This window comes from Capsicum annuum, chromosome 5 (assembly GCF_002878395.1).
Source record: "Capsicum annuum cultivar UCD-10X-F1 chromosome 5, UCD10Xv1.1, whole genome shotgun sequence".
Lineage (NCBI taxonomy): Eukaryota > Viridiplantae > Streptophyta > Magnoliopsida > Solanales > Solanaceae > Capsicum > Capsicum annuum.
In genome coordinates, this window is record NC_061115.1 from 172140422 (window position 1) to 172212510 (window position 72089).

The window sequence follows — 72089 nt, forward strand, 5'->3', positions numbered from 1 at the left end:
TCCATAATTCATAATACCATAAATAGAGGATTTCATACTACACATGGTTCTTAACATCTTATACATGAAAGCCAATACATATAACATATAAATACTTGTATGATTCCAATTTCATTAGCATTCCATATCACAACAACAATACACAACAATTAGCATGGAATTCATGTTGAGTCATAAGGAATAGAGCATGGGCTTGTCATTTAAGTTCTATTTAGCTATAATACATAATTTCTAGTCTCTTAGGTATTTTATCAAACACCTTGCATGCACACCTTGTGGCATAGGCATATTCATCATATTAATGATTCAAACAACCCAAAATTCATATATTTCAATTTGCATGTCATCCTAATTTCTTAAAATCACATAAAAATTCAAACTTGGTAGTTCCATAACAATCAATCACACAAATATAATCAACCCACAACATAACTTTATGATTCATAGTTTAAAAAAACGTTATTGAACTCCATGGATGAAAGAAATCTGTGGATGAACACTATGAATACCTTAGTGATTGAATCTTGAAAGAGATCTAATGTTTCTTGAATGTTCTTGAAGAAATCGTTAGGCTTGCTCTTGATTTTTTCTTGACTAGGGTTTAACCTCTTTGGGAGAGAATGTTCTTGTTCTTGAGGAGATGATCTTAAGAGAAAACCCTAATCTTGTGGTTGAGAGTATATGAGAGAATTTTTTAGATGTTTAACTAAATAAAAAAAGAAGAAAGTTACGTCCCTTGAGGGTTTTAAGTCGTGGGAAGTGGAGGAAAAGATCAAAATACCCTTACTGAACTGTTTCCTAGTTGTTGTAAATCTAAGGCAGATGACATTTGTGATAGACCATCAGACTTGTGATAATTCATCACAAATGTCGTCACTGGGGGGCTGAAATTGATGGATTTATGCCTAAGCCTAACGACATTTGTGATAAGTCGTCACACTTGTGATAACTTATCATAAAATGTCGTCACTAGGTTTTCCAGGATGACATGCTGGAGTAAAATGGGCATAACTCTTTGCTTTAATATCAGATTTGGGGGAAATAAGTATAGTTGGAAATCTAATTCAAAGAGATTCCATTTGACATATAGTAGGTCCCCTAATTCGATATATACAAGGAGTTATGGTCGATTGAAGTCGACAAAAGTTTTTTCGCTCACTAAAACTTGAATGATAGGAAAGCTTTCAACTTGTCCTTGAGTTAGGGGACCTCTATAATCTAAATTTGTGCTCAAATATATTACCACACTACATAATTGATTAACACACTAAAGTTACATAGGATTCGAGGCGCTTGGAACATCTACTCATATGAATGATGGATTTTCATTCTAGTCCGAAATATGGGGTGTTACATTTATAATTGAACTTACTAAAATAGTTATATCCTTGTACCATTATTATTTTTAATATCTTATTTGGTATTGGATAATTATATGTCATTGCTTTTGCATTAAGGTTTCTATAATCAATAATCATTCTACTTTTTCCTCTTTTTTGTTCACTGTGTTTATTTACTATAAATGCTGGGCTATTATGTTTACTATTGCTTTTTTTTTGTATGTATTTTTTTTTGTAATAATTCATCTATATTCATTTCGAATTCTTTTCAATCATCAAAGTTATATGTTAATGGTTTTGGGGTTATTATACTATTTTTATCTACTAGCTCAATTCTTACAGTAGTCTTATGTTTTTTCCATCCTTTTAATGGATCTTCATTATATAGTTGTCTTAATTTTTTCTTTATTATTTCCACTTTTTCTATTGAAAATATAGTTATTTCTTCTTTATTTATTGAAAATATAACTAGTTCTATTGTGTCTTCAGTATTTTTTATATTTTCTAATTTTTACGTTGATTTTTTTACTTCCTTTTATCTAATCAGTTTTCTTTCTTATTTTATTAATAACTCTTTTTGCTCTTACCTTTTGTTTACATGGTGTTGTAAACCACTAGTGTGTTTTAGTTATTATATGTGGGTATAGTTTATCTAAAAATGCCATTCCTAAAAGCATATCTTTTGATGTTAGTTCATAATTATAGATCTCTTCTATTGTTAATATCTTATCTCATACTTGTATTTTTATATTTCTAGCTTTATAGGTAATTAATCTTCCTTCATTATTAAATTCTTTGACTACTATTGGTGGTTTTAGCTTATCCCATTTGTCTTCTGGTAAACAATTATATCTACATAAGTTGGCTTCTGCTCCTGTGTTTCTCATAGGTGTATCATATCTATTATAATATCCTTCTACTATTATCTTCATAAGTATATATATTTTCATGTTAAAGATCTTTTTATTAATAATCTTTCCTTATTGTAGGTTATGGTTAATTGTGTTTGTCCTATATTGTAGGGTTTTACTTGTTCTAACCATTTTATTCCTAATATTATGTCTGCTTTATGCATATCTTCCTTTATTTTAAATTCTATTTTTATTTTTCTAACTCCTATTAGTATTTCCTTTTCTGTTGAATCTTTAATAGTTATTAAACTTCTTGGTAGATCTGGGCATATATTACTATTAGATTTTATTTCTTCATTTTTCACTAGACATTTTGCTATATGATTTTTTTCTTGTCTGTATTTAAGAGTATTAAATATTCTTTTTCATTTATTGTTCCTGTTATATAATATTGAGTTAAATTAACTGTTGAAGTTATTTCATAATTTGTTCTTTTCGATGATCCTGATGATTCTGGTTTTTCAAAAGTTATCCTTTTTGTTGTACTTATTCTATCATTTATTATTTCTAAATCTTCTTCTATATCCATGTCTTTGTAACTATAATCATTTTTATCAATTGTTTTTACAAATTATTCAAAAGGACTTTCTATTTGTATTTTATTAATTTTATTTTTTCCCGTTATTTTATGTTTTGTTGTTAATACCTATAAATTTTTACATCTTGCTGTAAATATTTTACGTCTTGGGGTTAGCTCTATTCCTGATATTTTCCAATATTGTACTAATGATTTATCTATATTTTATCTGTTATTGCTACTGAATAATTCATACTTATTGTAAATTTAAATTTTTGGTATATTAAATTTCCTGTTATAGCAGTTATTATACTTTTTTCTATTGATTTTATAATTCTATCATCTGCTAAATATAATTCTATTATTGTATCAATCCTTCTCTAAAACATGCTTTTATTAATATTTTCGCTCCTCCAAGGTGTACGTATTTTATTGGGTTTTTACTTTTTATACCATTTATTTCTTTATTAATTATTCTTTTTGCTACTAGTGGTATACTAGCTTTATCTTTTGCATATCTACAGTCTATTACATGTTCTTTTTGGCTTACTACGTAGTATTCTTTTTTCGTTTACTAAATATGTTTTTTATTGTTGGAATTTAAAATATTTTTTCTACACTTAAATCTAATTCTTTTCCATTTATCTTGTCAAATATATTATTATCAAATCTCTCTGTTACAATCGGGATCATGTTGTCTTATTTGCTAGGACTTTTTGTTAATTGGAGAGTGCTTGCTGTTCTTGGTAAATGATCATTTCTCTAAAATCTCTGTTTAAATCTGCATTTTATAGATCTGAAGTTGTGTATTCATTTCAATTCCCGATGAATGGTATATGCTGTGTATCATTTAACCTTTGCATCTACGATGGAAGCTCAAATTTCCTTCAAGCAGAGATGTGTTGTATATTCGGTGTCAAAACAAGCTTTAAATTGAAAATTTGTCACGAACCTCCCTCAATTATTTTCTCTTGCAATTTGGAAGTAGTAAAAGGCCATCAGAAATGAAGGATGAGGTAGTCATATTAGATACAAAAGTAGTGACTGACGAGATTATATGACTCCAATATTAGCTGTGACCTATGTTGCACAGTCTCGGATGTGGGTGTCTGATACGGGTGGTGATCTAGAGGTTGGGTCCTTCATGATCTGAATTTTAAGATTTGAGGGTACGGATATGAATCTTAGGTCCCATAATATGAATTTTAAGATTCATAATCTAGATAGGAAAGTGTGGAGGATGTGGGTTAAGATAGATGGTAGTAGGTAGGAGTGCATCTTTGCTAGTACGTAGGTGTGCTTTGTCTTGTTATCCATGCTAGCTGTCATTGTGCTTTGCTTATAGTGTCTTGGTGTTGGAGTTTTGGTGATGTTTGTTGTTTTGAATAGGTCGAGTGTAGTACTTCTTTGTGGTAGGCTTATTTTTATTATTATCTATTGTTTGTTTCGAGTGATTGTTTCCTGTTCTTATATTATGTCCTTCTCTAGAATGTTTGTCTTGAGCCGAGGGTCTTTCGAATGTTTCTCTAGAATGTTTGTCATCTCTGAGGTAGTGGTACGGACTGTATACCCTTTACCCTCCCCAGACCCCACTTTGGGGAATATATTGTGTATGTTGTTGTTGTTGGGGGTATGGATGCAGGTGTTGGGATTCTGCTAAAAATAATTCGAATACCTAAAAATAGATTTATATGTCTAAATTATGGGACATTATGTAGAAAATTTACAAGGTATAATGTGGAAACAATATTGATCAAGAGGAGAATTCCAGGAGGTGATATAAGGAAAGAGACTGACATAGAAATTTTTATATACAACTTACAAGACACTCTATTTTCTCCAATTTCACCTTAGCTTTTCTTTTGATTATAAAAATCATTGTATCTATCTCGTTTTTTTTTTTTTTTTTGGAAAAGGTAACATTTGTATCATATCACAAAATCAAGCCTGCGCAGGTATCCATAATTACAAAAGGGATAACAGGGAAGATTTTCTAATCCTATATCAAAAACTTACAAGGATCCTAGCCATTGGATTCTAGATCTCTGCTTCGATGCTAACTTTTCCTTTTTTGCCACTTCTTCAAACTCCATACCCAAGTCTGTCTTCTGTATGAGTTCATCATGGCGTCTGGTCCTGAATTTCTTCCCAACTTGAGATTTGGTTGAGTAATGAGAATATCTTCCTTTCTTTGTTTCCAATTGCCCTTGTTGTTCTTGCTCCATTCTTTTTAGTTTCACTTTCAACATTTTCATTTTTTCAGAGAAAATGTAACCAGGTCTACCATTTACATTAAAAAACTCCCACCATTTTTTGACTCTCTTTCAAATTTAAAGTAAGACTTTTTCCACTCTTCATCTCCACAAGACAGAACAATAGGATATGATCAGAAGCAATCTTTGGAAATCCGATTATAATTCCCCCCGCCCATCCCCCCCTTCCATACAGTGAAGAAATCTGTCATTCTAGAAGCACAACTATTTTCCTCCCGTCTTCTCCATGTGAAATATCCTCCAAGTAAAGGAGGGTCCACCATCTCTAAATTTTCAATGCAGGAAAAGAACTCTACCCTGACACTAGTTAATCTGTGACTAGTAGTTGCTCTTTCTGAGGGGTACCAGGAGACGTCTCCACAAACTACCCATGGTCCAGCAATGTTATTCTTCAGTTTTATTAGCTCCCCCCATAGCACTCTTCTGGCTACTCTATTGCAGTTTGCATAAACTGCTGTGATGTACCGGTTAAAACCACCACTGACTCCAGAAAATCTCCCAGTTATGCATTGTCTTCCGTCTTGAACTAATTCCGCATTCCAGATTCTCCTATCCCATAAGATTATGATTCCCACACGACTCCCCTAAGCCTCCTTCTTTAGAACCCCCACCCACCTATTACTCCAGATACTTTGCAGAATTTTATCTATCGGTGCTTCTAGTTTAGTTTTGACCAAAACTATTACATCAGCCCCCAACTGCTCCAATAGATTTCTCCCTCTACTCTCCCCATTTAAACCCCTAACATTCCAAGAAAGAATTTTAACTCTCATTGTTGTTTAAGAGGCCTTGAGCCGGGGGTCTTTCGGAAACAGCCTTTCTACTTCATCAGAGGTAGAGGTATGGACTGCGTACATCTTACCCCCCCCAGACCCCACTAAGTGGGAATACACTGGGTTTGTTGTTGTTGTTGTTGTTGTTGTATTATTTTCTGATATGTTCCTTCTTCATTTAAATATTCTTCCTTTTTTATTATTTTTATATCTTCTTCAGTCATTTGGTTCATCTGATTTACTATCTATTTCATTATCTGTTTCATTTTTCAGAATTTCCTATATACTATCGTCACTTTCTAATCCGTACTCCTTATAATCTATTTGCATATATTCTGCATTTTCTGTCTTTATTTCTGATATTTGTTTCTTTTTTGGGTCTTTAGGCATTTTACAATCTCTAGCTAAATGTGCTAGTTTTCCACAATTATAACAGGTACATTCTTATATAGATTTCTTTTTTCTATATGGTCTTTTATATTTATAATTTCTTACATAATATCTTTTGCTTGGTTTCTTATATTTACATTTCAACTTTCTCTACTTTTTATATTTCTTATGTTTTTTTCCTTTTCTTATAATATTTTTCTTCACATCCAAATTGGGGTGCTATTTTATCCTTGCAACATGCTAAATTTCTTATTAATGTTTTTTCCATTTTATGTCTTCTCTGTATTTTTCACATAGATTTCTATACCATTGTTGTAGAAATTTAATTCTTGCTCCTAGGGTATCTACTATTTTTGTTTCATCCCAACTCTTTATTATTTTTGAACTAAATGGTTCAGGTAATTTACTAAAATATAATCTTCTTACTTCTTTACTTTCTTCGGTATTGTATGCTCCCTTATAGTAGTATTCTTTAAATGCACACGTATATTCATCTATATAGTACATATTACATATTGCTAGTTTTAACATTAAATTTCTGTTTGTATCTTTTTCTTTGTTTTGATCTTCTTCTTCTGTTGCTATACTGCTAAATTCGTCTTTTATAGCTATTTGATATTTTTTCAATATGTCTATAGGTGTTAGTTTAGTTACTGTTGTTCCTTCCGTTTTTTATCAGCCCTTAATGCCTTTTTACTATCTTCAATTAAATTTAAAAATCATAATTTTGTTGTTCCTATTAGTGTTCTTTCTATATATTCTGGTGTATCTGTTGCATTTATACCATTGTCTAATAATTGTTTTGTTATATATATCCTATCTATAATTGTATCATTTATCTACTTCTATTACACAGTCTAAGTCTAAGAAGTTATAATTTTTATTAATTATTTGCTTTGGTGCCCATTTGTTATATCCACCCTTTAGGTTATATCTTTTAAACTTATCTTTATAATAATATGTAGGTTTTGTTATTTCTGATGAACTAGGTTTTATATTTTTCATCGTCTTTTTTATCAAGAGTGTTTATTTCCGTGTTTGTATTTTCTAAGTTTTCTTTATTAATTACTTATTGTTTTTCATTAATTTCTAGCTTTCCTATATTTGTTAACATTTCTGTATATGTTTCACTATCTTCCGAATCATAATTATCTGTTTCTTCAGTATCTATTGTATTTATTTCTATTTCATTAGTCTCTAATTCTTTGTTTTCTAATTTTTCTTTAAATTGATTTATCTCAATTAATAATATTTGTTCTTTATTCTTTTCTTCTTTTTCTTTCTGTCTTTTTTCATACAACTCTTTTAGCATTTGTAGTTCTTTCTCTAATTCAACAATCCTATTATTTTTAATTTGTTCTATTTTTCGTAGTTCTTTGTAGTCTGTTGTTTTATTTTATCTATTTCTTTTTTCCTGTCTATTTCTTTGTTTTCTCTTGTTATTCTTACCATTACTGTTAATTTATCTTCTAATTTTAATTCTTCTTTTTCTAACATTAAGTATAAATGTTCTCCTATTTTCTTATATCTTCTTCCTAAATTAGAAAGTACTATTTTTATTTTTAATTCTTCGTGATTTTCATTTGTTTTTTCATCTATTATAAATTCTTCTTTGTTCATTTTATCTACTTGATAGTGTATAGATCATATTGACATATGTATTCTAGATTATCGATTTGTGATTCTAAATATAATATTTCTTCCTTTTGGGCTTTTATTGATTTTTGACATACTCCAACAATTATGTTATATTGTAGTCTTTTTTTTTAATTCTCTTCGTTTTTCAGATATTATTTGTCTTAGTTCTTTATATTTTTGTGATTTTATTATGTTATTAATATGTACAATATTTATAATATTTTGGTGGATATTGAAATCTGATTTTATCATAATCAGGTGGCATATATCTCATTGTTCTAGATTTTAAATGAATTATTAATTTTACTTCATTGCTAGATATTAAGGTAATTAAGTAAGCTAATCTGTGAGAATTTTCTTTTGTTTTATTTAACTTCTTATATTCTATGTAATAACTATTTAAAATTCTTTCAATTTCTCTAAAAACTTGTTTATTTTTAAATGGTCTTCTCATATTTAACAAATAAATAACAACATAGTTAACAAGATAACGTAATTAAGTTAACATTTCTAACATTTCTCATAATTAACACATATCTACTTGTATATTTTTTAATTAAAAGTGACAATGGCTCTGATGCCAGTAAGCTAATAAAAAAGACATATTAAAAATGGCTAGATATGACTCAGAGATACCAATTAAAGGGGGGTCCGGATAGTGCAGGTAACTTAACATAGCTTTGATAAATAACATATCTACTATATGTTCCATATTTCTAGTTTTTATGTAGTCAAGTAGATTTTTTCTCATAAGTATTTTTGTTAATTATATTTGCTCCATATTTTTTCTCCAATATTCTAAGTATTTATAGTTTATCATTTTATCCTATAGTAGTTGTAATTTTACAAATTTTTGTTTAATAACTTATTCTAATCATATTATATCTAATATATGATTCTATGTTATCTATGTGATTCATTAACATTTGTTGTTCATGTATAATATTATATAAATTATCATTTGTATCTCTTTTTTCTAAGGTTAATTTTATTCTAAATAATCTTTCTTCTAATTGTGTTTTTCCTTTTTTAAGGTGATTCCTGTAATTAATTTCTTCATATAGCCAACTTTGTTTTTCTCTAGCTCTTCTAATACATTCTATCATTTTTTTATCTGTATAATATCAGTCTAAATAATAACTATCTAAATATGAGTAATAGCTATCATTATATATGTGTAAGTTTTCTATAGAACTTAATAACTCTTCATTAAAATGAAATACCTTTTCGTATATAATTTTTCTTATATCTACTATTTCTATATCTTTAAATATATACAAAACAAGTATTTTAAATTTATCTATCATTTCATCAGATAAGTAAATATTCATTCTTCATATGATGTTATTTTCAAAATATTCCCTCCAATCATATACATAACAAAATATGGTCATCTTAGATTACAATATACTAGATTATTCTTAAATAACATGTTCTTTGGTCACTATTAGCATGGTAATCTGGATACTTTTTCCCTAAACAGCGCCTCTACTCTAGTTAGTCCCCTAACACAACTTCTTTGTCTCACTAGTTTCACCTTTAGGATGGCATAATTCTTGGGAATTTTTCTCCTTTTCCACTTTGCTAATAAACTTCTTAAAATGCTATTCTTGGAATAATTCTACTATAAAGTAACTAACATGAGCTTATTTTATTATATCATGATTGTCAGGAATTTATGAATTTAGCTATTCATAATTGTAAATGAAAATACCTGTTCTGGTAGATTTGATACATTTGTGCTTTGCTCATCCATAGATCAGTGTAAAACTGAATATCTTTATTGATTATAAGAGAGAATTTTTTTGTGTACAAGAAGTCTTGCTTTCAACACATGAAAGTCTTGTCTTAACTTGGCAAATGCTTCTGCCATTTATAACTAAAAAGGAGAAAACGCGTATACTATTAGACTATTCCTACTTTACACTTTTTATCTTTACAAAAGACTTTACAAAAAATTTTAAGACTATTCTACAAAAAGATAAAATTTATAAAGACTAAAGCTATACAATAATGGCACTTCGCCAAAGAAAAGTCAAAGAACTTATCAAAAACTAATAAATGCTATAATTTACGTGTCTAAAGTCAAGAAAACTATTCACATGTCACTTTCTTTCATAACTCTTCTTTCATAACTTTTACTATATTGTCTCTTTTCTTTTGTCTTTATTTCTCCATTGCTTCATTACCTTCTATCTTCTGTCTTTCTTTCAGCTGGCGTCCTTATCTCTTTTATTCTAGTTGAACTTCTGGAATTACTGTAACGCCCCAGAAAATGGGTCTCAGAGTGTCACACGGTGCTTCAGGCTACGAGTAGCCCCAAGCCAACCCTTTGAGCCATTTTCATTCAATTCAACACAAATCAATAGGATTTTCATAAATAACCCTCGAATTTCAACAGAGTAATCATCATCCAAGAATAAAATAATTTTAGAAAGATAACAAAATACGACTTATTAGTCAACTCTCAACATCTATACTAGTCTGACAAGCCTCTAAGAAAATCAATAAAACTAGCGAGCCATTGAGACATGCCCCAACTGACTCATACTCAGTTATCAAATGTAAACAATTCCGTGAAACTAACATCAGACATCACGTCCTCAGAACATGAGGGCTCACCACAACAGAGAATCTAGAACAACGTGCCCGAAGAATCACTATCAAACCTGGAACTGAGCACCTAAACCTACATTCCGAGAAAATGCAGCCCACATCCGAAGATGTGGGTCAGTACCATGGAAAGGAACCGAGTATATGGGGGTGTATGTAGTTGTATAAATATCATCATCATAAAGATATATAGGAAATATGCAGGATGTATGAAAGACTCACATAGCCCGAAGAAAATCATCATAATCATGAGAGGATGAAATTAGTACAATAACACATGTGAGTCATCATATAATTTGTCAATCACTTTCAGTTCATCAAAAATATCAATTCTCATAATGTAAATATCATTTAAATCTTTCGAAAGAATAACTTTCACAATTCCACTTACAAATCACTTCACCATTCACCATAGACACAAGGAAACACACACACACTGGGAGATCCTATAACCGACATAAACCATTTGAGTTACATAGAGTCCAACGTACAACCCACGTTGGGGAGAGCTGTCATATCCTTTCCATCGGAGTAGGACTATTGATATCAAATCCACACAAACTAGTGATCACTATATAAATCAGCCTCAGGCTCACTCCTACGAGGGCACGTAGTTCTAGGAAAGCAAGGTCGCTTTATACCTCCTACTCGGTGCTAAAGATTTCTCCCGGACTTAGCTCAGATCGTTTCAAAGACAATCCACAACAAAACAATTTCAGTAATATATAAATATACATCGGGAGCCATCATGCTTCCCATCTATCAAAATCAACCACGCTGTGGATTTCTTTCACACTCAAGATCAAAACAACTCCATTAAGACCAAAAGGTCAAATCATTCAAAATATCTCAAATATTCAACATCAACGTGCTTATAACACACACTTTCTCAAAAAAACATAATTTTCAATGGGGATTCACGACCCAAATATCAAAATCATGATAAATATCATTCAAGATTCATGCTTTATATCTCCACACATGTAAATTCATCTTTCAAAATCATAAACATCAAGATTTCATAATAATCAACATAAGATATGGGTTCATGCTTCAAATTCATAAAAAATCAAATAAAAATCATGCCTTTGTAAAGAAAATTACTTTTGGGCACAAGAACGAAAGAGAGTTCTTTTAGAAAAACCCCACATACCTTGAATGATGAACTTTACATCGATACTCATTTTTGAGATGTTAATCGTGCCTTTGAATGATGATTCTTGGATTTCTTGAATTAGGAACTTGGAATCTTGAATAAATTTGCAGAATTAATGGTGAACTTTAGAGGCTCTTGAAGTTGGATGTAGGAGCTTAGGGTTTTCTTTTTGAGGAAGTTTGATGAAATATAACATATAATGCTTCTAATAGGCTTTAATATAGGGTTTGGACGGATTTCGGGTGAGGGGGAATGACCAAAACGCCCCTAAAAAATCAAATAATTCTCGAATCTATCCTTTGGTGGACTGTTTTGATAGTCTGAAGTAGATCAACCATAACATTTTACTTCGATATCCAAATTGGATGAAACCAATTTCATTAGAAAGAGGACTCTCATATATTTCCGTTGATATATAGTATATCACCTAGATCATTATATACGAGGAGTTATGATCGTTTGAAGTTGACCCAAATATTCACTTTTGATAGGCTGAAGTAGATCGACCATAATTTGTTTTTCGATAGACAAATTGGATGAAACCAATTTCATCGGAAAGAGGACTCGCAGAGCTTTTCGTTGATATATAGTAGATCACCCAGATCATTATGTACAAGGAGTTATGATTATTTAAAGTTGGTGCAAAAATACGTCAGGCCTCAGTAGTTTTTCCTACACATTTTACTGTTCACTACTATTCACAGTTCGATCGAAATGCTCATAACTCGTCGCTCGGGTGTCCGTTTTGGATGATCCACATATCTTTGAAAAGCTTATTTGATACTCTACGCAATGGTGGGTCATAATCTAAGACATTCCACACGAAAAATTTATAATTCATTTTAGAAGATAGAACCTAACATGTTTACGCACAAAATTTCAACGAAAAATTTCCCAAGGTATTACAATTACATTATTTTCTCCTTTATATTTTGAACATAAATGGTCTAGATATTTATGCCCTATCATTTTACAGTATCTGGTCAATAATTCATCTGAAATAATTTTTTCTCTAATTGCTCTGGTAATTGTTTTTTCTGTGGATTGAGCAACGTCATAATCCATTACTTAACTTTTTCTATATCTGCTTGTCTTAACTCTCCTGAATTTGAATAAATCATTAGATGATCTCTTGAATAATAACTCCATATCAAATTCTCATTTAGGTAGTTATTTGCTAATTCTTGGATAATTGTGGATATTCCAATAATTCTTTTATTAGCATAAAAATCTGGTATATCTATTTTGGGTATTTCAGTTTTCTGTTCAATATCTTTGGGTATGATTATATCTCGGGTCATTTCTATCTTCACAACTTGTATAATAGATTTAATTTCATCATGCAATATCTCTGCTGGTGCCGTATAGAACTTTACAAAAAATAGGTTGCCTTTGGTTATCTTTTTATAAGTGGTAATTGCTTTATATATTTCTGGTACAGCAGATAATTCACTTCCGTCCTGGGTATATACAGTATTAAGTAGCCCATAACTGAATTAGGTTTTAACTAGATTTGGGTTAGTTTTTGGTAATGCAATTAACTTATTATATCCTTGTAGCTTTTGGGTTATATAATTTGTATTTGATTCTTGGATATTTATTGCTCTGGGTCTAAGGTTTAAATGTGTTTGTATTTTGTGGATGTTTTCAATATATGATTTGGTTATGTGATTATAGGCTTTCTTTTCATGGTTTAGGCTTTCTAGATATATGGTAGTTTGTGGGGGTATGAACAAAGGGTCATTTGGTGCTTTTGGTATATATGGCGTATCAAATATTTTTTTTAGGTTCATATTTGGGTTCCTTCTAACTCCTTTGCTTGTACCTGCAGAAGTAGATTGATAAACATTATGGGTTTTTTAGAGTGTCCCAATGTCTCCTTTTATATCTGGAATTTTATTGTCTTTCAATCGACATAGCTCTGCACACTGCTGAGTTATCTGAGTCATAGCTTCAGACTTCAGTTTAACTTCATTAGTTTTTAGATTTTCTATCTCATTTCCCATACTATCCACTTTCTGTGAAAGCGTGGTTAGGGTTTTGAGTATCTTTTCTAGAGTATCGTCTTCTGTAATATCAATTTGAGTAGCTTTGTCTTGATATGTAATCTGCAATAAACTTCTTGTTAGTCTTGATTACTTCAATTGTAAATGTAAAATTTAATATATTCAATACTAATCTCCGAATTTCCTTCGTTGTAACTGAATTTTGTATTTTTCTTGTTAACCACCATCGTACCTATGTGTTATCTGTTCGTACAATGAACTTGTTATATATAATATATGGCTCAAATGCTAATAACCATTTATATAATGAGCATGGTTCTTTTCTATTTATTTCCCATTTTATTTCCGTTTCATTAAACGTTCTTGAGTAGTATGTACAATGATGTTCTAATTTTTATTCTTCATATCTATATTTAAGTACTCCTCCATAACTATTTTCACTTGCATCTGCTTCTACTCTATATGTAAATTTTTTATTTTCGTCAGGAAATTGTAATTTGGGTAATTCTTTACAAAGTATTTTTATTTTCTGAACTTGTTTTTTTATCTTCTTCGTTGTAATTATACTCTACATCCTTTTTAATTTTTCTGTAATTGCTTTAGGTTTTCTGCTAATCTTGGTATATATTCTCTTACTTGGTTTACTAATCCTAAAATTGATTGTAATTTCTTTTTTGTATCTAATTCTTCTTTTGAATTTATTATTTTTTGTACTATATGTTGTTGCATTTTTACTCCACTTTTATCTATTTGTATTCCTAAAAATTCTATCTGATTTTTCATTATTTCTGCTCTCTTTTCACTTAGACTTATTCCTGAATTTTTTGTTATACCTGCAAATTGTTCTAGTAATTTTAAATGTTCCTCTTTAGTTTTTGTATATAATAATATATCGTCTGTGTATACTATACAATTAGGTAACTGTTTGAAATAGTTATCCATAAAATGTTGATATCTACCTGGTGCATTTTTATATCCAAATGGTAATACATTCCATTTGTAAAATCCTTGTGGTACTGTAAATGCAGTTAATTTTTTAGATTCTTCTTCTAGCTTTAAATGGTAAAATCCTGATTTACAATCGAACTTACTAAAATAGTTATATCCTTATATTTGTCTTATTTTTATTATCCTATTTGGTATTGGATAATTATATGTCACAGTTTTTGCATTTAGGTTTCTATATTCAATAACCATTCTACTTTTTCCTCTTTTTTGTTCACTGTGTTTATTTACTATAAATGCTGGGCTATTATGTTTACTATTACTTTTTTGTATGTATTGTTTTTCTAATAATTCATCTATATGCATTTCGAATTCTTTTAAATCATCAAATATGTTAATGGTTTTTGGGTAATTATACTATTTTTATCTATTAGCTCAATTCTTACATTAGTCATATGTTTTTCCCTTCATTTTAATAGATCTTCACTATATAGTTGTCTTAGTTTTTTCTTTATTATTTCTACCTTATCTATTGAAAATATAGTTATTTCTTCTTTATTTATTGAAAATATAACTAGTTCTATTGTGTCTTTAGTATTTTTTATATTTTTTAATTTTTGTATAATTTTTTCACTTCCTTTTATCCAATCAGTTTTCTTTCTTATTTTATTAATAACTTTTTTTGCTCTTACCTTTTGTTTACATGGTGTTGTAAACCACCAATGTGTTTTAGTTATTATATGTGGGTATAGTTTATCTAAAAACGGCATTCCTAAAAGCATATCTTTCGATGTTAGTTCATAATTATAGATCTCTTCTATTGTTAATAGCTTATCCCATACTTGTATTTTTATATTTCTAGCTTTATAGGTAATTAAGCTTTATATGTTAGTTCAAAAGCTATCCTTTTTGTTGTACTTATTCTATCATTTATTATTTCTAAATCTTCTTCTATATTCATGTCTATGTAATTATAATCGTTGCTGTCAATTGTTTTTACAAATTGTTCAAAAGGACTTTCTATTTGTATTTTATTAATTTTATTTTTCCCGTTATTTTATGTTTTGTTGTTAATACATATAAGATTTTTACATCTTGCTGTAAATATTTTACTTCCTGAGGTTAGTTCTATTCCTGACATTTTCCAATATAATACTAATGATTTATCTATACTTTTATCTGTTATTGCTACTAAATAATTGACACTTATTATAAATTTAAATTTTTGGTATATTAAATTTCCTCTTATAGCAGTTGTTATATTTTTTCTATTGGTTTTATAATTCTATAATCTGCTAAATATAATTCTATTCGTGTATCTGTTCCTTCTCTAAAACATGCTTTTATTAATATTTCCGTTCCTCTAAGGAGTACGTATTTTATTGGGTCTTTACTTTTTATATCGTTTATTTCTTTATTAATTATTCTTTTTGTTACTAGTGGTGTACTAGCTCTACCTTTTGCATATCTACAGTCTATTACATGTTCTTTTTGACTTACTACGTAGTATTCTTCTTTTCGTCTACTAAATATGTTTTTTATTGTTGGTATTTTAAATATTTTTTATACACTTAAATCTAACTCTTTTCCTTTTATCTCGTCAAATATATTATTATCAAATATTATTTTCTGATCTGTTCCTTCTTCATTTAAATATTCTTCCTTTGTTATTATTTTTGTATCTTTTTCAGTCATTTCATTCATCTAATTTACTATCTATTTCATTATCTGTTTCATTTTCTGAATTTTTATATATACTATAGTTACTTTTAATTCTTAATCTATATAATCTATTTGCATATATTCTGCATTTTCTATCTTTATTTCTGATATTTGTTTCTTTTTAGCATCTTTAGGCATTTTACAATCTCTAGCTAAATGTCCTAGTTTTCCACAATTATAACAGGTATATTCTTTTATAGATTTGTTTTTTCTATATGGTTTTTTATATTTATAATTTTTTACATAATATCTTTTTCTTGGTTTCTTATATTTATATTTCGACTTTCTGTACTTTTTATATTTCTTATGTCTTTTTCTTTTCTTATAATATTTTTCTTGTAACACCCCGTACTTTTCCTAGCTTGAAAAGTTTCCCCAAGAATGTTAGAAGCTATCTTTAAAAGATGAATATGCTTTTGTACACGTGGTATTTTCAAGATTTTTACTTTTTGTCATGTGGAAAATTCAATAAGCTTTCCATTGATACCAAATTCGCACAAATCCGACACCCGGTGAAGAGTTAGAGCATTTTTAGTGAGACAGTGTATCACCTGAGCCTTCAGTGCGTCACGGAGATAGCTCAAATGGCAATTGTCAATTTCCAGTATTTCTCCACGATAGTGGCGCGTCGCGCCAAACTTCTAGGCCACAAACAAGGTGGCAACGCGATTGCTCCGCGTCGTGCCACCATGCAGATTCCCAATTGTCTAGTTTCAGTGACTTGGTGCGAAAGTGGCGCATCGCGCCAAGGATGAAAATCGAGAAATTTTTTCAGAAATTAAATACGTGTCCTAGGGTTAAAAGGGTCAATTTCCCACCCTATATAAGCCTTATAACATGAGATTTGGCCATAATTCAGCACCTTATACACAATTACTCTCAAAAACTCCCAAGAAACAAGCCCTAGGGTTTTCATAGAAGGTTCAATTCCAAGGGAATTCACCGTTAAATTTCAAGAATCTCTTCGTCAATCTTCGTAGAATCACGAACTAAGGTATGCGTAGTGTTCATTCATGGACCCCTTTCGTCCATGAAGCCTAAGAATCTCTTTTCTAAGTTTAAGTATATGGATTTCTATATGAATTTCATGTTGGCTTTGTTTTGTTTATGTTGAGAATGATCAATTGAATTCAAATCGATGTTAGGTGATCAATTTTATGTGGAATTGATTTGTATAGATGTATATTCATGTGAACCTATGAATAAAACCAAGATGATGAAATCAAAGATGAATCATGATGATTAATTGTTGTATAATGTTGTTTACATATGCTATGCCTACCATGTGTTTGATTAAATGTCTAGATGAAGGAACAATGCCCAACTAGTATGATATCATGAAATCCACATGTATGTACAAGCTTATGCATATCCCATATTTGATGAAGTGCTTCAATATATGAATTATGAATTGTGTTGTTGGTCATGTGTTTAAGTAAGCCATGCTATGTCAGTTTCTTCTCATCGAGTCCTGGGGGTACTTGTACCCGAACATTTAGCTGTGTGCCTAGAGCCATGTCATATTTTCGTGATACTCTCAGTCAAGCTATGATCCATAGAACTTATCTAGTCATGTGACTCTGAAAATCTCAGAAATCTCAGTAATCCCAGTAATTCAGTAATCTCAGTACTCAGTAATCTCAGTATTCCCAGTAAGTCTCAGTAAACTTAGTACTCTCAGTCAATCCTCAGATTTCAGTAGCATTTCATCTGTCAACGGAACTCAGTAAATGCAGTTTAGCTCTGCTAAACTATACCATTAGTATCAGTTCAGTTAATCAGTTTAGCACAATTAATCAGTTCAGTGTCTATTCAGATGGGAGTAGGAATTAGCACCAAGTGAACCTAAGGATGGGAACTTACCTGTTATTTGAGGGTGCGATTCTTAGAAGCAATCCTTGCATTCCAGAACTATATAGCCAGCATAGGTTGAGACATCGTAGCCTGCTATATGAGGTTATATGAGGTGGCTTAAACTATTATATGAAGGTTCCGACCGTTCTCATTAGAGTTACCTGTTATATGAGGGTTACTCATATGTTGTCCTTACCAGTGGCGCGGTATTGACACCCTTCTAATCAGGGCACAGATTGGACCCCAGCTCAGCTATATAGCATATTCGGGGCATGTCGGTTAGATGAATACTTTCCACAGTCTCAGTTACAGTCTCAATTACAGTCTCAGTCTCAATAAAAGAACTCAGATAGTTCTTCAAATTTTAGGACTGTCAGATACAGTCAATTCAGATGCAGTACGAAACTCAGATAGTTCTATTAGATTCAGGACTGTCAGCTACAGTCACTTATTTTATCAGTTATATTAGTTCTCTGAACTCATGTTATCAGTATTCAGCTTCAGAATTATTAGATATAGTCAACCAGACTAGTTCTTCATAATCAGAACTATCAGACATAGTTATTCATGTATCAGTAACATAGTATCAGTCCCTCAGTATTCAATAATACAGTATCAGTCTTTCTCACTCATCAATGACTCAGATGTCTATATCAATAAACTCAGTAGTCAGAACTCAGTATTCAGTCCTATCACGATCTCAGTTACAGTTACATAGTCATGTATGTATTCTCAGGTTCATGTTAGTCAGTCAGTTAGTATTGTTCATACATATGAACCATTTGTATTTAGCCTACCTTACTTGCATACCAGTACATTCAAAGTACTGACGCATTTGCGCTATAGTGTCTTATACCATAGTTTAGAAGCACAAGCTCCAGAGAACCAGTAGCATCCCAGTTCAGAGATCAGAGTTAGTAGTACGTCCTCGTCCTTTGAGGACATGATGATCACATTACTATTTCAGTTTTCAGTTTATTTCAGTAGTCAGAGTTAGTTGGGGACATGTCCCATTATCTCCTTTTTCAGACAGTTTAGAGGCTTTTAGACTATAGCATGTCAGACAGTTATTTCAGATTTGTTTTGGTATTGTTATACCACTTTCAGACATTGTTTTATCAGATGTTTATCCAGTTTGAACCATATGGTCTTTCAGTATATGTTTCCATATGTATACATAATATTATGCAGTGTTTAGGTATAGATATCAGTCATGGGTTAGCTTGTGGTCCTTTGGGGTCATGGGCACCGTGTAGTATTTCGGTTTAGAAAATTGGGGCGTTACAAACTTGGTATCAGAGCCTAAGGTTCAATAGTGTCCTAGGATGTCTGAAAAGCCACATCTAGTAGAGTCTTGTACATGTATATGTTGTGCACCGCACTTAAGTGCAGGAGGCTATGAGATGTTTTAGAAATAGTTTTCCTTCTTTTATGTCTCAGAGAATGCAATAGAAAGGTTCTTTAAGAAACTCTTGTACATTCTCATCATGCTTCATGCATGTCAACTTTACCTTACTTTCAAGGTAACAGAAGCAGTGAAGCTCGAGTCCTAGAGATAAGGCTTTTTTAGACAAACCTTACAGTCAGTTATGGGATTGCCTACAAGCTCAAAAGTATCCCATCAGTTCAGTTATGTTCCAGAGTTGTACAGCTCTTATTCATGATCATGAGAACTCATATGTCATCACATCCTTTCTCCGAATTCTATGATAGCATATGACCTAAAGTTAGAAGCATGAACTTAGGATTTTAGCAGTAGTATAGTTGGGATAACATGATCCAGGTTGAACAGATTATGTATTTATGGGGATAGTTGTACCAAAGTTAATCAGTAGGCTTGAACAATGCGAGTAAGAATTTAAGTTTATTGACATGACATTAGGCTTGAAGGTGTGGATGTGATGTTAGTAATATATGAAGAAATTGAACCAGATGATGTGTTCAGTAAGGCAAGCATGTGTCGAACAGAGTGTAAGTATGTGACGATGATTATGGTTCTGTTTAGTGTTTAGTAAAGTGTTTACAGACTTATGATGATGGCTTAAATCCAAGGGGGAGATGATAGATCGAGTGACCCATTTCAGGCTCCCAGATTCCAGTAGTAGTGCCAGTATGTATAGAAAGTAGTAAGGGAAGATGATTCCTGGCCCATTCTTATCTCAGTACAGAGTTTTGCACTTCAGTTATCACGAAATCCACTCAGGCCTTGCGTGTCAACTCTCTGGTCACGAATCATACTCATGTATATTTTCGTAAATCATGTACGATTTCTGTTCCTAGTATAAGGGGTCCCAGTTTACCCCGTAGTACGAATCAGTTCCATGAACACAACCTATTTTTACGCACTTTCTACGTATTATGTGCGCTTTCAATTCTCAGCATAAGGAGTTCCGTTCCAGCTCCCTCAGTTTTACGAATCATGTCTCACAAATTTAGAAATTTCAGACTCAGGTCATGTAGCTCATGACCCACATACTCATGTCATGCTTTACAGTATGCTCATTCCACATGACTCCTGCTCCAATTCTAGTGAACAGCCAAACTTAGATATATCATATATATCCTCAGTTCAAACCATTTTGGTGAATCCATCTTATTGATATTCTATTTATCAGGTTTCAGTTCAAGTGTCAATTTCAGTCAGTATCCATTCATATTTTAGGTCCTCCTGATTTAACCCTTCAATGAGCTCTCTCTGTGAAAATAGTGTAGTAATTAGCAGTTGCTTCGAAGATAGAGAGAAAATGATTCATGTTAAGAGGAGATTTTTGCATGCTTACTTTACACGAAGGGGCAGTTATGTTGATAGGCTTGAATGTTGTAGTAGCGTGCAAGTGGCTAGAAAGAGATTGTATTTATAAGTTGGGGAAAAGTATAGAGTACGAGTATACGTTCAGATCCTTGATCTATATCAGTCCTCATCATGCATCTATCCAAATTCAGTTACCATCTCAATTATAGTTTCAGTGTTCAGTTTCAGTAATCAGCATTCAATCCCAGAATCAAATACTTCAGCACCAGTCTAAATATTAGTTATCAGAAATTCAATCCAGTTTCAGGATAGCTTGACAATGTTATAGTCATCGATTACTCAGTCAGTAGTACTTCAATACCTCAATTTACAAAATGTTCCCAGTCACATTAGATGTTTAGCCTAGCATTCTTGAGGTAATACAGTTTTCATAAATCCATGCCCAGTTACCTCATGTTATCCAGTCAATCATTATCTCCTATGCATAATGTTTTATAGCCTTAGTCCTGTTATTCGGACTAAGTACAGACCAGTCTCTCATACCCAGTATTCAACTATCAGTTATCCAGTTAATCAGATAAGTCAGTATATTTATGCATTCGTGCTCAGCACCTTGTGAATCTTTTCAGTAGTCTTAGTTGCAGTGCAAGAGTCTTAGTCATTTTATCTTAAATGGTGTTAGTAGGCCTCAACTCATCTTACCGAATCTCAATTAAGTTATGATTTTCTTACTTAGCTATCTTATACAGAAAAATTTATACAGTTTGGTTTCCATATCCCCAGCTATGTGCTCTAGCCGAAATCTCATGAAAGGATGCAACCATTTAAGATGAACCATTCAGATAGGTGCAAGCTCATCTCAGTTCATGTATTATGCCTCAGACTTAGATCTCAGATAATTAGTTACGACAAATTTTCTATGTACCTCGTGCATCGCCTCAGTTTTCCTCAGTAGCTCAGCCAAGACAGTATTCCTAGAGGGATCTAGTGTCCCAAGGGGGAGATATGCTGTGATACCCCAAAACTTTATAACATAAGCGTCCCATTCTCTTCTTATGAAATGAATCCATTTTGAAGTAGGGTATACTCATATGTTGACCCTTAAGTTCGAATTCGTGAGCCATGTATTTAAGGGCTCGGATCAGTTCACAAAATTTAGTTAATATGCCATGTTTCAGCCTCAGTCATGTTCTCAGGTCCCCATTCATGCATACTTTTAGCATAATCATGGGGTCATCAGTGCCTTTCAGTCACGTAACAGTTTTCCGAAACTTACTCAGTTCCATGTTCAAACTACCATTACAAACTTAGTATTCAATTCATGCTCAAATCCCTATTACAAACTTGGTACTAAGTACTCTTGCATATTCAGTCATGCATTCATATACCAATTCAGTTATGTAATCATGCATCAAATATGCATTCTCACTGCGAGAAATTTAGTTCATCAGAATAGTCAGTCATGTACTCATAAGTCAATTATCATTCATGCATCAGATATGCATGAATTCAGCTTATTAGTCATGCATCAGATATGCATTTTTAGTCTGTTATATTCATCCATCAGTCATGTAAGTCATGAAATAATGTTCCAGCCAGTCATGTTTAGTATGTACGTCAGTTTGTATGTTTTCCCTCTCACTCAGTCTCATTTGAGGAAGAATGTTCTCAAGGGGGAGATATTGTAATACCTCATACTTTTCCTAGATTGAAAGTTTTCCCAAAAATGTTACAAGCTATCTTTAAAAGCTGAATCTACTTTTCCTATCTTTCTTTTTGTCATGTCAAAATTTCAATAAGCTTTCCATCGATAACAAATTCGCCCAAATCCGACACCCGGGTGAAGAGATAGAGCCTTTTTAGTGAGACAGTGTATCACCTGAGCCTTCAGCACATCGTAAAGATAGCTCAAATGACAATTGTCAATTTCCAGTGTTGCTTCGTGATAGTGGCGCATCGCGCTAAACTTCCAGGTCTCAAACAAGGTGGCAACGCGATAGGTCTGCGTTGCGCCATCATGCAGATTCCCAATTGTCTGGTTCAGTGTCTTGCCGCGATAGTGGCGCATCGCGCCAAGGATGAAAATCAAGAAATTTTCTCAAAAATTAAATACGTGTCCTAGGGTTAAAAGGGTCAATTCCCACCCTATATAAGCCTTATAACACAAGATTCGGCCATAATTTAGCAACTTATACTTAATTACTCTCAAAAACTCTCATGAAACAAGCCCAAGGGGTTTCATAGAAGGTTCAATTCCAAGGGAATTCACTGTTATATTTCAATAATCTCTCTGTCAATCTTCTTAGAATCACGAACTAAGGTACGCGCATTCATGGACCCCTTTCTTCCATGAAGCCCAAGAATCTTTTTTCTAAGTTTAAGTCTATGGATTTCTTTATGATTTTCATGTTGGGTTTATTTTGTTTATGTTGAGATGATCAATTGAATTCAAATCCATGTTGGGTGATCAATTTTATATGTAATTGATTTGTATAGATGTATATTTATGTAAACCTATGAATAAACCCTAGATGATGAAATCAAAGATGAATCATGATGATTAATTGTTGTATAATGGTGTCCACATGTTCTATGCCTACCATGTGTTTGATTAAATGTCTAGATGTAGGAACAACGTCCAACTAGTATGATATCATGAAATCCACATGTATGTACAAGCTTATGTATATCACATGTTTGATAAAGTGCTTCAATATACGAATTATGAATTGTGTTGTTGGTAATGTGTTCAAGTAATCCATGCTATGTTAGTTTCTTCTCATCGAGTCCTGGGGTACTTGTACCCGAACATTTAACTGTGTGCCTAGAGCAATGTCATATTTTCACGATACTCTCAGTCAAGCTATGATCCATAGAACTTAGTCAGTCATGTGACTCTGAAAATTTCAGAAATCTCAGTAATCTTAGTAGTTCAGTAATCTTACTGATCTCAGTACTCAGTAATCTCAGTATTCCCAGTAAGTCTTAGTAACCTCAGTACTCTCAGTCAATCCTCAGATTTCAGTAGCATTTCATCGGTCAACGGAACTCAGTAAATGCAGTTTAGCTCTGCTAAACTATACCATTAGTATCAGTTCAGTTAATCAGTTCACCACAATTAATTAGTTCAGTGACTATTCATATGGGAGTAGGAATTAGCACCGAGTGAACCTAAGGATGGGAACTTACCTATTATTTGAGGGTGCAATTCTTAGAAGCAATCCTTGCATTCCAGAACTATATAGCCAGCATAGGTTGAGACATCATAGCCTGCTATATAAGGGTAGATGAGGTGGCTTAACCTGTTATATGAGGGTTCCCACTGTTCTTATTAGAGTTACCTATTTTATGAGGGTTACTCACATATTGTCCTTACCAGTGGCGCAGTATTGACACCCTTCCAATTAGGGCACTAATTAGACCCCAGCTCAGCTATTATAGCATATTTGGGGTATGTCGATTAGATGACTACTTCCCACAGTCTCAATTACAGTCTCAGTCTCAGTAAAAGAACTTAGATAGTTCTTTAGATTTCAGGACTGTCAGATACAGTCAATTCAGATACAGTACAGAACTCAGATAGTTCCATCAGATTTAGGATTGTCAGATACAATCACTCATGTTATCAGATATAGTCAACCAGACCAGTTCTTCAATATTAGAACTGTCAGACATAGTTATTCATGTATCAGTAACATAGTATCAGTCCATCAGTATTCCATAATACAGTATTAGTCTTTTTCACTCATCAGTGACTCAGATGTATATATCAGTAAACTCAGTAGTCAGAACTCAGTATTTAGTCCTATCACGAACTCAGTTATAGTTACATAGTCATGTATGTATTCTCACGTTTATGTTAGTTAGTCAATTAGTATTGTTCATGTATATGAACCATTTGCATTCAACCTATCTCACTTTTATACCAGCACATTCAAAGTAATGATGTATTTGTGCTATGGTGTCTTATCCTTCGAGGACATGATGATCACATTACTATTTTAGAGATCAGAGTTGGCAGTGAGTCCTCATCCTTCGAGGACATGATGATCACATTACTATTTCAGTTTTCAATTTATTTCAGTAGTCGGAGTTAGTTGGGGACATGTCCCATCAACTCCTAATTTAGACAGTTTAGAGGCTTTTAGACTATAGCATGTCAGACAGTTATTTTAGATTTGTTTTTGAATTGTTATATCGCTTTCAGACATTGTTTTATCAGATGTTTATCCTGTTTGAACCTTATGTCCCTTCAGTACATGTTTCCGTATTTATACAGAATATTATGCAGTGTTTAGGTATAGATATCAGTCATGGGTTAGCTTGTGTCATTCGGGGTCTTGGACACCGTATAGCATTCCGATTCAGAAAATTGGGGAGTTACATTTCTTCACATCCAAATTGGGGTGCTATTTTATCCTTGCAACATGCTAAATTTCTTATTAATGTTTTTTCCATTTTTATTTCTTCTCTATATTTTTCACATAGATTTTTATACCATTGTTGTAGAAATTTTATTCTTGCTCCTAGGGTATCTACTATTTTTGCTTCATCCCAACTCTTTATTATTTTTGAACTAAATAGTTCAAGTAATTTGCTATAATATAATCTTCTTACTTTTTTACTTTCTTCGGTATTGTATGCTCCCTTATAGTTGTATTCTTTAAATGCACACGTGTATTCATCTATATAGCACATATTACATATTGCTAGTTTTAACATTAAATTTCTATTTGTATCTTTTTATCTGTTTTGATCTTCTTCTTCTTCTGTTGTCATATTGCTAAATTCTTCTTTTATAGCTATTTCATATTTATTCAATATGTCTATAGGTGTTAGTTTAGTTACTGTTGTTCCTTTCATTTTTTTATCAGCCCTTAATGCCTTTTTACTATCTTCAGTTAAATTTAAAAACCATAATTTTGTTGTTCTATTAGTGTTCTTTCTATATATTCTGGTGTATCTATTGCATTTATACCACTATCTAATAATTATTTAGTTACATATCCTATCCATAATTGTATCGTTTTATCTACATCTATTGCACAGTCTAAATCTAAGAAGTTATAATTTTTATTAATTATTTTTTTTGGTGTCCATTTGTTATATCCATCCTTTAGGTTATATCTTTTAAACTTATCTTTATAATAATATGTAGGTTTCTTATTTCTGATGTGCTAGGTATTATATTTTCATCGTCTTTTTTTATCAAGAGTGTTTATTTCCATGTTTGTATTTTCTAAGTTTTCTTTATTAATTACTTCTTGTTTTTTCATTAATTTCTAGCTTTTCTATATTTGTTAACATTTCTGTATATGTTTCATTATATTCCGAATCACAATTATCTGTTTCTTCAGTATCTATTGTATTTATTTCTATTTCATTAGTCTCTAATTCTTTGTTTTCTAATTTATCTTTAAATTGATTTACCTCAATTAATAATTTTTGTTCTTTATCCTTTTCTTTTTCTTTTTGTCTTTTTTATACAATGCTTTTAGCATTTGTAGTTCTTTCTCTAATTCAACAAACCTATTATTTTTAGTTTCTTCTATTTTTCGTATTTCTTCTATAGTCTGTTATTTTATTTTATCTATTTCTTTTTTCCTTTCTATTTCTTCATTTTCTCTTGCTATTCTTACCATGGCTGTTAACTTATCTTCTACTTTTAATTCTTCTTTTTCTAACATTAAGTATAAATGTTCACCTATTTTCTTATATCTTCTTCCTAAACTATTCTTATTTTTAATCCTTCGTTATTTTCATATGTTTTTTCATCTATTATAAATTCTTCTTTGTTTGTTTTATCTACTTGATAGTGTATAGAACATGTTGATATATGTATTCTAGATTATCTATTTGTGATTCTAAATATGATATTTCTTCCTTTTGTGCTTTTATTAATTTTTAACATACTCCAACAATTATGTTATATTGTAGTCTTTCTTTTTTTATTTTTAATTCTCTTCGTTTTTTAGATATTATTTGTTTTAGTTCTTTATATTTTTGTGATTTTGTTATGTTATTCATCTGTACAATATTTATAATATTTTGGTGGATACCGAAATCTAGTTTTTATCATAATTAGGTGGTATGTATCTTATTCTTCTAGATTTTAAATGAATTATTAATTTTACCTCATTGCTAGATATTAAGGTAATTAAGTAAGCTAATCTGTGAGAATTTTCTTTTGTTTTATTTAACTTCTTATATTTTGTGTAATAACTAGTTAAAATTCGTTTAATTTCTCTAAAAACTTTTGTATTTTTAAATGGTCTTCTCATATTTAACGAATAAATAACAACATAGTTAACAAGATAACGTAATTAAATTAACATTTCTAACATTTCTCATAATTAACACATATATACTTGTACATTTTTTATTAAAAAAGACAATGGATCTGATACCAGTAAACTAATAAAAAAGACATATTAAGAATGGCTAGATATGACTCAGAGATACCAATTGTAGGGGGGTGCGGATAGTGTGGGTAACTTAACATAGCTCTGATAAATAACATATCTACTATATGTTCCATATTTCTAGTTTTTATGTAGTCAAATAGAATTTTTTTTCATAAGTATTTCTGTTAATCTTATTTGCTCCATATCTTTTCTCCAATATTCTAAGTATTCATAGTTTATCATCTTATCTTATAGTAGTTGTAATTTTACAAATTTCTGTGTAATAACTTATTCTAATCGTACTATATCTAATATGTGATTCTCTGTTATCTATGTGATTCATTAACATTTGTTGTTCATGTATAATATTATATAAATTATCATTTATATCTCTCTTTTCTAAGGTTAATTTTATTCTAAATAATCTTTCTTCTAATTGTCTTTTATTCACTTTTAAGCTGATTCCTGTAATTAATTTCTTCATATAACCAACTTTGTTTTTCTCTGACTCTTCTAATATATTCTATCATTTTTTAATCTATATAATATCCGTCTGAATAATAACTATCTAAATATGAGCAGTAGCTATCATTATATATGTGTAAGTTTTCTATAGAACTTAATAACTCTTCATTAAAATGAAATACCTTTTCATATATAATTTTTCTTATATCTACTATTTCTATATCTTTAAATATATACAAAACAAGTATTTTAAATTTATCTATCATTTCATCAGATAAGTAAATATTCATTCTTCATATGATGTTACTTTCAAAATATTCCCTCCAATCATATACATAACAAAATATGGTCATCTTAGATCACTATATACTAGATTATTCTTAAATAACATTTTCTTCGGTCACTATTAGCATGGTAATCTGGATACTTTTTCCCTAAACAGCGCCTCTACTCTGGTTACTTCCCTATCACGACTTCCTTGCCTCACCGGTTTCACCTTTAGGATGACAGTTATTGGGAATTTTTCTCCTATTCCACTTTGCTAATAAACTTCTTAACATGCTATTCTTCGAATAATTCTACTATGAAGTAACTAACATGAGCTTATTTTATTATATCATGATTTTCAGGAATTTATGAATTTAGTTATTTATAATTGTAAATGAGAATACCTGTTCTGGTAGATTTTATAAATCTGTGCTTTGCTCATCCCTAGCTTAGTGTAAAACTGAATATCTTTATTGATTATATGAGAGAATATTTTTTGTGTACAAGAAAGCTTGTTTTTAACACATGAAAGTCTTGCCTTAACTAAGCAAATGCTTCTGCTATTTATAAACTAAAAAATAGAAAATGCATATACTATTATACTGTTCCTACTTTACATTTGTTATCTTTACAAAAGACTTTACAAAAAATCTTAAGACTATTCTACAAAAAGACAAAATTAATAAAGACTAAAGCTATACAATAATGATACTTTTCCAAAGAAAAGTCCAAAAGCTTAACAAAAACTAATAAATGCTATAATTTACGTGTCTAAAGTCAAGAAAATTATTCACATGTCACTTTCTTTCATAACTCTTCTTTCATAACTTTTACTATCTTGTCTCTTTTCTTTTGTCTTTATTTCTCCATTGCTCCGTTACCTTCTATCTTCCATCATTCTTTCAGCTGACGTCCTTATCTCCTTTATTCTAGTAGAACTTCTGGAATTACATTATTTTCTCCATTATATTTTGAACATAAATGGTCTTGATATTTATGCCCTATCATTTTACAGTATTTGGTCAATAATTTATCTGAAATAAATTTTTCTCTAATTGCTCTGGTAATTGGTTTTTTCTCTGGATTGGGAAACGTCATAATCCATTGCTTAACTTCTTCCATATCTGCTTATCTTAACTCTATTGAATTTGAATAAATCATTAGATGATCTCTTGAATAATAAATCCATATCGGATTCCCATTTAGGTAGTTATTTGCGAATTCTTGGATAATTGTGGATATTCCAATAATTCTTTTATTAGCATAAAAATTTGGTGTATCTGTTTTGGGTATTTCATCTTGCTATTCAATATGTTCGGGTGTAATACCCCAAAAGCTCCTCTTGTAGTCTGAGCTTTAGAGCATGTCAAGTGAAGTGTGAATTTAGCCCTAAAAGATTTTGAAGTGACTTTCCAAGTGAGAAATATTTTAAAACATGTAGAATTTATCTAATATCAACTTTTTGTTACAAAGAAAATTGAATAAGCTTTCCATCGATACCAAATTTGTCCAAATCCGACACTCGGGCAAAGAGTTATAGCCATTTTACTGAAACAGTTTGCTACCTGGCACTTTAGAGTGTCGCGAAGTAAGCCAAAATGGCAATTGTAAAATTCCAGTGAGCCTTCGCGATTCCACCGAATTGCGGTGTCTTTCCAGTTCATAACCAGGGTGACAACGCGAGTTCCACCGCATCACGCCATCAAGCAGTTTCCCAATTGTCCACTTTCCAGTAAGCTGGCACAACTATGGCTCATCGTGCTAGTGTGTAAAATTGGGATTTCATTCAGGTTCCATTATTTAAATTATAGGGACTCTTTGGTAATTTTCCTAAATCCCCAATCAGTCTCTACACGGGATTTAAAACCCCAATAGCCAAAGTTGCTCATCTATTCTCATTACTTTATCAAGAACAAAACACTCTCTCTCAAAGATAGAAAACCCTAGCTCTCAAGTTTCAAAAGCAATCTCAAGAATCCTTCCAAGAGTCTTCAAGAACTTCAAGAATCTAGAAAACTAAGGTATGCAGATGTTGATTCTTGGGTCCCTTTAAACCAAGAAGCTCAAGAACCTTTTTCTAAATTTTAAAGTTTTTATGTTTATGAGTTTTCATGATTCATGTCTGTTGAAATTGATGTTCATGCTATTATTGAGTTGTGATTCATGTTTGTTTATAAGGTTTTCAAGATTTGGCCCTAGTATGTGATATTCATGTGATTCTCATGATAAACCTTCTTCAAGTTGCTTGTTAAGTGGTGTGTTTATGTCAATTAAGTATAGAAATTGTTGAATAAGCAAAGCATGCTCCCCATATGTTTGATAAAATGCTTATGTGAATGAATTAGAGCCATTCTAGTGTGTTGATTAGAAATCCCCAATTGTGTGCAATCCCATGTATGCCAAGTGTTTGTTGAAATGCCTTAGTGAATGTATTATGATAAGTTGCATGCATTCTTTTCCATGAGTATTCCTTATGGAACAACTATGAGATATTAGTATGCCAACCCTATACATTTGCATGCTTATGACATTCAAGTGATTGATGAGATATCGTATTGATTGTGTTGTGAATGATAGTCCATTGTCATGATATTCAAGTGCGGTTTCGTTTTTTAATTTATGCTATCGGGTCCTGGGTGTATTTATACCCAAAAACTTAGTTGTTTGTCTAGAGCCGAGTCAGTCTCAAGATAATCTCAGTCGTGCTATGATCCATAGAATTCAGTCGGTGACAGAACATTTAGGAAAATTTAGAAATCTCAGTACTAGTTCAATCCAGTCTTAGACATCAGTCACTTTCAGATAGAAAGTAGAATTCATAAGTATTCCGTCAGATAACGGAACCAAGTGAACTCGGTCAGACCAGTCAAGAAATATGATCAGTAAAAAATTCAGCTCAGTCAAAGTTCAGTTAAGAATCATTTTAGAGTCCTTTAATTGGGAGTAGTAACTAGCACTGAGCGAGTGCAGGGATGACGGCTTACCCATTAGAGAGACAGAGTCATTAGCAGCAATCCCTGTACTCCAAAACTGCATATCCAGCGCAGGACCAGGAGTCACCCATTATATAAAGGCTTGACTATCATACTGCCTTAGGCTTTGCTTCCTGTTCAGGGTCACCCGTTAGAGAGGCTTGACTATAGCAGAGGTCTTTACCCGTGGCATGGTATTGACACCCTTCCAGCTGGGGTTATAGGTTGGACCCCACCAGATTAGATTCGAGGCATGTCGGTTAAGTGAGAACTCCCACAGTTACAGTTTCAGTATCAGTCTTCAGAGTAGAACTCAGAAATCAGGACTGTCTGATACAGTTATCAATCTTAGTAATAAACTTAGATAGTTCCATAGATTCATAGACCACCCGCTAGATAGGCTTGGTCTCACATAAAGTTATTTAGTATCAGTACCTACAAAAGGTCACCCGTAAGATAGGCTTAATCTCAGTCTCAGATTCAGTTGAGTTTTCTTAATATCAGTTCCAGTGATCACCAGTTAGTTAGGCCTAATCTCAAGCTTAGTCAATCTTAATCGTTATTAGAAGATTTAGAGATCATCCCGCTAGATAGGTTTGATCTCAGATTCAGCCAGTCGATATAAATTATAAGTAGGCTCAGTCATCTAGTTTATCATTATTAATAAGTACGGATATTAGTTTCAGTAGCTTCAGATACGTATAATCTCAGTATGTTAAAAAATCTCAGATTGATGACTTATTCAGTATCAGTTATCAGATTCAGTCCTAGTATACTCAGTCATAGTATGCACAGTTTATTAAGCAGTTACAGATTCCCTATGTATGCTAATCCAGCTCTTGAATATCATTCAGTTAGTTATTGTTCATGCATAAGCCCTTGCATTTAGCCTTACCTCATCCACTTACTCAGTACATTCCCATACTGACACATTTGTGCTATGGTGTTTTATTTGACACCATAGGTTCAGAAACACGAGCCCTAGAGCACCTTTAGCAGTCCAGACTCAGTCAACAGCAGTAGACGTAGCAGTGAGTCCTCATCATTCGAGGATTCTTCTTATTTCAGTAGGTCATTAGATTCACTTTATTATTACTAGATGGAGTTAGTTGGGGACATGTCCCATCAACTCCACAGTTCAGACAGTTAGAGGCTTTTTCAGATAGATGTATTAGTATTCAGTTTTTAGTTTGAGTATTTTAGACATTTTAAACCTTATGGGAAGTTTTCGCCAGCTTTCCGCATTTATTGTATTATATTATGCAGTGCTCAATTACAGATATTAACAAAGGGTTAGCTTGTGGTCCTTCGGAGTCATGGGCACCGTGTAACGACTATGGGGTAGTCTCGGGTTGTTACAATCTTGGTATCAGAGCCTAAGGTTCAATAGTCTCCTAGGGAGTTTGAAAAGCCGTATCTAGTAGAGTCTCGTGCATAGGTGTGTTGCGCGCCATATTCATGTACAAGAGGCTATAAGATGTTTTAGGAATAGTTTCCCTTCTTTCAGTATCCATGTCATTCCAGTTTGTAAAAGCTCAAGTTGAACTCTCAATCTAATCTTGGTCCCTCTTTTGTCTGTAGAACATGCCTCCTAAGAAGAGAACAGGGAATCAGTCAGCCCCTTAGCCTGTAGATCCTAAGAATTTGAATGTGTCACATGCAGAGTTTCGAGAAGCTTTTCAGGAGCTATCCCAAGCTGTGACCACTAGTCTTTAGGGTAATCGTCAGGCTGTACCCCCACCTTAGCAAGATGAGGGTTTAGCTGCAGCTAGAATTAGAGATTTCATAAGAATGAACCCGCCAGAGTTTTACCGGTCAGTAGCAGGTGAGGAACCATAGCTTTATCTTGAGGAGGTGAAGAAGATCACCCAGGTTATGCGTGTTTCTGAGGAGGAGAGTGTAGAACTAACATCCTATAGGCTGAAGGATATTGCTCATGATTGGGTAGTGATGTGGAAGAAGGGTAGGGGGAGGATGCATCTCCCATGAATTGGAAAGAGTTTCAGGATGCCTTTTTAGATAAGTTTTTCCTGCTAGAGATAAGGGAAGCTAAGGTATAAGAGTTCATGAAACTAAGGCAAGGCTCCATGACAGTAAAAGAGTATTGTCTTAAGTTTAACCAGTTAGCTAAGTATGCTCCTGATCCGATAGCTGACCCTAGAGCGAGTATGAGTAAGTTTGTGATTGGTGTGTCTGAGTTGGTGTTAAAAGAGTGTAGAACCACTATGCTCAATAGAGACATAGATCTTGCTAGGTTAATGATGCATGCCCAGCAGATGAAGGCAGATAAATCTAAGGAGAGAGAGGTCTAATATGAGGTTCAAAACAGGTAGTTATAGCTTTTCTCAAGCCACGCCACAGAGTGCGGGTGTGTAGAGTGGTAGCTCAGAAGGGTAGAGATTCGCGTTAGCAGGGCACCACTCCTAGTACCACTAGTGGTCAGCATCAAAACCGACTTTATTTACTTTAGACTCACCATGATCCGGAAGGATACCCTAACATAAATTTGGGTACGTTATAAGTCCTTTATATTTATGATATGCATTGTTAGATCCCTTACTCCCATGTGAGCTTATGTTTCAGCATGAGTCAGTTAGTAACACTAGCAAGTTAGTTTAGCAGTCAGACAGTTAGATTTGTATAGTTCTTTTTCCAATCTTTTCATCTATTTATGCTATCCGAAATCTTAGGAATGTAACTATTCTAGGGTAGTGAGTCTAGTAGTTGAAAGATGAGTTTAGTTCATGAGTCATGCATTAGTTTCACCTCTCCGAGGTTCAGTTACGATCCAGTTCGTAGATGCCCTATGCATCGCCTCTGTTTTCTCAAGCATGTCGGTAAAGTAAGTGTTCTTAGAGGGACATAGTGTCCTAAGGGGGAGATACCCTATAACTCCCTGATGTTTCCCATGCCTTAAACCTATTTAGTTTTATGCTTTGATCCTCATTATAAGCTTTCCATCAGATATCACTGCATAATCAGTCAAGTATTCATGCATTAGATATGCATGTTCAGTAGAAAAGCTCAACTTATCAGTGTATTCAGTCACACATTTATGAGGATAACTCAGTCACGAATCCATGCATCAGATATGCATGTCCATTATGAGAATTTAGCTTTATGAGTAGCTTCAGTCGTGCATTTCATGCATCAGATAAGCATGTTCAGTATGAAATCTCAGTATAACAGTAGTTCCAGTTGTATAGTCATGTTTCAGATATTCTTGTCCAGTAAATTAGTTCAGCCTTCTAGTATTCTTAGCTTAATCAGTCTCATTCGATGATGAATGTTCCCAAGGGGGAGATATTGTAAGATCCCGCAAACTCCTCTTGTAGTCTGATCTTTAGAGCGTGTCAAGTGAAGTGTAAATCCGACCCTAAAAGATTTTAAAGTGACTTCCCAAGTGAGAAATATTTTTGAAACATGTAGAATTTCCCTAATATCAACTTTTTGTTACGAAGAGAATTGAATAAGCTTTTCGTCGATACCAAATTCGTCCAAATCCGACACTCGGGCAAAGAGTTATAGCCATTTTACTGAGACAGTGTGCCACCTGGCACTTTAGCGCGTCGTGGAGTCAGCCAAAATGGCAATTGTAAAATTCCAGTGACCCTTCGTGATCAGTAAGCTGGCACGATTATGGCGCATCGTGCCAGCGTGTAAAATTGGGATTTCATTCAGGTTCCGTTATTTAAATTTCAGGGACCCTTTGGTAATTTCCCTAAAACCTCAATCAGTCTCTACATGGGATTTAAAACCCCAATAGCCAAAGTTGCTCATCTATTCTCATTACTTTATTAAGAACAAAACACCCTCTCCAAAGATAGAAAACCCTAGCCCTCAAGTTTCAAAAGAAATCTTAAGAATCCTTCCAAGAGTCTTCAAGAATTTCAAGAATCTAGAAAACTAAGGTATGCAGATGTTAATTCTTGATTCCCTTTCATCCAAGAAGCTCAAGAACCCTTTTCTAAATTTTAAAGCTTTTATGTTTATGAGTTTTCATGATTGATGTGAGTTGAAATTGATGTTCATGCTATTATTGAGTTGTGATTCATGTTTGTTTATAAGGTTTTCAAGCTTTAACCCTAGTATGTGATATTCATGTGATGCTCATGATAAACCCTCTTCAAGTTGCTTGTTAAGTGGTGTGTTTATGTCAATTAAGTGTAGAAGTTGTTGAATAAGCAAAGTATGCTCCCCATATGTTTGATAAAATGCTTATGTGAAGGAATTAAAGCTATTCTAGCATGTTGATTAGAAATCCCCAATTGTGTGGAAGCCCATGCATGCAAAGTGTTTGTTGAAATGCCTTAGTGAATGTACTATGATAAGTTGCAAGCATTCTTGTCCATGAGTATTCCTTATGGAACAACTATGAGATATTAGTATGCCAACCCTATACATTTACATGCTTATGACATTCAAGTGATTGACGAGATATCGTATTGATTGTGTTGTGAATGATAGTCCATTGGCATGATATTCAAGTATGGTTCAGTCTAATTAATTTATGCTATTGATTCTTGGGGGTATTTATACCCGAAAACTTAGTTGCTTGTCAAGAGCTGAGTCAGTCTCAAGATAATCTCAGTCGTGCTATGATCCATAGAATTCAAACGGTGATAGAACATTTAGAAAAATTCAGAAATCTCAGTACTAGTTCAATCCAGCCTCAGACACCGATCACTTTCTGACAGAAAGTAGAATTCATAAACATTCCGTCAGATAATGGAACCAAGTGAACTCAGTAAGATCAGCCAAGAAATATGATCAGTAAAAAATTCAGCTCAATCAAGAAATATGATCAGTAAAAAATTCAGCTCAATCAAAGTTCAATTAAGAATCATTTCAGAGTTCTTCAATTGGGAGTAGTAACTAGCACCGAGCGAGTACAGGAATGACGGCTTACCCATTAGAGAGACAGAGTCGTTAGCAGCAATCCCTGTACTCCAAAACAACGTATCCAGCGCAGGACCAGGAGTCACCCGTTATATTAAGGCTTGACTATCATACTGCCTTAGGCTTTGCTTCCTGTTCAGGGTCACCCGTTAGAGAGGCTTGACTATAGTAGAGGTCTTTACCCGTGGCATGGTATTGACACCCTTCCAGTTGAGGTTATAGGTTGGACCCCACCAGATCAGATTCAGGGCATGTCGAGTAAGTGAGAACTCCCATAGTTACAGTTTTAGTATCAGTGTTCAGAGTAGAACTCAAAAATTAAGATTGTGAGATACAGTCATCAATCTCAGTATGGAACTTAGATAGTTCCATAGATTCATAGACCACTCGCTAGATAGGCTTGGTCTCACATAACGTTATTCAGTATCAGTACTTACAGAGGTCACTCGTCAGATAGGCTTGATCTCAGTCTCAGATTCAGTTGATTTTTCTCAATATCAATTCCAGTGATCACCCATTAGTTAGAACTATGTAACGCCCCAAAATTGGATCCCGAGACGTCACACGGTGCTTAGGATCACAAGTGACCCCAAGCAAACCCTTCTACTGGCATAACTCATAAACAACTGAACAAAAAGTATAAATCTATACAAATCTGCAGAAAATAACTCTTTTCTGAATATGATAGATACAAAACTAAATTTACCAGATTACAACTCTACTTTTACAACCAAAACTGAAATGGAATACATCAACTTCTACTGACTGTCTATGAAGCCCTTACTAGTACTGACTGTAGGTAGCTGTGTCATGACTCCTGACTGTCCCAACTCAATACGGATGGATAAAGAAAATACAACACTTCTCGAAATATATAACTAACTCAAGCCCTTGAATCAATAAGACTCATCACCTGCTGACTGGATGCCGCGAACTAACTGGATCAGAAGATGTACACTATACCTTGTACCTACATTTCGAGAAAATATATCCCACATATGAATATGTAGGTCAATACCATGGAAATGTACCTAGCATATGGGGGTGCAATGCATATATAAAATAATATCTTAATATCATCACAGTTTATAAAATTATGCATGCTGATATAAATGATTCATTTAGCTCGAATTAAAATCATCATAATCATAAGAGAGAAAATATATCGAGTGAAACATGTGAGTCATCATAATAGATCTCAATTCACTTCCATCTCAATTCCAAATCATCAAAGCAATCAAATCTCATAACAATTCTCTTTGGAATATATGTTCATTAAATCTTTCGAAAACAATGACTTTGTCAAACTCTATCTTTCTAACAAATATGTTTTCATCTCAGATAGAAGAATAAGACTTTTCATATTAGATAGGAGAATATACACACACATTGGGAGTCTCTTACAACCGAATCATGTGAGCTACATGGAGTCCAACGCCCAACCCACGTTGGGGAGAGCTGTCCTATCCTTGCCATCGAAGTAGGACCTTAATCATTCTTTTCACTAGTGATCACTATATCAATTAGCCTTAGGCTCACATTCTACGGGGGCACGTAGTTCTAGGAAAGTACCAATCACAGCAATACCTCCCACTAGGTGCTAAAGACTACTCCTGGACTTAGCTCAGATCTTTTCAAAAGAAAATCCACAACAACACAATTCAACAATTCATAATGGGAGCCATCATGCTACCCCTTTATCATAATCAATCAAAATGTGGATTTCTTTTCTCATTCGAGTTCAAAAATAACTCCTTCAAGACCAAAAGGTCAAATCAATCCAATCTCAAAGTGTGTATAACACATTACTTCAACAAAATATAAATTCAAATCAGGTTCAACAACCCATATATTAATACTTGATCAAAATATTTCAAGATTCACACTTTATAGATCAAACATGTATGATTCATACGAAAATCTGGAAATTTATCTTTAATCATGAATATTCACATCAACGCTCATGAAATTCATCTTCAAAACATCAAAAATATTATAACTTCTTCAACAAGAATATAGATTTTAAATTTCCATCTCAAATTCGTAAGTAGAGCATGTAAAATCATATATCTTTGTAAAATAATACAAATTTTGGGCACAAGAACGAAAGGGTGTTCGTGTTGAAAAATTCCACATACCTTAAACTTGAAGCTTTGAATGAACTCTTGACCTTGAGACTCTATTCGTGAAAATAATGAGTGTTTCTTGTAGCCCTCAGAATGGGGATTCCAAATCTTAAAGAATTATTTAAAACTCATAGTTGAATCTTGAGATATTTGAATTTTTAGGTTGGAACCTAATGAATGTTCTTGGTGATTTTGAGAGAAAGTAAACTTATTTTGGTGTTATGGGAGTTTAATCTCGTGTTATAGACATATATAGGGGTGTTTTTGGCACTTGGAAGTAAGGTATGCGGCGCATTGCTTATCGCACACATTTAAGTATGCGCCGCATTGCTTATCGCACACATTTAAGTATGCACCGTATTGCTTATCGCACACCTATTCCAGTAGCCATGTGAGATTGGTTAGGTGATGCACTCTACTTCACAAAGCCATAACTCCTTGCTCGGATGTTGGATTTTGATGAAATTGGTATCGTTAGAAAGCTAATTCAATTATCTACAATTTGATAGGTCTTGGGATGAAAAATTCCATGTATATTAAGAGATATTCACGTTTGAAGTTGACCCTTGTAGAATCGAATGTCAAACTTTGGATGAATCAATTAGTCTTAGCCCAACCTTGTTCTCTGTCATTGCTATAAACATTTTCCACCTCTAAACTACTCCATAGACTAGGATAATGATCATGCAACTTGTATTCATGTGAGAATCACTTGGATTAGAGCTTAGACGCGCAAGAACGACGGTTAGAATTCTAGCACAAAAATACAGGGTATTACATTATCTCCAGAAAAAAGAACAATTTATGCCTTGTTGGAAAAGAAAAAAGAAAAATCAAAATAAAAAACAAATTGAAGAAGAAAGAATAAAAATTTTAATAGAAAATTTTCATGGAAGAAGAAGTTCGAGAAGAAAAAAATGGTTCTATGGGAGATCACATTTGGAACAACGTATTTTTTGGGTCTAAAACGAACTTACAAGCTGTTTTTGAAGATTCAGCGTAAGCTCATTAGTCCTAAATATCCCAACCTTCGTGATCTCGCTCATTGGCGAACACAAGTTGCATTTGATGTGGCACTGACAATTCATCATAAGGTACAAGAAAGAGTTATTGAAGCTGGTCGGAACCTTGGTAATTGGATCCTTCGATGGCTTGACAAAATGAAGCCATCTGCTAATATTCGAGGTTCAAATAACAATGCAACCACGAATGCATCTAAGCAGCTTACGAACTCATCGCACTCCCCCAATCCCAAAACTTTCCAGAAATATGGTGCTGGCAAGGACAAGGAATTCAGCAGCAGACATCTGTTTACCTCAGCTAGGAACACATGGCAGAAAGCTTACCTAACCATTTCAATGATGATTAAACCAAAAGCCCAGCTGAAACAAATATCCAATACAGGTAGTTCAACTCTATTTTGCCAAATAGTTTCAGCACCATGAATCATGCCAAATATGGTTTTGAGAGAGTGATCTGATCGAATGTATTACAATGGATTCAACGAAGCTAATCCATTAACTACTTTGCTGTTTTTTGGACTTTTCACTAGTAGAGCTGAACCCTCGAGAAAACGCATATCCAATACAAATAATAGCTAACTAAATCAGTGTCATCATGGAAAATGAAGGTTCCGATTTGTAGTCTGTGGTTTTTGTTTTCTTTCGGCTGGACCTAGTCCTTTCCAGTCAATATATGTAAAACTTCAATTTTAACAACTCTACCAGTAACATACCCATCAAGAACATGTTGGAATACGTTGATGCACATAATTTATATATTTAATAAAGAGAACTTAAATTGAACTTATCATATAAATTTATGTTACCTCTAAACTTGATGGCGATGGGCTAACAAGAAGTTGCATTTTCTTAAGCATTTCCTCTTGGCATGCCGCTACATCATTCAATTGAGAATTTAATGCTTTGATATGCGACTGTTGGTCTTGTGTCTGTGATTGTTGGCTTTCTACCACAGTATTAGCTGCATTTAATCATTTCTGTAACTCATTTTGGGCACTAGAAGCTTCAAGTCTCGCCTTTTTGAGGGAATCTTCTACCTCTGCCATTCTCCTTTGTGTTGCCCTTGTAGTATTAGGTTTAGGACCATAACCAAGATCTTTTTATGTACCCCAACTTTGTACCAAGTACAACATCCACAATTTCATCAATAGTCATGGAAGATTCTCCAGAAGTATATAGAGCTTTCAAATCGTTCATGTTGTTCTGCATAAAATAATAACGCATTTAAAAGAGAAGACATAAAGAAGATTAATCAAATAAATTCAATGGTATGTTACTAAATATTACTTTCTTACATAATTAGTCTCAGCTTCTTCAGATGACCATTTTTTTAACTCATGTAATGAGTATGCTTGTAGAACTCAATTCTGTTAGGCTCTACACTTCAGATTCCTTTTCACCCTGTGTAACAAGAAAACAATATGAAATAGTGTTTAGAGATATTTAACTGAAATGGGCTACAACTTACATGCCTATTCTCTTATTTATCAAACACCACAATACTAAATAATACCAAAGTGTCACTAGTAAAAAGAATAAAATGGTATAACTTACAATTTTAGCACGATATGCAACAAACGCTTTTGATCCCATGAAATGATTAGATTTAAGCTTAGTTCGGTTGGCCTTATTTATTTCACATCGTTTCTACAAAGAAAAAATAAACATCATAACTTAAATAACAACAAGAATACATGAACATAAATTACCTTGTGCTCTGGATCGCTCCACATGTCACAAAGCTTATTCCAATTATCTGAGGTCAACTGTTCGACTTCCATTTTACGAGCCTCTTCCAAGGAGCGTGCACTTTCAAATTTTTGTTTTAACTTGTAGCGCCATTGTCGGCTTCTATTTTTCAGTATATCTTTACAACTATCTTTCACATAATGCTCGTCTAAGTTAATGTTAAACCTCTCCTAAAAACAAATAAGTATTGAAGAAACAACAAACAATCAAAATCCCTTTTAGATTAAAATTATAATCATAACATCTGCTAACATACTTAGTCCCTTAAAACTCTAATGCCCTTAAAAGCATAGATTGTAGTTCAAGAAATCTATACCTACGATTTGAAATCTATAGGTTCAGATTATAGTCCTTTTAAAGTTATTGGGTTTCAAATTAATAATTTGTACATATTAAATAGATTTACAAAGTTTGGACCAAAGTTACTGGAATTGACCAAACCCATACCTTTGTCTCTAGCTCTGACCCCGATCAACTAAGGTGGTTCATTAATTTTAAAAACCTTAGTATTTATTTAGTTGTCGAACTATGTAAATTTTAGTTTATTGACATATTGTAATTAAAAAAACTCCAACTGAAGTTGGATTAACTAAATAAATAGGTAATGTGATAATCAATTAATTTAAGAATAGCATAAATGCAGAATACTTACGTGGCATCTAATTAGTGCTGCATCTTTGTCCTCTCTTGTAAGTTCTTTCCACTTGTTTGGAAGTGGAAGAAAATTCCGAGAAATTATCTCTAATTCATTAGATAGTTTGGCTGATTGAATTGGCTTAGTTGGCCTTCCTTTACCAATTGGGATCTCAATTTTCATCTTGCTTCCCATAACCTTCTTCATTTTTTCAAGTCCTTTCTCTCTAGTCTTGCCACGACCTTTCTTGATCCTAGCGGAATCATCTGAAAATGAAAAAACATCAATTCAAAATACCACCTAAGGCTAAAAATGACAGAGTATATATATATAGAGAGAGATATTTATAAAACAACAACAAACCACATTGATTAGAAAAATTAAAGAACATATCCAGTTGCTTTCGATCAACTAAAACATATTTGTGTATTTTCCAGTGATAGCAGCATCACATCAGGTACATCCTTCTCAAAACAAATGGCTTATCAAGATGTACCTCCAATGACAGGTTGTGAAACCAGAGTGATTCCAGCTATAACTGACCCTAAAACTAATAGCATGGACTAAAACCTATAAATTTAGATACAGCAAGTTCAGGATTCTGTAGTTATGCAGGATCCACACAGCAGCAACAACAGTTCATTCCTGCCACCGCACATTACATTTAACATACTGCAACATGTCCAGTGGCAATCCCGTCTTACTATAAAATGTATGCTCCCCAAACCCAATAACCACTTCATCAACAAATGGATCAGCAATATCAAATGTATTATGTGCTAGTCCCTCAGACTCAACCGTATAATTTGACAGTGCAATCTAATACAACTGATTCAAACCAGAAGTTAACATCATCAAATCCAGCAATGGTTTCATCATTAGCAGTGTTTAAAAAAGCTCTACCGCGTATTTATCCAGCAAGGACAACTCAGTCCTCTAAGCCTGAATTGCCTGCCAATGTATACAGAACAGCAACCCCAGTAACTCCAATAGTAATCCAAGTTCCTCCAAGTCAATATCATCAACAGTATTACAGCCATTCCCTGGTTTCTCCTCTATCACAGCAAATGGTTGCTATTACTAATGGTGCTGCTAATTAGGGCTATGAATATTCTCATCCTACGCATGACCAAGTGTTCTATACCCAACAAACAGTTGCACCACTTCCCTCTCTGTACCAAACTATGACTCATAACACTGCGGTTTTTTTATCACAGGCTATAGCACAGCTAGCTGCGGAGAATTCCACGACTCAGAACAGAAAATAAATAAGGGTATTATAGTACCCTTATTTTTATAGTATGGAGTATATTATGGCAAAAAATAAGGTTATTATGGGATTCATCATCCTACAACATGCTACTGCTTTTGATGGGGCTAAGAACATACTTGTTTGTAGTGTCATAAGGTGAAATGAAGAACAATGTTGTAATTGCTTTCCATGTAGTTATTGACATCCTTTTGGTAATATAGTCTTAATATTAACAATGTTGTAATTGAGAGTGCGTATAGTGAGCTAATGTCCATCTTTCTCTTTAGAAATTTAACATGAATGAAAATTTTGAAGGTTAAATGTTTTCTGTTACAACTTGACAAATAACTAAATAATATAATCCTAATAGACATAGTTGAATTTATTACCTGTATTAACAGCAAGGGTAGGGCTATTTGATTCATGCAGTGATTGAGTTGCTTGAATAGTTCCCCCTGTAAGTGTTGTTTGCCTATAGACAACTCCTCCTGGTGTCATTGATTTGCGAAATTCTGCCCAAACATATTTGTAATTATAGAACATAATACATTTGCAGAGAGTGTAAGAAACTGGTGATGTGAGTCCAAGTGTAACCCACACGTCATAATTAGTTCTCCTCTTTTACACAAAGGAGAAATTAAATAGTACAGATGGAGTCTATGAAATGAACAAGGAGTGCACACTCTCCATACTTTGGAAGCAGAGTATGCTATAACATTTGTGCTTCAGTCACTAAACAATTGTGTCTTGATTTTCCTATCTCGTGTGTGCTATAACATTCCGTTGGTTCTTTGCAGTAAGAGAGTGTTCCTATCACAGAAATCTTAAAGTCCACCAGACATTGTTGCTAAGTAGGATATCTAATAAACAATATGATAATGCTTCTCAAAAATAAAAAATAAAAAACTATATGATTCAATTATAGGATCTGGACATTCATCTTCGGGAGTGTCTCAATTTTATCCTAATCAACCAGGAGTATCATTAGCCTCATTGTAAATAAGTTGGAACAGAGTTATGAGTGTTTAGTACAGATCCTTCAATATCTACATAAAGATCACTAAAACTTGATATCATACATATACCACAGTTGATACACATAGGGGATTCCATATAGATTTAACCTAATTATGTACCAATTTTATCCAACTCCACTCTGATACGGATCCTCTCCAATAAAATTTTGAGCCTGTCTAATGTTTAGATCATATTGCTCATTTCACAGCTCCATGCCTTACATGAATCATACTGATAGAAACTAGCTCGTAGTTCTTAAGTCAAAGGATCGTGTAGCTTTTATACCCATTTTTACCTTTTAAGTTTTATCTGTAACAACACCCTCTTTCTCTCTTAGTCTAAAGTCCAAACCTCCTTACCAACCCCACATTTCCACATCAAAGCCCCCCAATCAGAAGCAACAGACATTTATCAATTTGAAAAACAAAACAACCAACACAATTGACAAACTTTAATATCTTTTTTTTCACAATCTATCCACTCTTCTCTCGAAACTCAAGGGGAGAACATCAATGTATCAACAGAACAGAGACGAAATAATTTCAATAGAAGCTGTTATGTTTCACCAATATGCGCCAGACAACAATTAACAAATCATTTGACATATGATTGTTGCATGCAATTAGCTATCTAATTTTGTTCAAAAATAAAGTATGAGGACCCATACATACCTGTTTTTCTTGTTCAAGATCAGAAATTTGTGTTGACTTTGCAATGCAACTGCTTGTTTGTTTTCTCACATATATGGTGGTTTTCTGAAATTCTTTAGGAGCCAAAAACCTTAAAAAAAGTAAGCACCAAAAAACAGTTTCTTTCTGAGTAGTGCTTGACCAAATTCAGAATAGTATTGACACTTTCCTCCTATTGGTGTAGTCCTCCGTTGTGGCTGTATTGTAAATCCTTTTTCCTAATTAAACAACAAAAAAAAGAAATTTTTTTAGATCAATATTGAAATTAAAAATATAGTTATGTTCAATTATATGTTCTCATAATAAATTGTTTAAAAAGATTGATTGTTACACATGCATAAGAAAAAAGAATAATCGATAGAAATTGAATTACGACATAATCTGTTACAGTAAAAGTTTATTTGTTTCATAAGTCGTGAAATTTAGATATTAATCAAGAGTTAAATTTAAAAAATCGCGATTGAAATAACTAAGCAAATATGTTTTAAATGACTTATAACAACTAATTAATAGTGATATAGTAAAATTACTATAAAAAAATATTTTTGAAAAAATTTAAGTGAGCCTCATATAAGCTGTCAAGTTAATTTATACCATCAAGAATTAATTTACCATTTTATATATATTTTAGTTTTTATTAAATATTATTAATTTTTTAATACTTAGATAAGTCATAATAATTAACTAAGAGTGATATTTAACAAAATTCCGGTTGACTCTATTGAGGCAAACATGTCATAATTATTTATTTTTCTTTTTTGTTAAATATTATTAATTTTCTAGTACATTAATGACATAATAATTAATTAAAGAGCAAACTTTAATTTTTTAAAATTAAAATTTAGATATTCAACAATTACATGAAAAGTACCTTAACAAAGAGATACACTTTAAAATATTGATTAAAGTTCGTATTGTTTACTCTAAAAAATAAAAGAAATGGAAGGAGTACTATAGCTTGAACTTCTTTTTGTAGAAGAATACATTTTATGTACCTGTGATAGGTTTCAATCTTATCGTAAAAAAATTTAGCCTCAGAATTCATCAAATTTTGTTATTTATATAAGGCAAAATAGCTCGGTAGATCCTCGTAATTGTGCTGGTTTGTAAAGTGAACGTCTCTACTTCAACTTTTATCATCTGAACCCCTGAACTCAATAAAATTCAATATTTTAAACCCTATTTCGTTGTATGTAACACAATTGCTTCTACATCAGCTTTCACGTCATTTTAAATGCTACATTAAATTTCACATCATTTTTAAAATGCCACATAAGAAATTACATATTAAAAAAATAAAAAAATTTAATTGAGAATTAAAAAAAAATGGTTAGGGTTGGGCTGTAATGGCTCTTTCATTTGCTTCTTCTTATTCTTCATATGAACAAGGGAGCTAAGAAGTTGAGGCAGTAGTTAAATGGATAAGTATTTTGTTATACTTCAAAACAATTGTATAGCTTTTTTTTTTTTGAAATTGGTAACATTGTATTATTCAGCATTAAGGGATATGCTAGCCACCACCAAAAGTATTATAAAGAAAGTAAGAGTACTGGATAACTTTTCTTATTTCACTCGTTTTGATTCAACTGAAAGACTCAATCTTTCACCACTTTTAAGCTTTAATCATTTTGATTAGTCTTTCAGGCACGCATTTCGCCAATTCAGCCTATTTGTGCCACATAAGTTTGGTCAACGGTATGAGAGGTTTAAAATATTGAGTTTTATTGAGTTGATCGGTTTAGATGACAAAAGTTTAAGTAGAGACGTTCACTTTACAAACTTAGAAGAGACGTTCACTTTACAAACTTAGACAAGTACAAGGGTCCACCAAGCTATTTTGCCTTTAGATATATAAATGAGACGTACATAGCCATTTGGAAAACTTAAATCCTTTGCAAATGCTATCAAATTTTTGTTGATAGAAGTATAATTCGTATATTTATTTTTCCTCTTTATAATTTTAATTGACATCAGTTTAAATTATTTAAAAATGACGTAAAAAATATCATAAATTACAAACATTGACAACTTAAAATATTTAACGACATATAAAAAATTTGATTGATTTGTTAAATACTATCACACTCACATAAATTGAGACAGGGGAAGTCACATACTGTTTGTCTTACTTTTGTTTAATATATTATGTAATTAGTAATTGCATAATCTATTTGAATTAAAGAGTTAAAAATTTGAAATTTTGGTTGACTCTCTAAATTTCATCAGTGTGACATAAATTGAAATAGAAAGAGTAGAAGATATTATTTGAAAATTATGTGAAAGGATATTAAAAAATTATGTAGGACATAAAACGTTTGTTGGCTCTTGAAATTCTATCGTCCATATAAATTGGGACAGAAAAATAATATATATTATTTAATCATAATAATTAACAACTTGAAATATTATCTTGAAATATTATCGACATATAAAAGATTTGAGTGATTCTCCATATACTATCACAATCACATAAATTGGGATAGTAACACATATTATTTAAAAATAGCAGAAAGTGGTATAATTACAATAATTAACAACTCAAAATATGAAAAAAAACAAAAACTAAATGTAAAAAATTCTTTATGCATATTATATCTTTCTTTTATCTTTCTTTATACATATTATATCTTTCTTTTGGTTCCTAAATTCAGCCGCATATTATATATAGCTGAAACTAATTCATCTCAGCTCATTAATACGAGTCTCTTAACATACCAGTTTTCTGGTTCGCCGAAAACAATAACAGAAATTGAATTTAGCTGTTCTTTTTTTGCTATTTCTCAGATGAAAGACCACTTAAATATGGTATGTAGCTTCCTGTCTCATTTTTTTAGGATAAGATTGTAAATTTTACCATTTGGGATATTAAATTTGGTTTGTTTATTTTTTCTTTTTGAGAAATTGATTTTGATTGCTTCAATTTCAAACGTTTTTATGGGGTTTTCTGAGAATTTTATTGTCCTATTATGTATTAGTATATATTTATTGAAACTAGCAGTAAAAAATATTTTTCTGATTCTTGATATCAAAATACTAAGTTCTGATTTATGAATTTTCATAAGTAGAGATGGAAATAGGAAAAGGCGGGGGCTGACAAGGCTTAAATTGAGTGGGTCAGGGCTTAAATTGTACAGGGTAGGGCGAGGAAAATTCAATATGTGAAATAATAGGGCACAGTAGGTACCGTATCTAAACTTTCAATAGAAAATTATAAAACAAAGTCACTGTAAAGGCTTAAACTTATATGATATTTATTTTCTTGTGCAAGTGATCATGGATAAAAGTTGGATGCATGAACTAAATTTCTCTAAAAGATATATTGAGGGTCTCCAATCTTTTATGCGGCTTGTTCGATCTCACTTTGATCGAAATACCAAAGTTCGATGCCCATGTACAGATTGCTTAAATATGTTTTTTCAAACAAAAGAAGTAGTGCATGAACACTTATTACTCGAAGGAATTATGGAAAGTTACATGCACTGGAGACACTATGGGTAACAAAAACAAATAAGAGATAACCATGAAGCAATTTACAGTGAAGATGAAAATGAAGCCCATGATAAGGATGATGCGATTCGTAATATGTTAGAAGAGGTCATTGAAGGATCGTTTGCTAATTATTTGAGGAGACTGGTAATAACGTGTATAGTAATATGAGTAAGAAAGAAGCTACAATGTTTGACCAATTGCTGAAAGAAGCTGAACGTGAATTATACCTGGGATGTAAGAAATTTTCGAATCTTTCATTTCTTATGAAGTTGCTACACTTGAAAGTATACAATCAATGGAGTTATAAATCATTTGATATGTTGCTGGAGTTGCTAAAACTGACGAGACACTTCCTAAGTCATATTATGATGCTAAAAACAAGCTGCAGGTTTGGGATTAGGATACATTTCAATCCATACTTGCAAAAATCATTTCAATCCATACTTGCAAAAATGATTGTGTGTTGTACTAGGCTGAACATAAAGATAGACAAGAGTGTCCACATTGTGGTACTTTGAGGAGGAAAATTGACAATGGAAGGGATAAAAGGATTCCTCATAAAGTTCTATGGTATTTTCCATTAAAGCCGAGACTTCAAAGGTTATTTATGTCTAGTAAAACAAGTGTGGACATGAGGTGGCATAAAGAGAAACATCTTGATGAGGCAAATGTATTAAGGCATCCCGCTGATTCTGAATCATGGAAAGAGTTTGACAAGAATCATCAGTGGTTTGCACAAGAACCTCGTAATATTAGACTGGGTCTTGCAACTGATGACTTTAATCCATATGGTAACATGAGCACATCATATAGTATGTGGCCTGTCATTCTTGTTCCTTATAATCTTCCTCCATGGAAATGTTTTAAGGACCCATTTATGATGATGTCATTACTTATTCCTGGTCCCCAAGCTCCAGGAAAGGATATTGATGTTTATTTGCGTCCTTTGGTTAATGAGTTGAAAGAGTTATGGAGTGATGACATAAAGATATTTGATGCATCAACTGGGGAATGCTTCAAAATGCATGCTTCTGTTTTATGGACCATAAATGATTTTCCAACTTATGGTATGTTATTAAATTTTGTGCTTTCCTAGTTGTCCAATAATCTATACTATTTATGCATTAGACTATCTTTACTATTACTTATCTTATATTTGATTGCTTTATTTTGAGCCGCTGGTCTATCGGAAATAGCCACTCTATCTTACCATTGAGGTATTTTTTAAGTTGATTGACAATATATAATTTATTTTAATGAATTAGGCAATTTATCTGGATGGAGCGGTAAGGGATACATGGCATGTCCTACTTGCAATAAGGATGCATCTTCCCAAAGGGTAAGAAGTAAAATTTCTTACACGGGTCACCATCGGTATCTTGAATCCAGTCACTCCTGGAGAAGAAGCTAGAAATTTGATGGGAAGATAGAAAAAAGAATGAAGCCAAAATATCTCTCAGGTGATGATGTATTGCAATAATTTAATTTGCTCAGTACTTATAGACCAGGAAAACACTCAAATAATAAAAGAAAGAAACATCTTCCTAAAGAGTTGAATTGGGTAAGGAGAAGTATTCTATTTGAATTGCCTTACTGGAAGAACTTGAAGTTGCGACATAATTTAGATGTCATGCACATAGAAAAGAACATTTGTGAGGCTATTTTAGGGATATTATTGAATATTGAGGGAAAAACTAAAGATACATATAAAGCAAGACAAGACCTAAAGAATATGAACATAAGAACAGAATTATGGTTGCAACATGATGGTTCTAATTATACAATGCCTGGTGCTTGTTATAATATGTTAAAAGAAGAGAAAAAGAAGTTTTGGGCATTGTTAAAATCTGTTAAATTTCCTGATGGTTATGCTTCAAATATCTCAGGGTGTGTAGCTGGGGATGATGGTAAGATAACTAGACTCAAAATTCATGACTATCATGTTTTGTTACCTCGAGTGCTACCTATTGTATTCGCGGATTTAAAAATAAAGATGTCTCTTCAGCATTGATTGAGTTAAGTATTTTTTCCCAGCGATTATGCTGTAAGACACTGAGACGAGGTGACTTGGAACACCTAGAAAGGGATATAGTTTTTATATTATGTAAGCTTGAGATGATTTTTCCACCCACTTTTTTCAATGTTATGGTATATTTGGCTGTGCATTTACCACGAGAGGCAATATATGGTGGACCAGTACAATATCGTTGGATGTACAAAATTGAGATGTTGTTGTGCAAGCTTAAGCGTTATGTCCGAAACAAGGCACGACCTGAAGGTTCTATTGCAGAAGGCTATATTATTGATGAATGTTTGACATTTTTCTCTATGTATCTTCATGACATTGAGACTAGATTCAATCGCAAAGATAGAAATGATGATAGATCTAGAAACAATAATGGGCCTATTTTAGATATATTTTCAAGAAGTGTTAGACCATATAAAGATGGAGATTATGATGCCATACCAAAGAAAGATTTTGACATGGCTAAGTGGTATGTGCTGAATAATTGCGACGAAGCAAAACCTTTTCTTGAGTAAGTAGTTCTTTTATTTATATTTACATATGTTGATATTTTTCTATTTAAATTGTTTCTAAATAACTTACTTTGTTACATGTAGAGAGCATAAAAAAGAGCTATTGAAGCAAGGTGTTGTAGACATAGAAGAGAAACACAGAGAACAATTTCCTTCGTGGTTCAAAAGGAAAGTAAGTGACTTTAAGATAATAATCAAGTTATGTGCTTAAATTTTATCTTTTTATTCTTTACTGATTGAAAGCAATAACTTTTCTACATAGATTATGCAGTTATTTAATAAGGAGAAGTCATTAAAGTATATCCTTTGGCTATGGGTCCTGATGTACGTGGAACAAAACGTACTGGTTGTATTGTAAATGGTGTTAGGTACCATATTCAACAACGCGATGAATTACGTAAAAGTTAAAATTGCGGTATAGTTGTTGGAGGCATCATGAAAAAGTGGAGATTGATTTTTATGGTATCATAACTGACATCCTTGAGTTAGAGTATGTTGAATAAAATTGAGTTTTCCTATTCAAATGCAAGTGGTTTGATCTTCGTAAGAAAATAGGGATGCAAGAAGATAAAAATTTTATGAATGTCTGTGTAAAAAGATTTTGGTATGAACATGTTCCCTTTGCACTAGCTACTCAGGCAAAGCAAGTATTTTATATTAATGACCCAAAACTAGGGGAAGATTGGTGAATTGTGCTCAAATTTCAAGCTAGGCACATATATGATGTTCCAGAAAAGGAAAACTCAGAGATAGAAAATGATGAGTTGCCTGCTACAAATGCTGAAGTGTATCAAGCTACGTTACTTGAAAGTAAATCAATTGTTAATGATACAATTTGATATATTGAGTCAACTACATAGAGATGATGTTGGGTCGATTACCATAGATGCAAATGTAATTGAATTGGAGGCTCAAACAGAATATGAAGTTGAAGTTGATTATAAGGAAGAAGATTCTGACCAAGAGGATGACACTATGGTTGAGTACATCAGTGACCATGAGGAGAATGAAGGTAATAATAGTACTACTGACAATGAAGCTGATAGCACAGATGACAATCACGACATTGACTTGTGATGTTACCTCATAATAAGTAAGGTTATCGCTGCTGACATGTTGGCTGTTTTCTTTTAATGTATATGTGACTGGTTGCCTGGCTTGCAGTTTCTTATCATCAATTATAATCTTGCACATTACAAATTAATTAACTTTTTCCATTATGTTTGATTTGTTTAATTTTATGCTCCCTCATAGATGTTGCAAAATTGGCTCAAAGTGTGAGAGTGAGACAAAGGTCTGTTTTCCCTCCTAATCTGCTTGTAAAACTTCTTTTATATATCTATGATTCTATTCTATTACTTGGATGTTAATAAGGTGGACAATCTACTAGTAGTATCTCTTTAATAGTTAGAAGACTTGCTTGGTGAGAGAGGAATGTCAATGCTCTGATAAAAGTGTATCTTCTGCTCAATCTTTGGATCATAAGATGTAGATTACCTATCAACATAGTATATTTTTCATTACAAATATTTCAAGAGTGTTATTTGGGCCTAAGTGTTTGTACTTGTATCTCCTTAATATTCACATAAAGGAACTGACAATGTGTGTGCGTGTAATTTTTTTCTTCTTAGAGCACTTGTTTTTGCTACTTCCTCAAATATAGGATCTAATATGTGGTTTATTTCCAAGGTTGTTGCTACTGCAGTTACATACATGAGGTGCTTATATGTTTGGTATATCATCTGTCTTTGGTATTAGGAGGAAATATACTATTCATTGTAAATTAGAAGTATGACCGAGTAAGAGTTTGAGGAATTGTGGAAAATTAGGTTGATAATATGAATTTTTGGAAATTGTGAAAGCTATATACCAGAACAATGTTGTTAGTGAACTAGTGTAAACTATTTAGGGATCCAAGGAATATCCTTGAATGTAGAATTATGTAAATTGGTATTGAAGGAGTAGTTTCATTATCCCCTTGAAGAGGATGTTATGGAGTTTCATGAAGTTAAGCATCTTGGTTACATAACCCCATATGTTAATAGTTTTTCGTTTTCATGGTCCTATAAGAAAGTTGGGTTAGAACTTGGGATGGTTAACTTACTGGTGTTAACCTTAAAGTGAGATTTATTTGACGAATTGCATCTGCCAGACTTGTCGCGGACTTTAGAATATCCCGAATCCTTGTTTAGCTTGCATAAAGAACAATGCAGTAATTGATTTGACTTGAAATGTCTTAAGTTGATACTTTCTAATTATCCTATCAAATATTGTTCTGTATTTGGGTTTCTCGATAAAGTCTCTTAAACTGATGATGTGTTAATCCGTTAATGCTTCTGAGCTTGTAAATATCTATTCAGATTGCACTGATTTTATGTAATGTCTTATAGCTGGTGATATGTTATTACAGTGAATTTACCTTGTAAACTGTTCAGGCTTGTTATTCTTATTGGTCATACACGTCTACTGGTTATAGTGGTTCGTTTAGAATTGAAATTTGAATGTTTGCTGCAGTTGGAGCTGAAGGTGAAGATGATTGGATTAAACTACTACTCTCTAAAGTTAAGGGCAAATATAGCACTGAGCTGATTGCTGATGGCAGAGAAAATTTGGCTTCAGTACCTTCTGTTGGCGGTGCTTATATGTTTTTCTCAAAATTTTTTTCAGGACATGGGGTTTAGTCTTTTCGATTAGAAGAGTTCGGTGAATTCAGCTTATGAAGTATCCCTTTTTTTAGTTGTTCCCCTTGAACGTAATTTAGGAGGTTTATTGTCTACCTACAGATTTTGTTTGAACTTATATCTCCGGCTATAACTGGTAGTAAGGCTTAGCATTCTGCAACCAACTCAAGCTAATCAGCCTGAAAGATCTTCCAACCTTGTTTTTCGTTTTTATAGAATGATTGATTCATTATTGTTTTGTTTTTTGATGGTGTATTTAAATTTGTCAAAGTTGCACTATACAAATATACTTCTTCTCCACACAGCTGCACTATACAAATATACCTCAAATTTCTCCATAATCCGTAGATCTATCATTTTTCAAAGATGGTGTCAGATGCGGCGAAGAAGAGAGATGCACAGAAGAAGACGGCAGCAGCTGCTAAGAGAGGAGGAAAAGGTGCTGCAACCTCAAAGGCAGCTGCAGCAAAAGTGGCAGTGGCGGAAAGTAATGAGGTTGATAATTTGGCGAATGGAGTAGAGGATTTAAAGATATCTGATCGGACTTGTACGGGGGTTTTGTGTTCACATCCGTTTTTGAGGGATATTCGGATAGAATCTTTATCAGTCACTTTCCATGGATATGATCTTATAGTTTATTCTGAACTGGATCTCAACTATGGCAGATGTTGTGGTTTGTTGGGATTGAAAGGCTGTGGGAAGTCTACTCTTCTTACTGCTATAGGCTTGCGGGAACTTCCCATCCTAGATTACATGGATATTTTTCATCTTTCACGGGAGATCGAGGCCTCTGACATGACCTCCCTTGAGGCTGTCATCAATTGTGAAGAAGAGAGGTTGCAATTGGAGAAAGAAGCTGAAGCTTTGGATGGACGGGACGATGGTGGTGGAGAGCAACTTGAACTGATCTATGAGCGTTTAGAAGCTATGGATGCAGCCACTGCTGAGAAACGTGCTGCTGAAATCTTGTTTGGGCTTGGATTTGATAAGAAAATGCAAGCAAAGAAAGCATGTGATTTTTCTGGTGGCTGGAGAATGAGGATTGCTCTTGCACGAGCCCTATTTATGAATCCAACAATTTTGTTGCTTGATGAACCGACAAACCACCTTGATCTAGAGGCCTGTGTGTGGTCAAAAGAGTCCTTGAAGAATTTCGAGCACATTCTGGTTGTCATTTTAAACTCGTAGGACTTTCTCAATGGTGTGAGAACCAATATCATCCACATGAAAACAAGAAGTTGAAACTCTATACAGGGAACTACGACTAATATGTACAAACCCGTTCAGAGCTGAAAGAGAACCAGATGAAACAGTACAAGTGGGAGCGGGATCAGATTGCTGCAATAAAAGAATATATTGCTCACTTTGGGCATTTTTCAGCTAAACTAGCTCGTCAAGCACAGAGTAAAGAAAAGGCACTGGCTAAGATGGAGTGTTGTGGAATAACTGAGAAGGTTAGGAGGGACAGCATTCTGGTTTTCCGATTTACTGATGTCGGCAAACTTCCTCCTCCAGTTTTACAGTTTTCAGAAGTTTCTTTTGGCTACACACCTGATAACCTCATCTACAAGAATATTGATTTTGGTGTAGATCTTGACTCCAGAATAGCTCTTGTGGGCACCAATGAATCTGGAAAGAGCACACTGCTTAAGCTGATGATAGGGGATTTGTTTCCCACTGATGGCATGGTTAACGTCATAATCACCTAAAAATTGCGCAGTACCACCAACACTTGGCCAAGAAGCTAGACATTGACATGTCGGCTCTTCAGTACATAATGAGAGAGTACCCTGGGAATGAGGAGGAGAAGATGAGGGCAGTAATTGGGAGGTTTGGCCTCACAGGTAAAGCTCAAGTAATGGCTATGAAGAACTTGTCAGATGGTCAATGTAGTCGGGTGATTTTTGCATGGTTATAGGGTGCCTCACATGCTGCTGTTGGATGAGCCAACCAATCATCTTGATATAGAAACAATCAACTCACTTCATGAAGCGTTGAACGCATGGGATGGTGGGATGGTTCTAGTCAGTCACGACTTTAGGCTCATAAACTAGGTGGCCTATGAGATCTGGGTATGTGAAAATCAGGCCGTGACACGGTGGGAGGGCGACATCATGGACTTCAATAAACACTTGAACTTGAAGAAAAGGGCCAAATTGGGTGAATGAAGTAAGTTACCATGTACTACATTAGAATGTGATGGTATCACTGTTTGCCCTTTGGTTGTTTAGTGCCAAAGGCAATGGTGAAATCAACACGGCCCATCACTGACGGTGAAGAGGGGAAAGACCAGGAGGACCTAAGTAACTTTAGCTAAGACCACCACGCCTAGAGCCGGGAGCTAGAGAGAGGAAGTGATCAAACCATGGTCACAAATCGTTTGAACTCTGGTTGTTGTTCGGGATTAGTCCACTATTTTTGTTATCCTCTTTACATATTCGGTTTCGGAGAGCTTATATTACAGCTTTACCTTATGATCACAAATTCTATATTATTGCTATGATGTACTTTAGATTTTGGGATTTTTAAAGCTATTATGGATTTTTTGAAATTATTTTCTGTCTAAAAAAAAACTAAACAAATAATCAATTACAGGAGCAACTACCAAGTCAAGGAAAAGCTATTTTAACACTCGATAAAGCAAGCATTCATAAAATCAGAATAATGGTCCAAGAAGATACTACTCATTTTAATGCCTAAAATATGCAAGCAGAGGAACAATACCAGCAAAGGGGAAGCAAAATGGGAAAGAATGTACTTCATTTACAGAACTTGCTTAATAATGTACAGGCAGAGTGTCAGAAACCAGAACCTGTTGGCAACAAGGCAGTTCCTTCTTTTTTGCTCAATTCAGATGAGAAAAGACTCTCGAAATGTACTTGCAACCTATATGAAAACCAAATTAGAAGGGTGAGTAGATTGCAAACTATATGAATCAGGGATTGACAGTAAACATGATTTCATCTACCATCGGAAATGAGTTCCTGTCGAAAGTCAATGCAATCAAACGGTATGAAATCGGATCTAAAGTGCTAATCTATTGATATATAGAGTTCACATCTACAACAATTGAAGCTCAACCCATAAACTAACAATGGAAGAAAGGGGAAAAAGGAACTTAACTTTGACAAGGAAGGTGACAAGCTGAACTCTTGGTCCGATGAGTTGGAGCAGAGGGTCGACGGAGAAGCCATTTTCGATGACGAGATAGGCGGCAGCTGTCTTAGATACCTATTTCATGTTTATTAATATATAGAGTTTACATCTACAACAATAACCACCTGGATTCTTCTAATTCCCTAGAATTTAATTTTAGTAGGATGGTGGTATTAGCTTCATTGAAGCTCAACCCATAAAATAACAATAGAAGGAAGGGGAAAAAGGAACTTAACTTTGACAAGGAAGGTGACAAGCTGAACTCCTGGTCCGATGAGTTGGAACAGAGGGTCGACGGAGAAGCCATTTCCGATGATGAGATAGGCGGCAGCTCTCTTAGTTTCCTATTTTGAGTTTAGTGATATGTTTGTCTGACTAGGGAATTTCATGTCTGGTTTTTGTGATGGACCCGAGTCGCCTTTTGTGGGCTTATCCTTTTTTTATTTTCATTTTTAATCTGTAAAATGGGCTAAAAGCCCATCTTTAATTCAAACAAAAATATACTCTCCGTGGATGATTTTCATTTCTTTTTTTTTAATTCATTAAAAGACACTTCTTTAGATAAAATTATCATTTTTAATTTTTTAATTATATATAAAAATAAAAATTCTCATTAATTTTTTGTAGACTAGACCTATAATAGGATACCTAACAAACGTTATCTTATTTTTGGCAAAACAAAAACGTACAAATATAAATTTCCATTATTTTTAACAATGTAAAAAGGAAAGCCATTGCAGGAGTCCAAAGACATGGTCGTTTTTTGCGAAAAGAAATAATTACTTTTTGCAAAAATTAGAAAAATCTTTTTTTGTGAAAAATAAAAACTCTCATTTATATTTTTGGCAAAATATTTTTAATTTACAGAATAAAAAACGAGGTTAGAGTCCTTTTAGATCATAGGACTCCTTTTTTTTTTCCTCTTTCACAATCGATAGTATCCTAATATAAAATATATGGGAGTCAAGAATCAAATTCTTTTTTGGTTTATTAATACTCTTTTATTAAATGGAGTAGCTTTGTTTGGTAATTAAATTACATGAATATTTAACTACAAACTCTAATTTGTCACTATTGCAATAACTTATTTTTTATGACAATTTTTTTTTGTGTCTAAAATTGTAATTAATTCAAGTCAAATAATAGTTTGTCACGAATTGAATACATTATTAGCGACTAAACATGGTGTCATTGAAAACTTAAAATTCATCACTAATTGTACTTAATAAATGGCGCCAAAATTTTTTTTGGTGGGAAACTTTAGAGGACAAAACTTTGCTACAAATTTTTATGTTTCGTCACTAAAAGTATGTACTTCATGTATTTAGATACGAAATGTAATTATAGTCATAAAAAGTGAACAATTAGTGACAAATTTCATCTCGTAGCTAATAATTTCGTAGCTATATATCAGTTTGTTGTAGTGGTACAGGAGGCTATGAGATATTTTAGGAACAATTCCCTTTCTTCAGTATTCATGTCGTGCTAGTAAGCATAATTTCAAGCCAGTCTCTCAGTATAATCCACGTCAGCAAATTTAGTCGAGTTAGAGATGACTGATTTTGATGTCATTCTCGGCATGGATTGGATTCATTCCTGCTATGCCACAGTCGACTTTAGAAATAGAATAGTTCAGTTTTAGTTCCCGAATGAGCCCATCCTAGAGAGGAAGGGTAGCACTTCGTCTTTCAGGGGTTATCTTATTTCCTACCTTCGGGCAAGAAAAATAATTTCTAAGGGGCGTGTGTATCATATCGTGCATGTTAAGGATTCCATTTCTGAATCTCCCGGTCTCGAATCAGTCCCAATGGTTAATTAATACTCGAACGTCTTTCTCGAAGGTCTTCTAGGCATTCCTCCCGAAAGGAAAATAGACTTAGGCATAGACCTTCTCCCGAATACTCAGCCTATTTCTATTCCGCCATACAGAATGGCACCAGCATAACTCAAGGAACTGAAAAATCAGCTAAAAGACCTCTTAGATAAGGGATTCATTAGGCCCAGTGTATGCCCATGGGGTGCACCATTCTTATTTGTGTGCAAGAAAGACGGTTCTCTCAGAATGTGTATTGATTACCATCAGCTCAAAAAAGTCGCGGTCAAGATCAGGTATACGCTGCCTAGGATAGACGACTTGTTTGACCAACTTCAGGGTGCCAGTTATTTCTCCAAGATAGACCTCAGATCAGACTATCATCAGCACAGAGTTAGAGAATGTGACATTTCGAAGACAGTTTTTCGTACTTGGTATGGTTACTTTGAATTTCTAGTCATGTCCTTTGGTCTTACCAATGCCCCTGCAGCTTTCATGGACTTGATAAACTGGGTGTTCAAGCAGTACTTGGACACATTCGTCATAGTCTTCATAGATGATATTCTGGTCTATTCTCGCACAGAGCATGATCATTAAGCCCATCTCATAATTATTCTTCAGACTCTCAAGGATCACCAGTTGTTCGCCAAGTTTAGTAAGTGCAAAATTTAGCTAAGATCAGTAGCATTCCTTGTCCACATTATTTTCAATGATGGCATTAGAGTAGATCCTCAGAAAACCAAAGCGGTAAGAAACTGGCCTCGCCTGTCTCTCCATCAAATATCAGGAGTTTCTTAGGTTTGGCTAGCAATTACCAACGGTTTGTCGAGGGATTTTCTTCTATCGCATCTTCTATGTCCAGATTGACTCAGAAGAAGGTCAAGTTTTAGTGGTCAAAACCTTGCGAGAAGAGTTTTTAGGAGTTGAACGACTCACCTCAACTCCAGTTTTAGCACTTCCCGACGGTTCTGATGGATTCGTAGTATATTGTGATGCATCCAGAGTAGGTTTAGGTTGTATCCTCATGTAGCATGGTAGAGTCATGGCCTACGCCTCCAGATAGTTAAAGCCTCATGAGAAGAATTATCCTACTTATGACCTTGAGTTAGCAACAGTTGTCTTTGTTACAGATTTAGAGGCATTATCTATACGGTGTTCATGTAGACGTCCTCACAAAGTATAAGATCCTTCAGTAGGTCTTTTCCCAGAAAGATCTCAATCTTTATCAGAGAAGGTGGTTAGAGCTCTTGAAAGATTATGACATGAGTGTCCTTTATCATCCTGGCAAGGCCAATGTAGTGGCCGACGCACTCAGTAGACTATCCATGGGTAGTGTTTCCCATGTTGAGGATAGTAAGAAGAAATTAGCTCAGGAGATTCATCAGCTTGCCAGACTTGGCGTTCTCTTAGTCGACTCTTCAGAGGGTGGTGTATGTGTTCAGAGTAGTTCAGAGTCATCTCTAGTTTCCGAGGTAAAAGAGAAGCAAGATAGGGATCCTAGCCTTGTCAAGCTAAAAGAGTCAGTTCAGAATCAGGAAGTAGGGGTTTTCTCCCAAGGGGGAGATAGTGTTCTTCGTTGTCAGGGTCGTCTATGTGTTCCCGGTGTAGATAACTTGAGGCAGCGAATTCTTGCAGAAGCGCATGGTGCGCGATACTCTATTTATCCAAGGGCCACTAAGATGTACCATAACTTATGAGTGATCTATTGGTGGAGTGGGATGAAGAGGGACGTTGCAGAGTTTGAGGCTAAGTGCTCTACATATCAGCAGGTTAAGATAGAGCATCAAAAACCTAGTGGTTCCATGCAGGAGTTCACTATTCCTACTTGGAAGTGGGAAGAAGTGAACATGGACTTCGTGATGGGTTTGCCTAGAACACGTCATTAGCATGATTCAGTTTGGGTCATTGTAGACAGAATGACCAAGTCAGCTCATTTTCTTCCAATTTGTACCTCTTACTCAGCCGAGGATTATGCCAAACTCTATATCAGGGAGTTGGTCAAATTACATGGTGTTCCAATATCTATCATATCAGAAAGAGGTACCCAATTCACCTCACTTCTGGAAAGCATTCCAAAAGGGTATTGGTACCCAAGTTCATCTCAGTACAATATTTCATCCTTAGACAGATGGTCAAGCAGAAAGACCATTCAGAGAAGATATATTAAGGGCATATGCAATTGATTTCAAAGAAAGCTGGGATGACCACTTGCCTCTGATTGAGTTCGCATACAACAATAGCTATCACTCCAGTATTCAGATGACTCAATTTGAAGCTCTCTATGGTAGGAGATGTAGGTCTTCGATCGGTTGGTTCAAAGTTAGTGAGACCGCAGTCATAGGGCCTGACTTAGTATTCTACGCCTTAGAGAAAGGTCAGTTGATCAGAGAAAGACTTTGGGCTACTCAAAGCTGACAGAAGTCTTAGGCGGATGTTCATAGAAAGGATCTCGAATTCGAGGTTGATGACTATGTCTATCTCAATATCTATCCCATGAAAGGAGTGAAGAGATTCGGCAAAAAGGGAAATCTCAGTACCCGATATGTCGGTCCCTTCAGGATTCTCAGTCGCTTCTACAAGGTAGCCTATGAGCTCGAATTACCTTCAGATCTAGCCTCAGTTCATCCAGTCTTCCATGTCTCTTTGCTCAAGAAGTGCATAGGTGACCCAACAGTTGTAGTGCCTATTTAGAGCATTGAAATTCAGAATAGCCTCTCTTATGAAGAGATTTCAGCTGAAATCCTCTACTATCAAACTCGTAGGCTGAGGAACAAAGAAGTCCCTCTAGTCAAGGTTCTTTGGCAGAATCAGTCCATGGCGGGAGCTACTTGGGAAGCAGAAGCAGACATACGAACTAAGTACCCTCATCTTTTCTCCGCTAATTCAGACTTAGCTCAAGGTAACCATTTTCCTTAAGCTTATTCAGTTACATATTCGAAATTACAGTATAAAATTGGTATTAAGTATCAGTGCATATAGCTTATCATGCATTCATGAGTTCAGCTTATCAGTCATGCATCAGATATGCATGTTCAGTTGGGCTATATTCAGTTTAGAATTCAATTCAGTCCTAAAATCATATGCCAGTTGAGCATGATCATTGTATGCGTCGTATTATCTTTTCTCCCCTCTCAAGCGGTTATCATTCAAGGATGAATATTTCCAAAGAGGAGATATTGTAATACCCTGAAAAATCCAAACCAATATTAGAGCCATGTACTTGCATAGTACATCACGGTTCTTTTATAGTTTTATGAGTATGTTAGATGTATATTAAGACTTCAAATAACTTCCAGGTATCAGACGAATCAAAATATTCCTTACCGATTGAATTCTTGAGAAGGATATTGGTATAGTCAACTTCAAATGAGTATATCTCTCATTATACTTGGAATTTTTGAGCTCATGACCTATCAAAAGATATATAATTGAATTAGCTTTCCAATGATACCAATTTCTCCTAAATCCGATATCGGAGCAAAGAGTTATTCCTATTTTACTCTAGCATGTCAGGCTGGAAATAGTGTGACGACATTCGTGGTAGCTTACCACATTTGTGACGCCCTATCACGAAGGTCGTCAGCCTTAGGCAGAAACCAACTCCTAAGTGACGACATTCGTGGTAGCTTACCACATTTGTGATGCTCTATCATGAAGGTCATCAGCCTTAGGCAGAAACTAGCTCCTAAGTGATGACATTCGTGGTAGCTTACCACATTTGTGATGCCCTATCACAAAGGTCGTTAGCCTTAGGTAGAAACCAGCTCCTAAGTGATGACATTCGTGGTATCTTACCACATTTGTGATGCCCTATCACGAAGGTCATCAGCCTTAGGCAGAAACCAGCTCCTAAGTGACGACATTCGTGGTAGCTTACCATATTTGTGACACCTTGTCAAAAATGTCATCAGCCTTAGGCAGAATCCAGCTTCTGTGTGATGACATTTTTAATGGCCTGTCATATTTTTGACGCCTTGTCATAAATGTCATCAGGCTTAGGTAGAAACCATCAATTCTAGCTCCTGTGTGATGATATTTTTTACGGCTTATCACATTTTTTTGACGCCTTGTCACAAATGTTGTCAGCCATGATTTTTAGTAAATGGGAATTTATTTCATAAGGGTATTTTGGTCTTTTCCTTCACCTTCCATGACTTATAACCCTAAAGAGGTATAATTTTTTGCATTTTTGTTTAGTTAAGCATCTTAAAAACCCTCTCTTACATTCTCAACCACAAGATTAGGGTTTTCTCTCAAGATCGTCTCCTCAAGAGCAAGCCTAAGGAATTCTTCAAGAACCTTCAGAAACATTAGATCTCTTTCAAGATTCAATCACTAAGGTATGCATAGTGTTCATCTATGGATCCAATCCGTTCATAGAGCTCAAGAACCATGTTTTAAATACTATTTTGTGAACTTTTTGTGGTGATATGAGCATGTACATGTTGATGATTGTTGTTTAAGTTTCAAGATGATATCTAGAGGTGTTTTCATGGAATATATATGCTTGTTAGTTGAAAACTATGAACCTTATATAGTGCAAAATGGTACAAGTTATGAAACACACCTATGCCTTAAAGAATGCATGCAAGGTGTTCGATAAAATGCTTAGGATGCTAGAAATTCATGTTTATATGGTTCCAAGATGTCTAAATGACAAGTCCATGTTAGCTATATACTTTAATATGAATTCCATTCTTTTCATGTTTTGCTATTATTGAGGTATGAAGCATGTATGATAATGGAGATATACAATATACATATGAAACATAGCTATGCGCTCCCTACCATGCTTAATATGTTGAGGAACTACGTGATGTATAATATCCTCTATTTATGATAATGTGAATTGTGGACTCCAATCTTATGATCAAGTCAGTCATGTTGTGTCAGTTTCCTTCTATTGAGTACTGGGGGTATTTGTACCTGAAAACTATAGTTGTGTGCCTAGAGCCATGTCATGTTTCACGATATACAAAATCAAGCCATGATTTAGTTGAATTCAATCAGTCATGTGACTCAGGAAATCTCATAGTCTCAGTCAATTATTAGATATCAGTAGTATTCCATCAGTCAATGGAATTCAGTAAGTTCCACTTACGTATAGTTAGTTAAATCATGTTCAGTCTCTTCAAATGGGAGTAGGAGTTAGCACTGAGTGAACCCAAGGATGGGAACTCACCTGTATATGAGGGTGTGATTCTTAGCAGTCATCCTTGCATTCCAGAACTATGTAGCCAACATAGGTTGAGACATTACAGCCTGTTATATGAGGGTAGATGAGGTGGCTTAATCTGTTATATGAGGGTTCCCACCGTTCTCACTAGAGTTACCTATTATATGAGGGTTGCTCACATGTTGTCCTTACCAGTGGCACAGTATTGACACCCTTCAAGTCAGGGCAGAGATTGGACCCCATCTTAGCCATAATGGCACATATGGGGTATGTCGGTTAAACAACTACCTCTCACAGTTTCAGACTCAGTCTCAGTAAAAGAACTCAGATAATTCTTCAGATATCAGTATACCAGGACTGTCAGATACAGTCAAATTCATTTATAGTGCAGAACTCAATTAGTTCTATCAAATTTAAGACTGTCAGATACAGTCGCCCATGTTATCATAATTACATTAGCGTACAGATCTAGCTATCACGTACTCACGATTTCAGTTACTATGTATGCATGTTTATACTCTTACGTTCATATCAGTCAGACAGTTAGCATTGTTCATGCATGTAAACCCTATTTATATTTAGCCTACCTTACTCATATACTCAGTACATTCCCTCGTACTGACGCATTTGCGCTATGGTGCTTTCTTTTCATGTTACACCATAGGTTCAGAGACACGAGCTCTAGATCAGCAGTAACAGTAGTAATTCCAGTCGTAGAGATTCAGTGAGCCCTCTTCATTCGAGGACAATATGATTTGATTTATTCATAATTATTTTAGCCAGTTATTAGTTTACAGAGTTAGATGGAGACATGTTCCTTCAGCTTCTTATTCAGACAGTACTTAGAGGCTTTCAGATTTAGTATTCAAACTTATGTTCAGATTTGACTTAGTTTTTAGCTGTTTTGGGTATCTTTCACCCATATAGATATTATGTTTTGACAGATTCTTTATTCAGTTAAACCTTATGGCCTACATGTTCATGTTTTCCACATTATGATATAATATATGCAGTGTACAGGTATAGATATCAGTCATGGGTTAGCTTGTACTCCCTCGAGGTCATGAGCATGGTGTAGCATTCCGATTTAGAAAATTGGGGAATTACAGATACTATCCTCAGCAGGTCCTCAGAGTCAATAGAATCACTCCTCAGCTTAGTTTGGTGGCCCAAATCTGTAGGGCGCCACTTCCAGTGCTACTAGAGGGTAACGCCTAAATTGTCTCTATACTTTTCAGACTCGACAAGATTAGAAAAGTTTTCCTGATGTAGTTACTGCTATGTTACAGATCTTTCATGTGCATGTTTATGCTTTGCAAAATCCAGGAGCTTTTCTGTCTTTTGTTACTCTTTATGTAGCAGTTGATTTTAGAATCAGTCTCAAAATTCTAGTAGAGCCCTTCTCAGTTTCTACCCCAGTGGGTAAAACCATCCTAGCCTAGCGGGTATACAGCAATTGCTTGGATATGATATTTCAGAAAGTTACTTCAATAGACTAAGTTGAATTAGAGATGACTGATTTTGATGTCATTCTCGGTATGGATTAGCTTCATTCCTGCTATACCACAGTCGACTGCATAAATAGAATAGTTCAATTTTAGTTCCCGAATGAACCCGTCCTAAAGTGAAAGGGTAGTGTTTCCGCTTTTAGGGGTCAACTTGTTTCCTACCTTCGGGCAAGGAAAATGATGTCTAAGGGATGTATTTATCATCTAGTTCATGTTAGAGATTCTAGTTCTGAGGCTCCCAGTGTTGAATCAGTCCCAGTAGTGAATAAATATTTAGATGTCTTTCTCGAAGACCTTCCAAGAATTCCTCTTGAAAGGAAAATAGACTTTAGTATTGATCTTTATTCAGACACTCAGCCTATCTCTATTCCGCCATACAAAATAGCACCAGTAAAACTCAGAGAACTGAAAGAACATTTGAACGATCTTCTAGATAAGGGATTCATCAGACCTAGTATTTCCCCGTAGGGTACACCGGTCTTATTTGTGTACAAGAAAGAAGGTTCACTCAGAATGTGCATTGATTATCGTCAACTCAATAAAGTCATAGTCAAGAACAAGTATCCTCTTCCTAGAATTAATAACTTGTTTGGCCAACTTTAGTGTGCCAGTTATTTCTCTAAGATAGACCTCAGATCCGGCTATCATCAGCTTAGAGTTAGAGAATATGACATCCCAAAGACAACTTTCTGTATGTGGTATGGTCACTTTGAATTTCTAGTCATATCATTTGGTCTTACCAACGCCCCATACGCTTTCATGGACTTGATGAACCGTGTGTTCAAGCAGTACTTAGACATGTTTGTTATAGTCTTCATAGATAATATTCGGGTCTATTCCTGCACTGAGTGCGATCATGCAGACCATCTCAGAATAGTGCTCTAAACTCTCAAAAATCATCAGTTATTTGCCAAATTTAATAAGTGTGAATTTTGGATAAGATCAGTAGCATTCCTTAGCCATATTATTTTTATTGATGGTATTAGAGTAGATCCTTAAAAGATCGAAGCAGTAAAAAATAGGCCTCGTCCTGTTTCTCTATTAGATATCAGGAGTTTCTTGGGTTTGACTGGCTATTACAGACAGTTTGTTAAGGGATTTTATTCTATTGCATCTCCTATATCCAGATTAACTTAGAAGAAGGTCAAGTTTTAGTGGTCAGATCCATGGGAGAAGAGTTTTTGAGAATTAAAGACTCAACTCACCTCAGCTCCAGTTCTAGCATTACCAGATGGTTCAGATGGGTTCATAGTGTATTGTGATACATCCAGAGTAGGTTTGGGTTGTGTCTTCATGCAGCATGGTAAGGTCATAGCTTATGCCTCCAGACATCTTAAACCCCATGAGAAGAATTATCTTACTCATGATCTTGACTTAGTAGCCGTAGTCTTTTCCTTAAAGATTTGTAGGCATTATCTCTACGGAGTTCATGTAGACTTTTTCACAGATCATAAGAGCCTTCAGTATGTCTTTTCTCAGAAAGATCTCAATTTTCATCAGAGAAGGTAGTTAGATCTCTTGAAAAATTATGACATGAGTGTCCTCTCTCATTCGGGTAGTGTCTGACGCTCTCAGTAGACTATCCATGGGTAGTATTTCTCATGTTGATGATAGTAAGAAGAAGTTATTCTAAGAAGTCTACCAACTTGCCAGACTAGGTGTTTGCTTAGTCGACTCTTTAAAGGGCGGTGTATGTGTTCAGAGTAGTTCAGAATCATCTCTAGTTTTTGAGGTGAAAGAAAAGCAAGATAAGGATCATAGCCTTGTTAAGCTAAAAAAGTCAGTTCAGAATAAGAAAATAGAGGTTTTCTCCTAAGGGGGAGATGGTATTCTTCGTTGTCAGGGTCGTCTCTGTGTTCCAGACATAGATGACTTAAGGCAGCGAATTCTTATAGAAGCGCATGGTGTGCATTACTCTATTTATCCAGGGGCCACTAAGATGTACCATAATTTGTAGGAAATCTATTGGTGGAGTGGGATTAAAAAAGATGTTTCAGAGTTTGTGGCTAAGTGCTCTACTTGTCAGCAAGTTAAGATAGAGCATTAGACGCCTAATGGTCCTATACAGGAGTTCAATATTCCTACTTGGAAGTGGGAAGTTATGAACATGGACTTCATGACAGGTTTGCCTCGAACTCGTCATCAGCATAATTTAGTCTGGGTCATTGTAGATAGAATGACCAAATTAGCTCTTTTCTTTTTAGTTCATACCTCTTTTTCAACCGAGGATTATGCCAAGCTTGACATTAAGGAGCTGGTCAGATTGCACGGTGTTCCATTATCAATTATCTCAGACAGAGGTACCCAGTTCACCACTCATTTTTGGAAAGCATTCCAAAAGGCTCTTGGTACCAAAGTTCATCTCAGTACAACCTTTCATCCTCAGACAGATGGTCAAGCAGAAAGGACCATTCAGACATTTGAAGATATGCTAAGGGTGTGTGCAATTGATTTCAAGGGAAGTTGTGATGACCACTTGCCTTTGATTGAGTTTGCTTGCAACAATAGCTATCATTCCAGTATCCAGATGGCTCCATTTAAAGCTCTCTAGGGTAGGAGATGTAGATCACTAATCGGTTGGTTCGAAGTTAGTGAGGCCTCAGTCATAGGTTATATTTCATCAAATTCCCTTAAAAAAAAACCCTAAGCTCCTACATCCAACTTCAAGAAACTCCAAAGTTCACCATTAATGCTGCAAATTTATTCAAGATTCCAAGTTCCTAGATCAAGAACTCAAAGAACCATCATTCAAAGGCACGATTAACATCTAAAAAATGAGTATCGATGTAAAGTTCATCATTCAAGGTATGTGAAATTTTTCAACAAGAACTCTCTTTCGTTCTTGTGCCCAAAAGTAATTTTCTTTACAAAGGCATGATTTTTTTTTTTTTTACGAATTTGAAGCATGAACCCATATCTTATGATGATTATTATGAAATCTTGATGTTTATGATTTTGAAAGATGAATTTACATGTGTGGAGATATAAAGTATGAATCTTGAATGATATTTATCATGATTTTGATATTTGGGTCGTGAATCCCCATTGGAAATTGTGTTTTTTTTAGAAAGTGTGTGTTATAAGCACGTTGATGTTGAATATTTGAGATATTTTGAATGATTTGAACTTTTGGTCTTAATGGAGTACTTTTGAACTCGAGTGTGAAAGAAATCTACAACGTGGTTGATTTTGATAGATGGGAAGCATGATGGCTCCCGATGTATATTTATATATTACTAAAATTATTTTGTTGTGGATTGTCTTTGAAATGATCTGAGCTAAGTCCGGGAGAAATCTTTAGCACTGAGTAGGAGGTATAAAGCGACCTTACTTTCCTAGAACTACGTGCCACCATAAGAGTGAGCCTGAGGCTGATTTATATAGTGATCACTAGTTTGTGTGGGTTTGATATCAATAGTCCTACTCCAATGGCAAGGATAGGACGGCTCTCCCCAACATCGTTGTACGTTGGACTCCATGTAGCTAACATGGTTTATGTCGGTTATAGGATCTCCCAGTGTGTGTGTGTGTTTCCTTGTGTCTATGGTGAATAGTAAAGTGATTTGAAAGTGGAATTGTGAAAGTTATTCTTTCGAAAGATTTAAATGATATTTACATTATGAGAATTGATATTCTTGATGAACTGAAAGTCATTGATAAATTATATGATGACTCACATGTGTTATTATACTTATTTTATCCTCTCATGATTATGATAATTTTCTTCGGGCTATGTGAGTCTTTCATACATCCTGCATATTTCTTATAAATATTTATGATGATGATGTTTATACAACTGTATACACCCCCATATACTCGGTTCCTTTCCATGGTACTAACCCACATCTTCAGATGTGGGCTATATTTTCTCGGAATATAGGTTCATGTACTCAGTTCTAGGTTTGACAGTGATTCTTCGGGCATGCTGTTCTACATCCTCTGTTGTGGCGAGTCCTCATGTTCTGAGGACGTGATGTCTGATGTTGGTTTCACGGAATTGTTTACATTTGATAACTGAGTATGAGTCAGTTGGGGCATGTCTCAATGGCTCGCTGGTTTTATTGATTTTCTTAGAGGTTTGTCAGACTAGTATAGATACTGGGAGTTGACTAATAAGTCGTATTTTGTTATCTTTCTAAAATTCTTTTATTCTTGGATGATGATTACTCTGTTGATATTTGAGGGTTATTTATGGAAACCTCGTTGATTTGTGTTGGAATAAATGAAAATGGCTCAAAGGGTTAGCTTGGGGCTACTCGTAGCCTCAAGCACCGTGTGACTCTCTGGGACCCATTTTCCAGGGCATTAAAAACTTGGTATCAGAGCGTAACGTTTTAAGGTTTCCTAGGGAGTCTAACAAGCCGCATCAAGCAGAGTCTTGATCATCGGTGTGTAGCGTGACACATCTATGAGCAAGAGGTTACAAGACGTTTTAGGAAAAAGTGTGATTTTTTCTTTCAGAAGTCTATCGTGCTTAAAGTGTCTGTCTCTGCAATTGATTTATGCTCTCCTCTTTCAGAAATATACCTCCACGTCGAGCGAGAAGAAATAATGATGGTCAGCAACCTCAACCCGCTGACCCATTAAATGAAAACGTATCTCATGCTGAATTTCGGGCAGCCTTTCAGGCGCTGGCCCAAGCTGTTACTACAAATATTCAGGCCAACCCGGCCCCAGTTCCACAACAGCACGGAGGTGATTCAGCTGCTGCCAGGATCCATGACTTTATACGGATGAATCCGCCAGAATTCTATGGGTCCAAGTCTGATGAGGATTCACGATTATTTTTAGAGGAGGTGCGGAAGATTACTCAGGTGATGCATGTATCTGAGGAACATAGTGTGGAGTTGACTGCGTATAGGTTGAAAGACCTTGCTTATGATTGGGTTGTTGCTTGGAGGAAAGGTAGAGGTGAGGGAGCTGTCTCTACAACTTGGCAAGACTTCCAGGATGTATTCCTGGATAAGTTTTTCCCTTTAGAGATGAGGGAGTCAAAGGTGGAAGAGTTTATGAACTTACGACAGGGTTCTAAGACTGTTAGGGAGTACTGTCTAAAGTTCAATCAGTTGGCCAAGTGTGCTCCTGACTTAGTGGCTGATAATCGGGCTAGTATGAGTAAGTTTGTGACTGGAGTGTCTAGTTATGTGGTTAAGGAGTGTAGGTCTACAATGCTAAATAGTGAGATGAATCTTTCTAGGCTGATGACTCATGCCCAACAGATTGAGGCAGACAAGATTAAGGAGAGAGATAAAATGAGAGGGAATAAGAAAGCTAGATTCGAGCAGCACAGACAGGGTCAGACTAGATCACAGAGAGGGAGTCACTCTCAGTATCAGGATCATTCGTCTATGCCAGCACCATCATCTGCTAGTGCTTCCGTGCCAAGAGGTTGGCAGGAGCAAGGTAGCAGGTCATATGCATCTAGGTCCTAGTATAGTGCTGGCAGTAAGCCAAATCGCCCCCTATGTCCTAAGTGTGGTAGGGCTCATTTGGGTAAGTGTTGGGGTGATAAGAGGGGTTGTTTCCAGTGTGGTGACATAGGTCATAGAGTTAGAGATTGTCCACGGGATGGACAAGGGCGTCGTGACTATCGCCCTCAAACCCAGACTCAGACTGTTAGTGCTCCAGTTCCAGCGAATCGTCCAGCCCCAGCTCAGGGCGCCTGTTCTAGCAATGCTGGCGAGTAGCGCTAGAATAGATTCTATGCTTTACCATCCCGCCAGGAACAGGAGGACTCTCCTGATGTTGTTACTGGTATGCTTCGTATATTTCAGTTTGATATGTATGCTTTATTGGATCCAAGATCCAATTTCTCATATGTTACACCTTTGATTGCTGTGAATTTTGAAATGAGTCATGAGATTATTCCTAAGCCTATCCTAGTTTCTACCCCAGTGGGTGATTCGATTGTTGCCCAGAAAGTGTATAAAAAGTATCCTATTACCGTTCTTCATAGAGTCTTGTTGGTTGATCTGATTGAGTTAGACATGGTAGATTTTGATATGATTCTGGGTATAGACTGGATGTATTCTTCTTATGCCTCTATTGATTGTCGGACCCGAGTGGTCAAGTTTCAGTTTTCGGGTGCATCCATGTTTGAGTGGTCTGGGAATTCTGTGTCACCCAAGAGTCATTTTATCTCTTACCTCAAAGCTAAAAAACTTATTTCCAAGGGGTGTATTTACCATTTGGTTAGAGTCAAAGACACTAAGTATGAGACTCCAACTCTCCAGTCTGTTAACGTTGTCAATGAGTTTTCTGATGTCTTTTTGGATGATCTCCCAAGGATACCTCCTGATAGAGAGATAGAGTTCGGGATTGATCTTCTTTCCGATACTCAGCCTATTTCTATTCCTCTTTACTGTACCCTGCAAAACTTAAAGAGTTCAAAGAGCAACTCAAAGATCTACTAAATAAGGGTTTTATAAGACCCAGTATTTCTCCTTGGGGCGCTCCTGTGTTGTTTGTGAGAAAGAAAGATGGCTCTTTGCGTATGTGCACTGATTACCGCCAACTGAATAAAGTCACCATAAAAATAAGTACTCCCTTCCAAGAATAGATGATTTGTTTGACCAATTGCAAGGTGCAAGTTATTTCTCAAAGATAGACCTTCATTTCGGCTATCATCAACTCAAAGTTAGGGAGGGTGACATCCCAAAAACCACTTTCCAAACTCATTATGGTTATTTTGAGTTTCTTGTTATGTCTTTTGGGATATGTTTATCATAGTGTTCATCGATGATATACTGGTGTTCTCCCATAGCGAGGATGAACATTCTGATCATCTCCGAACTGTCTTTTAAACCCTTAGAGACCACAAGTTATTTGCCAAGTTCAGTAAGTGTGAGTTTTGGCTAAGGTCAGTTTCTTTTCTGGGTCATATCATTTCTTTCGAGGGTATTAAAGTTGATCCCCAAAAGACCGAAGCTGTTAGAAATTGGCCTAGACCTATTTCTCTGACTGATATCCAAAGTTTCTTAGGTTTAGCTGTCTATTACCGCCATTTTTTTTAGGGTTTCTCCTCTATAGCATCTCCTATGACTTGGTTGACCCAAAAGAAAGTGAAGTTCTTGTGGTCCGAATCTTGTGAGAAGAGTTTTCAGGAGTTGAAGACCCGACTCACTTCAGCCCCTGTTTTGACTTTGCCTGATGGTGTTGATGGTTTTGTGGTGTACTGTGATTCTTTGAGAGTTGGGTTAGGTTGTGTATTGATGCAGAAAGGTAAGGTGATAGCTTATGCTTCTAGACAGTTGAAACCCCATGAGAAAAATTACCCCACCTATGACTTTGAGTTGGCTGCTGTTGTGTTTGCTTTGAAAATCTGGAGACACTATTTGTATTG

The 72089-nt window shown here is 34.3% G+C and overlaps 2 protein-coding genes and 1 pseudogene across 5 annotated transcripts; 2 read left to right on the forward strand and 1 right to left on the reverse strand.

The window, feature by feature from the left end:
- The first annotated feature begins 38940 nt into the window (after positions 1–38940).
- Positions 38941–40134, forward strand: LOC107870935. Its single transcript, XM_016717643.2, has 2 exons — positions 38941–39427; positions 40001–40134. The coding sequence occupies exons 1-2, from the start codon at positions 38941–38943 to the stop codon at positions 40132–40134; spliced, it is 621 nt and encodes a 206-aa protein (XP_016573129.2).
- Positions 39909–56656, reverse strand: LOC107870934. 4 transcript variants are annotated; one of them, XM_016717640.2, is made up of 10 exons: positions 56487–56648; positions 56218–56325; positions 55907–55980; positions 44369–44604; positions 43070–43192; positions 41447–41694; positions 40755–40964; positions 40600–40692; positions 40341–40446; positions 39909–40248 (listed from the first exon to the last, which is right to left on the reverse strand). In XM_016717640.2, exons 5-9 carry the CDS (start codon positions 43176–43178, stop codon positions 40423–40425), a joined length of 684 nt encoding a protein of 227 aa, XP_016573126.1. In that variant the 5' UTR covers positions 43179–43192; positions 44369–44604; positions 55907–55980; positions 56218–56325; positions 56487–56648; the 3' UTR covers positions 39909–40248; positions 40341–40422. The 4 variants fall into 4 exon arrangements, with proteins under 4 accessions (XP_016573126.1, XP_016573125.1, XP_047269223.1 ...); XM_016717639.2 differs by having other exon boundaries at positions 56218–56656; XM_047413267.1 differs by having other exon boundaries at positions 40333–40446; positions 56218–56656.
- LOC124898940 lies at positions 53461–55262 on the forward strand (annotated as a pseudogene).
- Positions 56657–72089: the final 15433 nt, after the last annotated feature.

Excerpts from the sequence above, each read along its gene's own strand:
- LOC107870934 (XM_016717639.2), bottom strand. The coding sequence starts at position 43,178 with ATGACACCAGGAGGAGTTGTCTATAGGCAAACAACACTTACAGGGGGA. Across the intron at positions 41,695-43,069 it reads TACCCTTGCTGTTAATACAG|ATGATTCCGCTAGGATCAAG; the intron begins GTAATAAATTCA and ends TTTCATTTTCAG. Across the intron at positions 40,965-41,446 it reads CAGCACTAATTAGATGCCAC|GAGAGGTTTAACATTAACTT; the intron begins GTAAGTATTCTG and ends ATTTGTTTTTAG.
- LOC107870935 (XM_016717643.2), top strand. The coding sequence starts at position 38,941 with ATGGTTCTATGGGAGATCACATTTGGAACAACGTATTTTTTGGGTCTA. Across the intron at positions 39,428-40,000 it reads GAAACAAATATCCAATACAG|TATTAGCTGCATTTAATCAT; the intron begins GTAGTTCAACTC and ends TTTCTACCACAG.